Source organism: Centruroides vittatus, unplaced genomic scaffold (assembly GCF_030686945.1).
Source record: "Centruroides vittatus isolate TY-2023 unplaced genomic scaffold, ASM3068694v2 contig_980, whole genome shotgun sequence".
In the NCBI taxonomy this organism is placed as follows: domain Eukaryota; kingdom Metazoa; phylum Arthropoda; class Arachnida; order Scorpiones; family Buthidae; genus Centruroides; species Centruroides vittatus.
The window spans coordinates 106,238-178,326 of record NW_027122652.1 but is presented as its reverse complement, the minus strand read 5'-3'; the positions used below and the strand labels follow the sequence as shown (position 1 = coordinate 178,326).

Sequence of the window (72,089 nt, the reverse complement as noted above, 5' to 3'; positions counted from 1 at the left end):
AATAATAAAACAAATACATGCATTTTGGGCCCCCTTCCAAGTGGACCCTGTGCGGGGGCACTTAGTTACTGTACTGTTTTTAACACAATTTTTAATACTTTTTCACAGTGCCGTAACTAGGCACTGTGAAAAAGTATTAAAAATTTATGATAATAATTCAATTTTCGTGGGTCCTTGACACTTGAGGGCTCGGAATCTAAGCTCTATTAGATCCGCCCCTGCGTGTATGTGCGTTGGCATCTATAAGAAACGAAATTTCGCATGATAGCTTATGTATAAGGCGCATTGATGCTATTAAATTTTGCTGGTTAAAGGTTAAAGGGGTGGAGATATAGAGGGGTGTCGTGTGTCATATCTCGAGAAAAGTCGGACTTAATGAAGATGTTATTCGTTATTAACATTTACAATTTTCCCCCCTCAAAATTAAGCTTTTTGCCATTCGACAATTATAGAGGTTGAGGCGCACGTACTGTACATACTTAGCCCAAAACGTGAACGGCGGAAGGACGAGCGCCGCCATTTGGCAATTCTATAGGTCGATAATGGCATTTTCTACGTCTAGAATGGCGAGTAGACGATCGGCTTAAACTTCTTCATTTTTTATGTTTGTGGTTAAAATTATGACCTATTTCATTAAAATAATGAAATTATTCAATTTTTTATCAAGTGATGTGAAGTGTCTATAGAATTTACATATATTTGTCTTAATAATAGCTTATCTTAAGGTAGGTTTGTTCTTCCACGGCATCTACCATCAACAGCGTAATACGTTTGTAAATTTTATAAAAATTAATTTTCCGAGCTGATTTTGAATTTACATAACTTCCCTCCTCTTCCCTCGACAAAAGTATGATGTAGTCCTATCGTCCGATCGTACGGTAGGAGACACAATGCTAATTAAAAGTAATTATTTTGTATTATTAAACATCCTATTAATACCTTTAAACAGTTTACTTTATTTAGTTACCTTTGCTGATAATCCTCGACGTTAAATGTATCCGCCATTTTTTCAACAAATTTTCAGAGTCAATGCTCGAGGTTCAATGAGTCACGTGATGCTGTGAACGAGCGCCTGAAGGTCTTTTACTTGGACTTAAAACGTCAAACGTGTACTGTACTTCTGCTTGCCGTACAAGTTTGACGTTTGTACTGTACTTGCGCCTCGACCTCTCTATTGGTTTCAAGAGTGCCAGTCCAATGTTCCCTCTAATTTTTTTGTAGCTGAACGGAACATGTACTTCTCTGAGCAAAAAAAATTTTTCTGAGCAGATTCTGAGCAAAAAATTTTTGAGCATATATATAAATAAAATCTTATTTTTTTCTATAAAAATTAAAATAATTAATTATAAAATAGAGATTAAAATTCATTTTAAAACACTTCCATACAAAATATTATCTTTTGTCGGCGATTTAATGTATTTAATTAAAATATACGTAGCAATAATCATTTTGCTGACAGAGTGAGAAATAAGTAAACAATTCAAATCAGTGTGCATGCTCGCTTGCGTGGCACATAAATTCTCGTGCGCGGCAACAATTTGAGCAGTGCGCGGCCGCGCAGCTTAGAGGGAACATTGTGCCAGTCACGTTAACGGTTAGTTTTCTCGTTACGTTAGAATTTAGTGCTGGGAAGGTATGGAGTTTTCGTCCTTTAAACAAAATAAAACATTCCTAAAATAAATTGTAACATTATCTAAATAAAAACTCCAAATATAAAAGGTAATAGTCGGACTGGACTTCTCCGAGAAACAATATAAATCGAAGTGGTGAAATAAAATATGGCCGAACAACCTGTATTTGGTTAGCTTCACGAAAACACGTCTTATGTTAAAGTAACTGCTCTTTGTGCCGAAAAAAAGGACGAAATTGATAATAGATTAAGACAAGTAATAAATTATAATTAAAATATACAATATTTATTTACAAAATAAAATATACACTTCGATGAAAATTGATCGAAATACGCAATTTTAACGAGAAGTATTATAAGTGAAATGGGAAAATAGAGATTTTATAAATTACTATCTGAATCTACTTTCTCAATTCGTTCACACAGCTATGCTGTTATCGCTGGACGATTTACTTTCGTCTAATTTAAGTTTCGATGAATAAATTAAAAATGAATCCCAAATATGCGATTCCACTAAATCATCGGCATTCAACTTTTTGAATATGTCTACATCTTGACTCGCAGAAATTTTCTTAATCGCAGCCTGCAAATATAGAATATAATTAGTTCATTTAAGAGAAAAAATATTTTAAAGTAACACAAATTGTAGCTCACCAGACAAGCTATGAGGACCGTATCACTATCATTTCTTTCTTTTCTATCTTTGCATAACCTCACCAATCTATGGATTCCTAGATGAAAATTTTAAATTAAGTTCTATTTATCTGTAAACTTCAATATTATTTCTATTCACCATTTATTTACCTTGCATTTCAATTATTATGGATGAAATATCTTTATAACTCGAAAGACGAGATATAGCGATGGCTGATTTTTGCAAAATACGCTCACACGCCGATTTCTCTGCTTTACTGTGCATGAGAGATGGTCTCAATTGAAGAAAACATAAGAGGAGGACAACGCCACCCGTATCAGAAACGTGATGAGGAAAAGACGTAGCCATATTTGCAAATATCGTAGCCATCTGTGACCACAAAACGACATTAAATCAAAGTAATTAAGTTCAAATAATAAAATATTCATAATCCGTACCTGATCTTTAATATATAGAGATGATGATGATTCTGTATGTAATCTATATTTCGTTATAAGTTTTTGCACTGTACCACATTCTTTAATGATATTACAAGATTCACTATCTAAATATGATAAATTCGCTAAGGCTGATGTTGCGAGTAAAAAAACTTCCTCACTGAATGTAGTTTCTATTAAATCAGTAAGTGAACTAATGATATAATTGATATTAAATTTCAACTTCGATACAGTGAGACCACATTTATCCATCCAAGGTGCTGTAATCTGTGTAAGTAAACCCGCTGCTTCACTTCTTATTTCTTCTACAGATTCGTGTTGAAAAACATGCGTAATGCATTCAATTCCTCCGGCCTAAAAGATCATCGATTTTCAATCATCAAACTCATAATCTAATTACTTATTGGAAATTTGAAATCGTGGAAAACTTACTTTAACGAATTTTTCAACCGTGCTAGGAGTAGAACATACAACAGATAAAGCTCTCAAGGCTAAAAGTATTAGGGAGTTATCTTTATTCTTTGTGCATATTTCTAGTAAGGCATTAATTCCACCAACCTGTTAAATTTATTGCAAGATCTTAAAAATCTACATTGAAAAATTAAAGAAAAATTATTAAAATTAACTTCAAGACTAACCTTAGAAATCAAATATCTGATGACATCTGAAATTTCAGCTAATGTGATAAGAGAAGTAATTGCAGTTTTCAAAGAGTAGGCATCGTTTCCTTTAAGGATCATTTGAACAATTGTCTACTTAAAAAATTTATAATACATTATAAACTACTCTGACTAAATTTAATATTATTTGAGAGATAAAAACATTACATGTAAGTTATATGTTATCAATATTCTTGTATGTCTTTCCACTTCTTTTCTAAAGTTTTCGAGAATTATTTCAATTCTATCTTCATTTCTGTATTATTAAAATTATAATAAATTTTTTAAAAATGGATAATTTAAAACTTTTTTAAAGTTAAATAATGAAAAGATTTTACTTCTTAGATAATTCTTCCAATTTTCTACACATTTCTTCCATTTTCGGTTTGTACTAAAATAAGAAAATAATCGAAGAACAAATGACTGAAAACGTACTTATCTTTTTTGTTTATAAATTTCTAAATACTTACGTATGATAGATGTAAAAATGTAATGTTTATTTCATAATATTTAGCTAAATTATTAATGCCGATGCACAGTTCTTTACAACTATTCGACCATTGTCCATGAATGGCTGTTTTGATACAATGATTAAAATTTTCATTAACTTTGTTAGTCAGTTTATTTAAAGTAACCACAGCATCTGCAATAATATTGATTAATTATTAGGCAATAAAACAAAATATGAAATAAAAATTCTGTAATACCTTGAGATATCCTAACAAATTGGCATTGTGTTAAATCTTTTCCTTGCAGAGTGCTGAGGCATTCAGTCTCTGTTAACGTGTGAAGATCATAAAGCCACTTTTGTATAGAAGTCGAAGTCCATTCACTGAGGAAAAAATATTTATAATAAAATGAGATTGTTAAACGTACTGTAGAACAGGAAAGCTGGCATTATGCATTGTAATATAAACATCTGAAACTTTTAATATTTGAAAGAAGGACAAAGAATCAACTACGCGAATGAAGTCAAATAACAGATGTTCTTTCTATTGATGACGGAACGGCAGATGGTAAACCTCAGTCTGCACAACTACAGTACTTCCATCAGTTGAATAATAAAAAGTAATATTTTATAACATAAAATTCTTAACAATCGCGATGCTTTAAAATATGCAATATTGAGAAAATACCAAGAGTTTATTTATTGTTGAGTTGACATAATAAAAATGAATATAAAATGATATTTGTAATTCGTTTAATTGTATTTAACGATATTTTATATTTATTAATTGAAAAGCAATATCTCACCTGCATCTTTCTGGGATTTCTTTTTTCAATGTTGTTTTCGCTGACTGATTTTTTGCTTGATTTGTTAAAGGCGCCATATCGGTATAGGTTTCATCGATTTTATCAATTGAAGTTTTTCGTTCTCGATTGCAATTATTTTCCGAAGCTTCCTTATAATAATTATTGGAAGATAAATGTTCGGAAGTAATTTCTTCATATATAATTTCTTCCATTCTGGGAGATTTTTTCGGAGTACTAGTCTGTGGAGAAGGAGTTAACGCTTTGAAGGAAGCAAAATTTTCATACAAAGGCTTTTCTGTTACTTTCTCGGGAGAGTTTGTATTTTCATTTAAATTATTACTAATATAATTTGTATTGGCATGATTTCGTAAAATAGGCGTTTCCACTTCTTCGGGAATACCAACTGTTGGTAAATGAGGTGTACTGGAAGCAGTACTTATTCGTATTCCATTCGGATACTGTGGAGAATCTGTAGAAGGCTTATTATTATTAACAGATTCTGTTGGACTGTTATTGTTCAACAAGGGAGTACTAGCGGAAGAAACTCTTTTCTGTAAAAAAAATGTAATTATTATTATTTATAATGTAAACTTAACATTTTCAGGTTTAAAAACGAATAGTTTCTTTATAGATAATTTTGTTATTTTATAAATCTATGGTTAGATATTATAAAATTTCCATTAATTTACTTTTTTTCGGATGTAGCAATAACTTGTAAGAAATAGTGGGAGATTTTTTAAAATTTATGTAAACTCAGTATTGACAACTAGTTGTTTTATCATTTTTATTTAAATTAAAAATAATAGGTTAAAAATAATAATTAACAATTTCTGCAGAATTAAGAATATGCAGCTATTTTTTTTCTATTTTTATTATTAAAAAAAAATGTAATTGGACTATATTAAATCATGTTTATGGTTACAAATGAAATAGATTGGGGCACGTATACCCCTTTTCGTCTAGGTTGCCATTTTCCTAATCCCCAATGGGGCCACAAATTCCATTATCAACAAAAAACAGAAAATTCGTTACATGTGGCCTATTCTGCAAATATAAAAGAAACTAATGAACGATATTTGTACATTGTCTCACGTGACTTTTTCGTAGGTTTATCAAAACTTGGCTTTGAAAACAAGGAATATTCCTTGTTTTCAAAGCCAAGTTAGCCCCGGTTGCAACCAGTGCCACTTTGCGAGAGCACTAATCCAACGCTGAATCATAGTTTGAAAGTCTTGCATAATGTATGATGCTCTTTTCTACAGCCTGTGCCCCCTCCTTTTTTATAGTCTGCGAGAGTCGCTGAACACAATATACTAAGTGGAGAGAATTATGCACGTATCTAATAATTTTAATTAATAAATTTCCGAAGTCTGAATATTTTTACTTTCATATCTTAAATGTTTTTCAAAATAAAAGTAATAGATTTTATAAATTTTAGTCACATTAAATATTACTTTATATCTAATTTTGCATTTATGATACTGAACGAAAGTGTAAGGCCTATTACATCAATATTTTAAGTGCAGCTTTGCCTACACAAAGTCACAAAGCATACATTATAATTGCTCTTTACGACCAATTAAAATAAGTATAACAATAATAATAAAGAATTAGCAATGCTTTATTATTCCTTATAGTGGTTTGTTATTCATCTGAAATATATTTAAATAAATAAATATAATGTTGATATATAATTAGCATAATTTATTTTGATTATTTAGTTAGTTGATATAGCAGATATTCCGATCTATACATATCCTGTATATTTCATATTACTTAGTGTCCTTACAATGAATAGTGATATAGGCTAATATAATGTACTGTACAGTACGTAAACGATATAAAGAATAGCATTTGTTATGAATGTTGTCTGATAATCTAAAGCGATTATTTACGTTAGTTAGCACTGCAAACAAAAATTCTAGTGGTATTTCATTTAACTCGAACGTTGCGTCAAAGTATTTTACTCTTGTCACTCGTTTCAGATATGAGTGAGATTAGAATGATCTAGCAGTTTTTCTTTAGTAACTTTAGCAGTTGCCTCCACAATTATTTCCTCTGCAAATTTACCAAAGAAACATTAAAATCTTGAGATAATGAGACAGATTTTTTAAATTTTATCAAAAATTACGCGATTAAGTACACAATTCATTCGATTGACATTAGTATTGTAACAATAGTATTTTATTTGGTAATAATCCTCACGGCAATAAATTCCGTAGAAAAATTTATTTTAAATTAAAACCAATTAAAAAACACAAGAAGCGATATGTCGACATATAAAAATGTGAGTTAAATTTCATAGGAATAGAAAATATAATTGTAAAGTCTTTAGATATAGAAAACACTATAAACACATTTGACAATTGGAAAACGAGGAAATTAATTTCGCAAAAAAAAATGTTGAAAATTTTGCTATTATTTTCTTTTCCAATTTCACTATATAAGCGTGTGTACAAAAGTCATAGTAATTATTCACGTTATTTTACGAGAAGGACTGAAATTTATAATTTAATAGGAGTGTAGAACAACTATTGACATCCCTCGAAAAGAGGCCATAAAGTTTATAATTAATTCACAAAGAAATAATTCAAAAATCCAATTCAATATTTACTTATAGATAGTAATCATTTTAATAGCGATAAAGTACAATCAATATAATTAATTATACATACAACACAAACAAATTACTCCAATAATTTATGACTACAGTCACGCATTCCATTATTTATCAACACTAATTTCAGATAAGCATACTTATTAAAAAAAAAAAAAAAAAAAATACGAAGTGGTTTGTGGTTTGAATAATTCGTATTTTAAATCTACAGATTTAATTTGTTTCAAATTAAGTATTAGTTAATATGAAAAAATAAATTCAAATTAATCATACAAAAATCTAACTATAGACTGAAAATTAATACACTTATTTTTTAAGGATTCCGAAAAATTTGAAAGCATCATTTATTACCTGAGAAATGTTGATTAAACTATAATGATAACAATTTTAATATTTAAAAATAATAATAATAATAATAACAATTTACATCACTAAAGTACACTTAAACAAATGCACCTGAAATATTATTTGCTAATTAAATTATATTTTTGTTAGATTAGAGATGGGGGTATTGGGTTAAACCATACACATGTAAAATATTCACGTCCAACTGATACTACTGATTAAATTATACGTTGGTTATGTTTATCGGGTTTCGAGGCGAGGAGGATTGTGAGCCACCTCCTAAAGACGTCATTAAGATGCATTATCATTATACAGGTTTGTTCTCAAAGTTTCTATCTTAATTAGAAGTGAATTAAGTTTGAGTTGAAAGATCTTAAGAAATGACACAAAGCAAATTAAATAAAAACGTTTAAAATAATAATACACAACGGGCCAAATACGATAGTTACAAATTATAATAAAAATAATAAATAATATGTTTAAACTTTGTAAAAAATTATCATTATAATAAACGTTTAGGCTACATATTTAATTTATTCCGTTACAAATTTTATCATATGCTATAAATAATCAATAACAATAATAATAAAGAGAAAAAATGACATTTATTCGATTATATAATCAATCATATAATAGAATAATTTTATAAAGAAATCTATAAAAAGAATAAGTTATTGAGTTGAAAGGGTCTAATTTAAATATTCTATTCTATAATGAACTAAATATGTTTTAAACTATTTAATAGCGTATATATTTAAAAGTTTTAATTTTAATTATTTATTTTTTCTCGATATAATTAAAAAATTTTAATTTTCAAAATATGCCAATTTTAAGTATTTATAAACATTGTTCTCTATTTTACAGGTGGTATTCGATTATCTACGTCCTCTCAACGGATGAATTAAAATCGTTTAATCATTGAAAAAAATATATATGTATTTTAAGTAAAATCACAGGAAACTCACCAAAACGGGAGTATCTTGACCCGACAACTTGCCGATTCTCTGCCCCATTGTGAACTAAAAACACGACATGTGATGGAAATCCTCCGGCTCCGTGTAAAGAAAAGCCATCTGCTCCCATCTGCGCGATGGCCCTAACGAATTCGCACGAGATTGCCACGCGACCGTTATAATTCACCCAACACACACATACACACACAAAAAAAGAGGAAACAATAAAGTGCAATTCAAACGGTCGCTCTTAATTCAGTCTTTAAAACGATCTTTACTTTTTGTAAAAAATTTTATAAATTTACCTTCTGATTATAACAAATTAAAATCTCCGATTGTTTAAAGTAAAAATTTATAGTCGATCGAGGCAGATGTCGATTTATTCCGGGAATAAGCCATCTGCTTCGGTAGCAGATGGCAAACGATGCTTGACCGCTCGTATGACGTCACGGCACGTGCCGAGTGACCGTTCATTCTATTCAAATAAGAAAAAGAGTTTGAAGTTTCCTGATTTTTGAAAGCTTCAAAAAAATGTGCGGATGTCCGAAGATTTCGATAGACAAAAAAACCGGATAGTCACTTCCGCTAGATAATAAATACGAAACAAATTTTTAGATTTTAATTTACGAAAGTTCGAGCCTGCATTAAAAAAGCGTGATCTGACGTATTTTTATAGAAATATGACAGAAATTGTTTAAAATCTATGTAAAAAATATATCAATTATCAATTAGCATAGAGCAAACAATTTAATTTAAACGTTACGTTTTCCGATCTACATTCGAATTGCACTGCGTAAACCGAATAAAATAGATACAGATCAGTTGAATTTTATTTTAACATATTCTTAAGTCGTATAGTGTAATTCTGTGCAAAGTAAAAAATTTGAATATTTATTGATCTTACAATAGCGGGCATGGAATACAATAAAGGGCTTAACGAAGAGTTCGTATGATGTGGCTAAGTCCCGCATTATTTAACTAACAAAAGAAGCATAAAGCTGTAGTTGGTCCATCGATCATCAAAAATCCGTTAAAAAGGAGCGGAGGAAAATATTAAATAGATCAGTTTTTTATCAATAGAATGTTCTAAGAATGAAATTGGGGTATGGCGAGAAAATTTCCATACAATAAAAAAAGGAGAGAACCAGTAGGCCTAATATTAATAATAATAAAAGTTTAATTACAAAAGTCTAGATTTTAATTCAAAATATATACAATTAAATGTATAATTGTTACACGTTACAAATAAACGCGTTATTATCCATCTTTCACGAGTTTTTTAAACAAAAATTCTGTAGAAAATCCTTCGAATATAAATAATTTAATGATAAAATTAAAATTCGGAAATGTAAAAACGGGTGCGTATCATGTGACAGTTCATAAATCTATCTTTTTCTCTCGATCTTTTATATTTATCATAAAATTTAAATTACAGTAACACATACACGATGATATGCAGAATACGACTTTATCGATTCAAATTTTTATTATTTAAATCAATAATAAGAATATTTTCCTAATATATTTTCTTCTCTCAAAATATTGAATCCTAAACAATCAAATAAATTCAATTTGATACTAAGTTTTATTATCAAAACAATATTAAACAATTGTTATTCTTCGGTTTATAAAAAAAAACCTTTATAGGCCAAAAAAGCTCATTTTAAATTAACGAATAAATAAATGTGAATAAAATCTGGTATAAAAAAAATTACAGGAAAATTTTTAAGGGGGAAATCTGCATCCTTCGAGGAATATGCCTCTTCGAATTTATAATTTTATAACTAGATGTTTTTGTAACAGAACGGGTTTCTAGAAGGACGAATAGTAGTAATTTATAGATCTTACACAAGTTAGACATGAAAAAATATAAAACAGCATTCTTCTGTGCCACTTGCATCCAACTTATGGCCCGCCGGTTTGTTTTTATCCGGCCCGAGAAAAAATAGACCGAATCGATGTTTTAAGATTATTTTAAGAAGCGTGAACATCGACTTAGCAATAATAGCACGTCTATCTGAAAATCTTATCACTTATTCGCCATTTTCAGTTACAGTTAAATGTTAAAATGGAATTCCTATTTCAGAGTGAAACCAGTATTCACCGCGCAATAAACATCGAGGTTGATTTTCAACTCTCCGGCTAACCGGCTCAAGCTTATTATGCCCGTTATAATGGATAGTTTTGTAGAAAATATTTAACGAGATGAACAATCATCTCGTTAAATATTTGTTGTTATATTGTGTAGTTCATTAAAATAAAATATTCGAATATTTTCAATTATATTATGTATATTTTTTTCATCGTAACGTCGAAAGTATCATTGATCCATTTAAGTTTAAAATTATAAAACTTGAAGATAAATGATATAGATTTGTCTTAGAAATATGTAGGCCTAATTGTTTTTAATATAAAGACTAAAAATGGTAACGGTGACATAAAATAAAGTATTATTTTACACGTAACAAACATTGGAAAATGTGACACGCCATCTTTTCTTTGAACGAGTTAATGAGGTCCGCCAACCAAATTTAACTTCGAATGTGCCCCTACACGAGATAAAGTTTGATACTACTATTGTGTGCATTTACATGAAAATAATTATATAAGAAAGCGGTGTAAGTTTTAGAACGTATAAACATTTCATCACGTACAGTATATACTTTTTTCGTATTATTAAATCTTTGAAATAATATAAATTGGAGTAGTCAAATTTAATGATATTCTCAACATACTACAAGGGCTGTTTTTATCAACCTCCAATGGTCCATAAAAAAAGACAAGTGTAAATAACAAAATAAATTTATTACCAAAAGTTAGGTGCGAACATGGTTACTTTTCGACATAATCTCCGAGAAGATTGAGGCATTTGTCATATCTGTGGACGAGCTTTTCCACCTCCTCTTTATAGAATGTTGGCTCCAGTGAATTGAGATGGCCTTAATGACGTTGTTTTGAAGATCGTTATTAGTTCATTAGTCTCAAACCTCTATCCTGCTAGCCACGTTTCAGTTCAAGAGGTAGAAGTTTTCACACATTAAAAAGTTTTAAGCTGGGTGGAAGTCTTCACCACCTTTAAAGACCCAGCGTATAGCCCCGATTTAGCGCCGAGCGATTCCCTAACAGAAAAAGTGGCTAGGAGGGCAGAGGTTCGAGCCTAATTACGAACTTCAAAACAACGTTAGGGCCCATCTCGAGTCATTGGCAACATTCTATGACAAGGGGATATGACACAGATATGACAAATGCCTTAATCTTCATGGTGATTACGTCGAAAAGTAACCATGTTGTACCTAACTTTTGGTAATAAATTCATTTTGTTATTTACACTTGTTTTTGTTTTATGGACCATCAGAGCTTGAAAAAAGAAAAAACAGCTTACGTAGCTTATATTTCTGGCGTTAACCTGTACCTAACTCCAATTCAGAGTTTAATTTAATAAATACACAAAAGATTAAATCTTTAAATACATATAAATAAATAATAGATTTCTATAGAATATAAAGCGTATAAAATAAATGTGTATAATTTTTATTATTAATAATAATTTTTATGAGTCATTATAAAAATGTTAATTGCATTCATTTACTAACAATAAATCATAATTGAATCACAATTCATATCATTAATTTTTTTTTTGTTACGAATGCTTTTCTTACTCTTTCCGCCTTGTGTGCGCTAAAAGGGCCCATGCCCATAGTGAATCCGGCCACGAAGGTGAGGGAAGGGACCTGTACCTGTGCACCTGCCTAATTACGGCACTGAGTATTATAAGGGAACTTCAACATTAAGGTAAAACTAAAGTTTTAAAACAACGCGTGGCCGGGTCAGCTAGTATATATATATAGCTTACAAATCAATCTTTGAACTTTTGTTGACAATTTTCGAGACTAGTCTCTATGCACACAAATTATTTTTAACATAAAGTATAGAATACTTAAGTTGGAAAAAGTTAAGAGGTTAAATACATCGGAGGCAAAGCAGTTCTAAATATAAGTAATGTATTTTTCGACTTTTTCTTCTTCACTAATAAAAACATAACCCCCTCTATAGAATGGTAAATTCTGGCTGGTATCTTTACGTTCTGTTTTAGAACAAAAATATGATTCAGTTTCCCTGTTATGGTTAAATTTTAGTTTTTAAAAGTACCAAGTTTAGGTATAGTGTTATTTTAACTAATCTTTTGAAAAAGGATTTTTATAGGAAAATGTAATTGATTTATTTAATATCTAAATTTTATTTTGTATTTTTTTTTTTTTTGTTGAAATTAGATATTTTTGTTTTATGAAATAAAAAATATTTAAATAAAATTTTGCAGAAAATTACCTATACTTTTGAGACATATCTTACAAGTAGTTTCTCTGTAATATGAATTTTCTAATGTCTGCTGATAAAACTTGAATCATCTTCAGTAAATGTATATTGTAAAAAACAAATGTTTGCTTTATAAAGATTTTAACATTAAATTCACACAGTTTTTTTTGCTTTAAATATTTTTATGAACTTTATTTCTTGAAATATATACACTACAAACACTGATAAATGCTAAAACAAATTAAACAATAAAAATTTCCAAGATCATTTTGAAAATAAGAAATATTTCTGAAAATAATTGAATTTCATCTGATTATAATAAACAAAAAACTTTCAAGTGTAAAGTTTCAGAATATTTATTTATTATTAATCTTTTAACTGTGGCAAAACGTTAATGTGATTTTCTTGTAATTAAATAAGCATATATTATGAAAGTAGATTTTCAGGTTTTAAAATTTATAATTTTAATTCTAATCTATTATATACTATAGAAAGGAATATATATATAAACATTATAATTTTATTCATTAAAATAATTACACAGATATCTAAATTTTCAATTTCTCAGTTGAGAAAGATTTTAAGAAATTAAAATAATACAAATAACATTTACAATATACATATTTTTGGTAAAATAACACTTAATTTTCCATTTATATAATACAACAACTAAATAAAAATATATTGAATTGTGCTGGATCTTCATTTTTACATTCTAGTTACATTCTAATAAAATATGCTAAATGACTTCTGAAAATTATCCATAATAAACTATTTTATTATGTTTTAATAATTTTTGTTTCTTAATAAAACTCTAAACAAATTTTAAATATATATTCAATTATTTTACTTCAGGTAATAAATATACTTAATAATGTTTATTTCATTAGCAGAGTCCATCTAAAATAAAAAAAGTTTTCATTCATTTGATTTCTATAAAAACATAAACAGATGCCTCTAAATAAATAGAACACAATTCTTCATAAAATAATCAAATATAAAAAATAATAATCAGTTTATCTGTCAAACAATTATTGATTTTTTTTTTAAATATGCAAACAAAAAACATCAATTCTGTAGAAAATGAAAGAGATTCCTGTGTATAATAATATGGATATATGCATTATTTGTAGATTATATAAATATTTCACTTGTCAAAATTATAAACTGACTAAAGCAGATAGAAATGTTGATTACTACTTGTATTAACTTTAGGGTTGTTATTTACTTCATTTCTCTCAGAATACTGAACTTACAAAATTACCTACCTGAGACTGCACAAAATTTCACGTAATATTTTAGCAGTTTAAGGCCACCAAATATTAGAAATTTAAGAATTATTATGTTTTTTTTTTTTTTACTGTATTTTAAAATTTTATGGTATAAAAACAAAAGAAATTTTTGATGTGTCAGATAAACTGGTAGGAAATATCAATGATATAATTCAGTTTTCCACTTTTACTTCAGATATTTTTTGATTATCAAATTCTACATTAATCTTTCCTGTTCTTCAATTAAAAATTCCTTTTTATGCTAAAGAATACAGCATATCTAGATCTCATCTATCGTCTTCGTAATTAGTTAAGGGAACTGTTATATTTTCTGCGTTTTGAACCAAATAGTCTTCTGTAAAGGCTGCTAGTCCGAATAGACTTCTTCTCGTTGCATAACATACACGTGGATATAAAACAATCTATGGCCGGTCTCGGAACATTTAGTGTTTTTTGTAAAGCGATACGCATTTTGACTTTTCCTCCGTGCCCGGTTGTATTAACGTGACAATCGTACAATTTTTCATACAGATCTTCATAAGGAACTATGTAATTTACATTCAAATCATTGCCAAATCTTTTACGAACTAAATGAGATTGTTCATTATCAGTTAATACATCATATGTACCTAATAGATAGTAGTCTCTTCTACTTTTTGACTTCCTGTAAATAAATAATATATATTTTAGATTATTTAAGTAGTGTCTAAAATAACAACAGTTTGTTTATGAATAAAATTGATAAGTTTATAATATTTTTACTTTTTAACATTTATATAATTAAAAATAATAAATATATAATCATTTAAAGCTAATATATTTTATTTATAATTATACAGAAATCCATAAAAATTATAAAAACAAAAATTGTATAATGTTAAATTGATAATCATGTAGAATATTGTTGTCTGTACATTTTTTAATTAATAAAAAACTGATCTTAAACTTTTCTAAAATATTTATTGCAGCTTTATCAATAACAAAACCATCTTAAAAAACGATTTTTTAAATCATAGAGGCATAGGCTCTCTATGGTTTTTCTACACCCAGCATACTATAAGTATCCTTAAAGTATTTATGTCATAAATTTATAATAAATTCATGTGTCTATTGAACAAAAGTCACAATGTTACAACTTATAAATTTAAAAATCAGTTTTTCCCAGTATTCGTTATTCCTTTACAAGACTTGGCAACAGATACAAATAGCAATTGTACTTATTAATAAATTTTAATAATTGAATTAAAACATTGAAAAACTAATCAAAAAGTTTAATCTCGTACTTATCACTAAAATTAAGTACAGTAAATAAAGGTGGAAAAAGCCATGTGATTGTTATTAACACGATTTTGTGTTCAACACTTCTACAGTAAATAAAGTTTATTTTTTTCCTAAAACTTTCCATTCTAGTTTTTAAAAGAATAAAAGCGATATAATTTTACTACTTATATTACAATATATACAATCAAAGTTTATATAAAATTTACATAAAATCCAACACAATGGTACTGTACCTCATACTTCGAACGATAAATTCGACAAAAATTTGTCTCGGCTTTCGAACTGCACGTGCAGTGAAAAAATGCTGTTGTGCGCCCGAGTTGTCCCAGGCTCCCGCTCTTGCGTCACACTCTTGTTTTCAGTTCTTTTGTCGCTTTATTTTGGGTGTTTATATATAGTTTGTTACTGGATTTTTAACAATTATTTCCTGCAATTTTTCTTCCTCGACAGTTTTTGGGTGTCCCGTACGTAATCTATCATTTAGTTCAAAATTTCCCGAACGGAACTTTTTAAAACCACATGTTAGGAGTTTAGGAGCATCTTCCCCATACGCATTAGAAGTAACAGGTGCAGTGTTATATCTTTTCCGAAATTCAAGCATAAATGCCCGATATGCTTTTTATACAAAGACATTGCAACTCCATACTTTGAAAACATTCAAAGTTTAAAATTAGCTTCTAAACAAAGAATACCTCCTCACATTAGCAATAATGTGTGATTTAATTATAAGTTGTGAAATTTAACACAGCTATGTTAAAAATATACAAAAACTATTTGTTCGACTAAATATGACGTAATAACCATAGCACGGATGGCCGAGCAGTCAAGATGGTAGCCTATTGCTCTGGGAACCCGGGTTAAAATCTGGACGGGTTGAAAAATCCCCAGGAATTTTTCGGGGGTGGTCCGTATGGATATGTTGTGCCCCATCCCTCGCCGGCCGCCCCATTGTGGGCCTAGCCGAATCCATAATGGGCTTGCTAAAAGAGGTCCTCTTAGTGCCCAGAAGGCAGAAAGAATTAAAAAATAAATAATAACCATGGCATCCGAGAAGTGTATGGAAGCAAGGCATTCTCTTAGACTTCGTTGTAATATTGATAATTGAGGTTAAAAAAGCAGTTATCGCGAAACACGAAAGCATACACGTGTGGCGGATCTGGCAGCTGTGTTTAGGATGACGATGTCAGTAAGTGCAATTTTCGTTTTATAATAATAATTCAAGTATTTTATTTGTTTTCATATATACCATTATGTTATTTTTATCTTAGATTATGTGTATTTGCTATTTTAGGTCTTTTCGATATTCTTTAGGGTGTGGGAATGGATTGATTCCGTTATTTCTAATGAAAAAAGTTGTTTCGGACTAGGGTTTCTCAAACGGGATCACGGTCGTTTTTTTAACCCGGGAAATCCCGCAAATTTCTTAAAAATTCACTTTTTTCTTATTTTGTCGTAATGTTAAGGAAATTTTGCAAACAGAAAGTATAATTGACTCATAAACTGTCAGAAAATATCTGTATTTATTAATTTTAAATCTACTTATTAGTTTTTTAACTTTTTGCTCGTTAAGGAATGTCACAAATGGTCAATAATCAATATGTAGCTTATTTGTGGCAGGACTCTAAAAATTCTTTACTTGTCAGAACCTGTAATATCTGGAATAATTGTACTTATGCTGTCTTCATTAATTGCATAACGCCAGGTTGTGCAAATTGGGCAAGGATACAAACGAGTACGAAGTCTGCAAGTATGAAGTTTTTCTTCATAAACCTGAATATTAAAGACAAACGAACGGCCGAATTATTGGGCTATAAGCTTGATGTTTCTAATAAAGCAGCCGAGGTAGACAAATCAAGAATACTACAGAGCAAAAGAAGTACTACAATCTCGAAAATGAACTAGAAATCTTCCAGGCTACCGGTGAAAAAACACATAACATTCGTCTTCTCTTAAATGCATTAAAGACGATTCCACCCACATGAATTGAATCAAAAAGGGCATTCTTGGTAGCAGGACTTTTCATTAGTTAAATAAGAATCAGATCGAATGATTGGAGTATTGACCATCTTTGCTTTTTAAAATCTTATAAAAACTTAATATAAAATATTATTGTAATATGTTTCATTTAAAAAACAAAAATTACCATTTAAGTTAAAAGTTTGATTTAAGTTTTTTTTTTTTTAATTTCCAACTCAATTCAAAGCACTTTGTTGTTGTTGTTGTATGTAGTTTCCAGCAAACTTTAATAAATTTTTTCTATTTGTGAAAATTTCTACGTAATTCAAAGGTAACTTTTAATATATATCTTATACAGCATTATTAATATGATTTAGGGTGCCGGTCTGAACTTAATTCATTCCAGGAGGCCGTTTGAAGTCCAAAATAGGGTTTTTCATTTTCTTGTCTTTTGCTTGTCCCTGGATTCCAGGATAAAAGTGAACTGTTTCCTGGGATCTCGGAATAGAATTGATTATTTTTAAGATTTTGATTTCAAGATATTTTGTATAATTATTTTTCATTTTTTAAAGTAATTTAATACGTTCTGTATTAAATTACTTTAAAAAATGAAAAATAATTATACAAAATATCTTGAAATCAAAATCTTAAAAATAATCAATTCTATTCCGAGATCCCAGGAAACAGTTCACTTTTATCCTGGAATCCAGGGACAAGCAAAAGACAAGAAAATGAAAAACCCTATTTTGGACTTCAAACGGCCTCCTGGAATGAATTAAATTCGAAGTACCAGGCACCACTGTATTTTTAGGGTTTCGGCCTGATCTACATATTTATAAATATGCTAATTATTTTATCAAATAAATCTAAGATTTAAATTAAATAAAATTAGTAACCGGTAAATTAAATAAAACAATAATTTTATAATCTGTGAAACTGAGTTGCAGCTATCCTTAAAGCCAGTTTAATAAGTCCTGTTAATAGATACGTACTAGTAGACGAAATAAGATTATAAATCTAAGATTTATTTTATAATAAAATTTTAAAAACGTCCAGCAACGAGTTTAACTTTCCCGCAACATTTAAAATTTTGGTGGCGCCATCTGTTACCATATATTATTTTAAAAACTTTTTATATTTTTAATTATTATAAAATGGCAAAAAGCATAATTTTGAGGGTAGGGATAGATTTTATAAAAAGAATTTAAATGCTAATAAGGAGTAAAATCGTCATTAAGTCCGGCCCTATTTGAGATATGACACCACCCCTTTTATCTTCCCAACCCTCGACCTTTAACCACCAAAATTTAATACCATCAATCCCCTTAAAACACAAACCTCCCTGAAAAATTTCAGAAATTTTCGACAAAAAGTGCAGGGAAAAGTTCACGGTTCCAACTAAATTTGAACATTTTTGACATATTGAACAATGTTTCAAAATGATACATTAGAAATGTTCAAATTCAATTGGAACAATGACTTGTGACGCTGAAGCTGTCCTGACACAGGAAAAAAGCATTCCTTTACAAAAAAAATCTAAACAGTTGGCTACCTGAAAGCAAGCATTTTATACCTGAAATAATCTAGCTAATTATATAGCTAAAACTCCATTTACCAAAATGTAAAATGACTATGCAAGACATTGTATGCTGAACTGTTCAAGCAATACAAACATTTTCAATCAATATATCTTGGTAAGTCTAACTAAAGTATTACTTTTTTGAATAGAGAAAATACATATTGTATGTAGTACGTGTGGTCCTATTGAAAAGTTTCTGGAGTGCTGCTGTGGTACCAAAATCAAGTGTAGTATGGTATTATACCACTTAAAGCATTGCAATCAAGCCTCACAAATCGTTGTTTCAAATAGTAAAGTAGTTTAGGGTATAATCAACTGGTGGGGGAAAACTGAAGGGGAAGGTTGATTTGTAAAAATAGGGAAATGGATTCAACTTTACAAATTTCCTCTCATTCTGCACCTTTTCTACGTGATTTATTTCAAGTTGTCATGAATTTTAACCCATTATAACTTAACAGGAGTGTGTGATGTTTTCTCAAACTATTTTTCATTATTTTTAATTTTCTTAATAGAAACCTATTTCCCTTCAACCTACTTTCTCACTCATAGCCTTTCTTTTCATTGGTTGACTACACTTGCACGTTGCACTCATTTATTTTACATCATACATTATGAAATTAAATTGGTCACTTCACAAACAAAATGTGTTTATATCAAGTTTTCTTTTAAACTGGAAAAATGTAAACTGAGACACATCAAATACTTAAAAAAAACTCTAGCACCAAAGCAATGTGAAGAATATAAACATCTGAATGATATTCTCATTATGCAAGACAATTTTCAGCATTTTGATCAACCTGTTACCAGATACACCCAAAACCATTGAGAAAATTTACTAAGTACTGTAATTTATGAAATACAAAAAAACACATCACTACCAAGACTGCTGTCAGACATCCAAAAGCTGTATCAATTGACTACCTACAAGAAATGGCAGGATCACATCAAGAACAACTAAGATGTTCTTTCCAAGACTGTAACAGGATACAAAAGTTAGGTGTAACTTATCTGTACAATCCAGGAAAAAAAAACAGTCATCTCATCAGTAAAGTCCTGTAATATCAGCCAATAGCAACAGGAAGTCAATGTTCTGCTTTTATGATGTAGAAGGAACTATGAATGAAGAATATGTCATGTCCTTCATGATTAAACATCTGCTATGTTTATCTTGGCTATTAGTCTTTGACTTAGGAGCTTGTTAATGTAATTTTTATTCATGATCCTCTTTCTTGCATAAAGTTTTTGAAGCCAAAGCATTTATGCCTATTAGTCTAATTTCTTTCATGTTAAAGATATTGGAGAAGTTTATTGATAGGCTTGTGAAGAATGTTTGTTTAAATAAATTTCCTCTCCATTCCCTTTAGTTTGCTATCAATCTGGAAAGTTCTGTGAGACTGCTTTACATGATTGGTTTTCCAAATTAAAAAAGCCTTGGATATATATGAAACTACACTAGCTGTTTTTCTTAGTGCTTTTGGTAAAAATCTTTTTTCAGATTTAATATGCTGCACTTGAATATGGTGTCAGTACATGTTTTGTTCAATGGATGATTTCATGCTTTACCATTATAATATAGTGATTTTCTTCTTTGATTTTTCCCTGAGAGTATCCATTATGCCAACTGCATAATGATACTCTCAGGGAAAAATCAAAGAAGATCCATTAATATCAAAAGTGCTCAGCAAATAAATATACAGAAACAAAATATCTTTCTCAGCAACAAATTAACGTGTTTTGTTTCTGAAGATCCATTATGCAAAACTGCTCATAGATTGTTCTTTCAGTTTTATGGACTTCTAAAGAATCTCAATGGTTCTGACAGTTTGATGGATGGTATCCTGGATTGTATGTCCAGGATTATGCATATGATAATTGTTCTGCTTTATATCTGGATAAACTCCTAACACTTTTTCAGACTTTCTTCAAAAGACATCTTTCACTCAGAATTGGTATAGACATAATAGCTCGTGTTATCTTATGGAATCTTGTCCCTTTACTCACTGATGGGATTTTATGAGCCTTTCTTCCATAGTAAAAAAAGTGAAGTTTTCTTCTTCAGTATCTAGCCTTTTATGGATTTTGCATGTTGGGCTGATGCTTGATAAAGTCAGGTGTATTTTCTGATTTTGCAAAAGTATTCTTGGCACATCCTGGCATTTGCAACCTTGTACCCTTTTTCAGATTAACACTATGGTGGTTTGATGTAGAATTGTCCACACTGCCTTAATTTAGTGGTCTGAAGTGCTTTGAAAAAATTACAGCTAAAATTGTAAAGCCTGAATATACTGCACACTTTTCTATCACTGCAGTTATGCCTATGACCCTGGGTGGTTCTTGAGGTTCTGTTGGAAGGCCCAGAACTATCTCAGGTTACCTTTTGGAGCAGGGAAGACTCTCTAAAAGGTCATGTGTAATAATATGCTTAAACTTAACACTATGTCATTGGTCATTTGTCTCTGCAGAGGGCATAAATATTGGCAGATTCATAGCAGTTTGTCATTGTAAATTTCCATGAATTTTCCATGTTTTCATTAAAAATTTCCAGTGATCTAATATTGTTAAAGTTAAGGCTTGTTCTCTATACTAATGGCAAAATTATTAAGTGTATAACATAGCAATAATACAAAACTCTTTGTACAGTTGAAAACTAAAATAAATCATTACCTCAGACCAATTATGAAGATGACATCATAGAGTCAAATTTGATATAATGCATAAACCCAGATTTTATTAATCAAAAACATTAACTTAGAAACATGCTTTGAATAACTTTAGGTTCAAACCTTACCAAGTCATTCATGATCTGATCCATGGCTGGATTAACCATTAGGCAAAATAAGCATTTATTTAGGATATCAATGAAAGGAGGCACCACAGAAACTTTTCATTGCTGATTTACCATGGACCGTATTAAGGTTTCTCTATCAGGAGCCTGTGATCTCAGTTGATTTTAATCATTTCAATTTTGTGGAAAATTCTGCAAATTCCTTAAAAATTTAGTTTTTCCTTAGTTTTGTTAAGTTGGGAAAATCTATTAGAAAGTATAATTAATTCATAAAACAGAATGTCAATAGTCAATATGTATTTCTTGCAGGACTCTCAAAATTCTTTACTTGTCAGAACCTGTAATATCTTGTATAATTGCACTGATGGTGTTTTGTCATCATGTTCAATAGACTCAGTAACTGCATTATGCTAGATTATGCAAAGTGTGCAAGTATATAAACAACTCCATGAACCTGCTTATTATTTAAAACCAAACAAACTGCTGAATTATTAGGCTATAATAAGGCTAATTAAATGTTTAGATACGAATTAATTTATATAAATGCAGAAAAACCTACAGGTGTTCCAATATTAAGACTATCAGAAGATAAACCCAAGTTTCTCTTACAACAAAGTCTGTTTTTAATCAGGAGACAAAATTCAGTTGACAAAATACATTTTTATTCACTATACATTTCAGGATTAAAACATCCACTCTTCAGGCCACAAATACATAAAATATAGTATATGTGATATACAATTTAGGATGTAAATTGTTGTATATATATATATATATATATATATATATATGAATTAATTTGTCTAGGCATAGGCAGTTAGGCTGCCATCTCTTGCTAACTTTAAAATTTATAACTATTTAACTTTAAATTTAGAATTTCTGGATGAAAAGAATCAGCCTGTAGTGAGACTTTGAACCCATTTCAGGCCAATTCTTTTTTCCAGAAATTCTAAAGCTGGGCAACACAGGATCAACTTTACTTTCATCAGGTGTTTTTTTTTTCTTTCATTTTAAATGAGTTATGAGGGTGATTGAAAAGTTTCTGGAATGACAATAAAAACAAAATAAATTATTTCCAAGTTATGCTTTATTTTTCAACATAATCCCCTCAAATCTTAACACACTTGATCCAACATTTTTCTAGCTTTTCAATTCCCTCCCAAAAATGGTTTTCTCCAAAATTCTCCAAAATAGCTGTTTACAGCTTTGATCACCTTTTCATTGGACCAAAATCTTTCCAGCTGAATGTTTTGAGTTTCAAGAACAGAAAGAAATCTGAAGGATGCAAATCCAGCAAATATGTGGATGTGGAAGGATTTCAAACTTAATTTCTGCCAGTTTTTGCTGAAGGAACACTTGAATGTGCAGATACACTGTCATGGTGAAACAACGCTTTTTTCTTACGCATTCTCAGGCATTTTTCTGTATTGCTGCTTTTGGCTGGTCAGAAGTGTTGCATAGTATCGGCCAGTGATAGTTTTTCTTTCTCAAGATAGTCAATTAACAAAATTCCTTTGGTGTCCCAAAAAACTGATGCCATTATCTTGCCAGCTGAATGAATAGTCATTTGTCATCTTTTAAACCTGCTCACCATCTTCAATCCAATGTTTTGATCAAACTTTTGTTTCCAATGTGTAGTTGTAAATCTAGGTCTCATCCATTGTCACAAATTGCTGCTTGAAATCCATTGGATTCCTCTTAAAACAATTCCAAAGTCTTTGCTGAAACTCAGGCTCAAATGCATTTTATCTCCAGACTGAGCAAATGTGACATCTAACTTGCAGACAATTTTTTAAACTCAATTTAGCAAACTTTGACTTAGTGATCTTCTAACAGCATACCATAGATTTTAGCCAATTTCTGAAGTGGTAGCAGTTTTTGGTCATCCTGAATATGGTTCATTACTTGTGTGTGTGGCTACACTTGAATTCCAAAACCCAAAACTTTACTGTGGTAAACGAAGGTGATGAATCAATAAGAACAACATCCAACCTGGATTTGATTTCTGCTGAAGTTTTTCATCCAAATGGAAAAATTTGTTAACAGCTTTATTTTTACTTTGCTCCATATATGAACAGGCACACAGGCTATCTCACAATGCTTGTAAAAACTTAACTATTGGCCAGATCAATGTGAAATTTGGTATCAATGCATATGAGAGATTTGCTAATGCAGCATGGGAAAAATATTTCCAAACAAATCATCCCCTAGTGGCAATTCTGGAAAGTTTTCAATCCATCTTGTAAATCAAGTAAACTTACCTTTTTCAAAATGACTAAAGGAGTCCTTTATTTAAGATATAATAGAGAAGAAACAAGAAATTGATTGGCCTTATACACTTTCTCAATACTGGAAAGAATATAAAAAAGTTGCAATTTTGCAAGTGACAGAAGTTTACCAGCCTTACCAACCAAGTCTATGTTAATTTTGGCAGCAGATATTAGATCATCTTTTTGGAGTACCTGCTGATTCTACCTCAAGTGAAACAGGTGAATATAATGATTTTCAAAAACCAGCTGTCCTCCAATTCATCTTCAATGACTCCAGTTGAAAAGGTACTGTCACTATTAAAGCAGCAAAGGTAGAAAAATTAGGAATACTAGACAGCAAAAGAAGTACTGCAGCATCTTAAAAAGGAACTAAAAATCATCATGACCAGAACATTTCTCTACTCTTGAATGCAATAAATACAATTCTGCCCTTGGCATTAGAATCAGAAAGAGCATTCTCAGCAGCAGGACATTTTGTTCGTAAAATACAGACAAAATTGAATGATCAGAGTATTATCCATCATTGTTTTTTAAAATCTTACTATAAAAATTTACATTGATAATTTTTTTAAGTATTACTCTCTGAAGGTAATTTTCACTTTTTCTTTAAATTTTCTATTCAATTTAAAAGATTTTTTTTGTTGTAATCAGTTTTCAATGAAAATTCAAGCAATAGCAATTTTTTTTATTTGCCTATCATGGAAGTTGCAGAACATATGAAATTACTTAAAACATGAAAAATAATTAAATTATCCTAAATAAGTGATTTATTTTATCCTGGGACAGAGATAAATTTTTTCTCAAAATCCCAGGATATGCAAAAGACCAGGAAATGAGAAACTGTAGACCATCTGGTATAAAACTGCAAATAGTGCAGCTGAACCAGGGTCCACAAAATAGGCCCACACAATAAAATAATGAAGTATTTTCTGATGTGTAAGACTCATTTTTTTTATTTTTAAATGTATAAAAAAATTGGCTTGCCTCTGTACAGCTGTATTAAAACTGGAGACTGATTGCCTTAGGTTAGGTAACAGGATGAGCACAAGGCACTAAAACTGCTAACAAAAAATATTGAAAACAAGCCAAATTACCAGTCTGTTAGCACAAACTTACAAAAAATTACTTATGGTATGTTGGCAGTTAAGAAAAAATCTCATCCTTCCCCATCATACCTAACACACTTGATATGTTGTGCATTATTTAATGACTACGTTACCGTTCAGAAACATTTGTTTATTATCTAAATGAAAAAAGAATGTAACGAACTGTCATCCATTTGCAATGAGTAAACTACAATAATACCATAGTGATGGTTTCATCCAGATGGCTGATCATAGTAACACAAAACGTGACAGCCAGATATAGAGTTTCACAGTGAGTACAGTAGTACTCAGTATCTCACTCACAAGGAGAGGGTCAGATGTTTAAGTATCCAATTTGAATGAAACTTGTGTGTGTGTATGTGTATGTATGTGTAGCTGTCAACACAAACAGCTCCTTGCCAAAATAATAGCACCCAACTCTCAAGCATTTCTGAAAAATGAGTGTTTAGCTTATAAAGCTTGGAAGTACTACATTTCCTCAGAGTGGCAATAATTGAGTGGACAAGTAATTGTGTTAATATTTCATAATTCTGTAAAGTGGACTGGTAGTGGTTACTGCTTATGAAACATCAGCTCTTGGACAATCAACAGAATATACAGTACACCTATCTGATTCTAATCAGAAATGTACAAACTAAAGAACAAAAATCTATAACCTTAATTTCTATTTAAATGAAATTAAATTTGTGTACTCATCTACAAAAGCATGCATCATCAAAAATATATAATGTTTAAGCCAAAAATTATTTTTTTAATCAATGTTTACTTGGTGCTTGTTAAGCACTGAACTTTGAAGCAACTAATCCATTTGGAAAGTGAGCATTCAGTTTCAAATAAAACTCATTTCCAAATTGTTTCCTTTGGTTCAATTAAGTTGTAGATATTACACACAAATGAAACTTTGCACACCTACTGTATTAATTAATCAATTATTTTGGATAGAAGCATGTAAAATTAAGACAGAGAATTTCATGGAACTTGCCATACTATTTTCCATATGAGGTCTGTTTAATCTGTATATATATATAGATCTTGGGGATGTCAGGCCAACGAGTAAGAAAAATTTTCATTGTCAAATTTTGAGTGAATATAAAAAGTAAGGTATATAGTTTTATGCACAGTACTTAGTTTTATTCATAATTTTTGTAATATGATATTAAAAAATACACTGGGTGAGAGACAAATTTACTGGTACAATATTGGGGAAATAATCCATAAGGGACAGAGGGGATGTGATACCCATAGCTGAGGGAAATTTTAAAAGACATCTTTTTGAGAAATTCTGAAAGGATATTATACCTTAGTTTATTTCTGACAAATGCTATTTGGTCTCTTTTCCTAGTCATCTTGATTAGTACCTGGAGTGGGTGACCTTAAATTGACAGAATTTAGTCCAATTTACAAATGGATCCAAAAATGATAGTGACATTGGTGCAGATATTTGTGGAAAACATTTAAATAGGGGAATGGTTCCAACTTATTCAACATGAAACTCTTTTCACCTTGATAATAAGTTTTGAACTCTTTACCAGTTTTACTGATTATAAATAAAACAATAAATCGAAAAAATCAAAAATAATTTATTGAACATACAAAAAACAGTTTAATAATGAAAAAACAAATACAGTACAATCCTGGTAATCTGACATTTATGGTACCAGAAAAGTATCAGATTACGGAGATTGACAAATTATTGAAAGTAAAGTGAATTCAGTGGTTTCATCATTTGGAAAGAAAATATTTGTTTATTTGCATGATATTAGCATATTGTATTAATCAAAAAATTGTTGTACAGAACAAGAAAATATAGAAGGGGAACAATCAATTTGAGCAACCTAAGGTAATGGATGAACCTAACAATCTTTAAAGTCTGTACTCCACATCACCTGAATCCACATCAGAATCATAAAACTGACAAAACTTTCAGTTTGACAGAAACAAGGCTGAAAGCAGAGTTCAAAACTATTTAAATTTTCCAGTTTTTGTTCCATTTTTCTGTGATACCATAACAAATAAAAACCCACAGATTTATGACACATACTCACATGCAATAATCATGTAAGTTGATTGTTGTGATGGCAGAAAGTATAGTGAAGAGAATGAGAATCAATTTAGAAATATTTGTCAAAGAAGTTAGAAAATATAGGTATCTAAATGACAAAAAATGTAAAGAATTTAAGGATACATCATTAAAACACTGTACAGATAGCATTAGTGTGAAATTTGAAATGAATGGTACAAAGTTCAATATACTGCACTAAGATCCTAAAGTGGAATTGTTTATTTATAAAATGTTTTAAATAGGAAATGAGCAGAATGAAGAAATGGAAAGTGCAGAGAGATTACAGAACAAATCAATGGGTGGCACATTTCCGTATAACATTCATTTTGGTCAAGTTAAATCATAAACATAACTGAAACAAAAACTCTGTTTCAGTTCTGTTTTCAGATAATGTGTTAAAATTTAATGGGAACTGGATTTTGAACTAGTGGGAAGTTTGTCTACAACCTAGCAACAGTACTAATAATACCCAAGAATTGACTAGTGTCAATTACCAGACATGTCAAACTAGTGAACAGCTGAATTATGGAGACCTGAATTGTATTAGTAATTCAAATTGTTAATTAATATAAAGGATTAATTTTCACAGATGATTTCATCAGCAATGAAATCATCTGTGAGAGAGGTGGGAGAGTTGAATGCATTTGATTTTTTTTGCAAATTGCAAAATGAGCACTAAAGTATTCAATTATTGCTACCCCCATACTTTAGTAACAATAATTAGTATTTGAATGCAAAGAATTGAATACATGATTCAATTTTCTTAGCATTAGACTCAATATATTTTATTTCCACAATACAGAATCTATGTGTAGATTCTTTTTATCCCTGTGGAATATTAATAATTTTTTAAGCATTTAAATTAATTTTTTATACAGATTTTAAACTATTAATTAATGCTCAAGAACTAATTTTATTGTGGAACCCTAGGATTCCACAGAACATAAGTTGAGAACCACTGAAGTAGGGTTTTTGCATCCCACTAAGTAAGCTTCCAAATTCAAGTTTTAGCAACTACTTGATGTGTTTGCTCCAGTTTCTAACTGCTTTAAAGGCATTTAATTCTTATCTTCAGTACTTACTGTTTGCATCTCTCTGAACTGGTTGCCTATAATATTAGTGAGGTTGCAGCCAAAGTTTTCAATGCAAAAATGTGTACATCAGAAGTTCAGCACTGCCATTCTGTAAGCTTAGAAGTTTGACAATGGCATTTGGAATGTTGAGCATGATTCCACTGACATTCCAAATGCCATTGTCAAACTTCTAGGCTTACAGAATGGCAGCACTGAACGTCCGATGTACATGTTTTCACGTTGAAAACGTCAGATGCAACTTCACCAGTGGCGTGCCGTCATTGGAAGCGATGGAAGCGCCGATTCCACCTTCCAATGACCTTCCCTTGTATTTTATAAAATATAAATTTTCATATTTTAACGTACTTTGAATTAATTAAAATGAATATTTTATTATAACTGCATTATGTATCTTTTACAAATTTCTATACTACATGTGAAAAAAAACGATAAGATTGCTATTGTATATTTGAATAATTCGGTAGCGGAAGGAGTGTCGAAACCGGGTCAGTTTCCAATCAGCCAGATTATATAGGCATTGGCACAGGCGGTTTACAGAGCACCAACCTCACCTGGTTTAGCTGGTAGAAGCGACACACGCATAAAGAGTCCTACTTTATATCCCGGAGCGGTTGTGGGCTGTTAGCCGCCTGCTAGATATTCGGCCACTCTCGCCCGATTATGTGAATCATAAGCAGACTAGATCAACGGCGGGCAACCCGCGGGCCAGCTACGGCTGGCGAAAAGTTTCTATCCGGCCCGCGAGATCTTTAATAGATTATTAAATTGGAAAAATAACTATTAATTAGTTATTTTTCCAATTCTTTGTAATTTTCGAAAACGATAAAAAAAATAAATGTAGTAATTAACTTTTTATTTATTTATTTCATATTTGCAGACTAAAAAAATTACGAGTCACAAGAAGGCGTCAATTAACTACTACGGCGCGGAAAAAAACGTAAAATTTATTCTGGCCCATGTTATAAAAAGGGTTGCCCACCCTAGACTAGATTTATAACAACCCAACCGATAGGAGTTTACCAGTGGCGTGCCGTCATTGGAAGCGATGGAAGCGCACTTCCACCTTCCAATGACCTTCCCTTGTATTTTATAAAATATAAATTTTCAATGTTTTAACGTACATACTTTGCATTAATTAAAATTAATATTTTATTATAACTGCATCATGTATCTTTTACAAATTTCTATAGTACATGTGAAAAAACGATAAGATTGCTATTGTATATTCGAATAATTCGGTGGCAGAAGGAATGTCGAAACCGGGTCAGTTTCCAATCAGCCAGATTATATAGGCATTGGCACATGCGGTTTACAGAGCACCAACCTCACCCGGTTTAGCTGGTAGAAGCAACACACGCATAAAGCATCCAATTTTATATCACAGACCAGTTCTGGGCTGTTAGCCGCCTGCCTGCTAGATATTCGGCCGCCCTCGCCCCATTATGTGAATTAAGAGTAGAATTATAACTTAACCCAACCGATAGGAGTTTACTGGCATGCTTTTATGATAGTTCTGTATAGTTGACAGGAGTTAAAAAGAAAATCCATTAAAATATTTAATATATTTATTTTGCGTTTATTCTGCTCTTCCATCTTATATTACTTACGGATTTCAATATTAAACCGGTGATATTACGAATATAGTATGTCTCATCTGTAAGAGAATGCAGAAAAAACGTGTACAATTCTTGTATAATGTTAAAAAATTAACTGTTATTTTGGCAGCATCATTTACAACCAAATTTAATGAATGAGACGTCAAGGTACAAAAACGGCTCTAGAATTTATTTTCCTTAAATTTGCAATTTTTATATCCGTTGTCATAAAAATTTGTCTTTCCAATGTTTTCCCAAGACTACAGATATTCAAGTACAAAGTAACTGGTTTTGACTTATTTCTACTAAGAAATAGTTAAATAATTAAGAGATTAGGGAACGGGGACATAAATAAAACCCTGCTGAAAGAGCCAGAATTTTACTTAAACAAAAGCTTAACGAACCAATCACCAGCTCAGTACAGTGGGGAACTGATTTCCGTGTACACCTGGTATTAAAACGAATTAGTTAGAAAACAAATGACTATTAAGTTTAACATATTTAGATTTTTACAGCTATAGTGAGAAACGTTTAAAATTTACAACAGCCCTGTGGCGTCCTTTGAGATATACTAGTGATGCGACAAAAGAGGCATTTGACATTTGACAAAGAGGTATCTGTACCCTCGGGATTTGGCAACCTGCGTGCATGCACGCGCCGCACACCTACCAGGATGTCTCTGATTCCACTCATTAGCCACTCGTAGGGAGCTATTTCACTAAGTGGATTGTTTTAAGATTTAAAAAGTAAAGAATATTTTGTTTTTTTTATGTAAGTTTCTTCACAAAGTTATATTTAATTATAAGTTTCTTTAAAAGTATATTCATACGATTGAAGAATTTTTTGTACTAGGCATGTATATTCATCACACATTTTGTTTTACCAAGTAAGTTTTTCTGATAATTTTAATTTTAGCCCTTATATCGTGGCTAGTGATTCAAAAATTTATTTTAAAAAAGTTTTGGCTCAAGACCGTATAATGAAAAAGAAAACATTATTAAAAGAGAAAGACCAATGTCTAAATAAAATATAAATATGTCAATAAAAACATTTCGACATTTTGACGATAAAATTTATGACGAATGACGATTCTTTCGTAAAATTGAAGCAATTTGGAAATCAAACTAGGAATAGAATTTAACATTGGTAGACAATATAAAATAAATATTGAAAATTATAACGAGATAATTACGATTAATAGATATATCTAAATTAATAGATGTTATATGTTTTTTTCTCAAAGCAAGAATTGGCATTTAGAGGGCGTAGGGAATTTATTGAATCTAATAACGGAGGTAATTATATTGAACTTTCTTATTTATTAAGTACGTCAGATAATCTATTAAAAATACATTTAAAGAAGTATACGGTTTTTACTGGCTTATCGAACAAACGAATACGAACGGGCCCTGACGCGCAATTAATTGATTTCCCCTGTAAGTCGGCTTCTTACAGAAGCACAGCTTCCCTGTCATCAAATGTCACGACACGCCACTGAACTTCACTATAGTTTTACTGTTATGGGTGCCAGGACTTGGGAATTTCCAGCAATTAAGTGCTGATTTACTAACCTAGCAGGGTGCTTCTTACCCTTTTATTGAGACCAACCTTCTTCTCTTAGTATTTCTTTTAACATTTTTTTAGAGGTGTTAAAGATTGGACTATTTCTGTCATTTTCACACAGTGGTATAAAAACTCCTGTTTTAAAGCAGACCAAGTCATTTTTGTCTAGCTTGTCTTTTGTGTTAAGTTTGGCAAGAATTATGTTTGCTTTTCAGTTGACATCATGACAACTTTGGTCACTTTTGTAAACATTTGTACCAACTGAAACTCCTTAGCATTTTGCTGCTTTTGCAATTCTGTTGGCAAGACATCTCTGCATCTCAGTTTTGTGTATGCATACCCAGGGACATCCCGATACCACAAAAGTATTGATACCAATATCTATACTGATATCAAACTTAAAAGTATCAATAACAGTCAGTATTGGCATCAGATATTGAAGCTGGAAATCTTACTGCCTATCACTGTTCCATGTGTGGCTTGATTTTGAAACATTTTAGGTAATTGAAACTTTTAATTTTAACATAAATAACATGCTTTATTCTAGTTATTAAAACTGATCTCTAATATAAACTAAATGTTACCAATACTGTATCATTTGATTTGAGATATAAGTTGGATGACTGAGCAGTCAAGGTGGCAGCCTATTGCTCTAGGGATCCGGATTAGAATCCGAACGGGTCGAAAAATCCCTAAGAATTTTTGGGGAGTGGTCCATCCAGATATGTTGGGCCTTATCCCTCACCACAGGGTTATCCCATTGTGGACCTGGCTGAATCCACAATGGGCTACCTAAAAGAGGCTCTCTTAGTGCCCACAGGGCAGAAAAAATTAAAAAAAAAGTTGATTTCAGATTTTAATATATTTTCAAGTTTTTCAAATAATTGGCAAAAATAGTAATCTGAACTCTAAGCATCCTGTATACACATTCTGAAAATGAAGTTTGATGTAATAAATTTATTGATTTTTGGTCATTAATAAAGATAAATGAGGATGTTTGTTTGTTTGCTATGAATGCCTAGACTGTTTGACCAATTGCTACAAGACTCAACAGTTATGTTCAAATACCTCTACCTCAAATTGATATTTTTTGGAGGTGATACCATCATACATATCACCCCAAAATATCAATAAGATTTTTATATATCAATTAATTTCTGTCTACTTTCGATTTGCTGGCTTTACAGTAGTGCCATTTATTGGCAAAAATTTAAGAAAATAATAAACTAAATATAATTCTTATAAAAAAAGATATAATTTTAAAAAATTTATATTATATTCATTTAATTACTACGACAATGATATAGCTCGAAATAGATGCACTATTATGCCATTACTGCGACAGGTAGCAAATAGCACTTGCCTACATGGATTGGAGTAGTTTTCCCCTGTACATCCTACTTTTCCTGTTAACAATGGAATCACGCCAGTTATGTATCTAGCTCTATCCAGGAACAAATTTTTGTATTGTAATAATGTAACCTGCAGTGCAAATCGGAAGTTCTTATATAGTTAATCTGGTTAAGCTTTCCATATCTGATCTTGACTTTCATCTATCTAACTCTGTTCTTGAGATTGAGGAAGGATAACTTTCAAAAGTTCCCTTTACTTAATGCTTTTTCTGAGCATTACTTTTTCAATCTGGTTTCACCATTCATTTATTTTTTTATGGAATCATATAAAAGCAATTACTCTTATCAAATTTTTACAATATTTTTCAAATTATGGCATTTTTACAATATTTTTATTAGTCTTATACAAAGTCTTTCGGATGTTAAGGTTAGCAACATGGATCACATGCAAAGTCATCACAACCTATTCAATATGGATCACTTTTCAAACATTAATAGTTGACCAGCATTAATTAGTAGTCATTGACTATCCTCTCTTCCAAGAGGTCAACTACTACTTTTTATCAAATTAATTTCAACCCACTTCCTCAACAGTCCTTTCTTCCTATCGAACCCAGCAGTATGGCGGCATTTGAATAGGAAAATTACATAATACAAGGCTACCAATGAGCACAAAATATGTTTTCAGTTGTTTTTCAGGGTGCTGAGTTTAAATATTTCGTCTGTTTTTGCATAATTTTATGTCATTGCCAGATTATAATTTGATATTTGGCTGTAAACTGAACAATTTGCTAGAGCTAACATTAGAAAAATTATATCTTAAAAAATTTAAGATATTTTCAATTGAAAATATCTTAACTTTATACTTGACCAATGAAATTGTGCCATTTTGTATCATCTAAGTATCGCAATAAACATGACAATGGTAGGCTAAAATAACCAAACTCTTTATATGGTTTTCATTTTAATGTTAGTTACATACTACTATACAATATTTTATAGTATTTGATTTATATAACTAGAAAGGTTATATAAGGGTTTATCACACCAAGTGACCAATCTAACTCATTTTAAAAATTCTTTATTCCTCCACTGTACACAATTTAAAGAATTTTTTAAATGTTTTAGAGTGGTCACTTGGTGCAATAAATCCTTATGTAAGATAACCTTTCTGGTTATATAAATCAAATACTATCATTTAATATTAAATATAATAGAAGGATTAGAAGAAGTATGAAATAATCTAATAATCTTAATGTTTGTTCTTACTTTTTGCCCAGGCAATGTTAGTATTTACTATATAAGATTCACTTAATCAAAAATAGTGTAAGATTTAGTTTTGGTTTGGCAGAAATTGACTTTAAAACCAAAGTTCAGTTTTGGTTTTGGATTCAGCTGCAAAATTCAACTTAGGTCGGATCTTATTGATAACTCTGTAAAAAATGTAACGAAACCAGATCCAATACCCAAAGAAAAGTATCAATACTGATATCAGACCAAAAGTACACATTATTGAAGGAAAGTGTCAATATAGTATCATATTGGCAGTATCGGGATGTTCCTACGCATACCCCTGTTCAGATAGTCTTCTTTTTCTCCTTTTTTTTTAAATTCTGGTAACATCTGCCAGTTTTTCTTTAGAAGTCTGTTAGTTTTCTTTGAAAAGATCAGACTTCTGAAGTGATTTCTTGTGGAGTGCAGAAGTCCTTTGGGCTCTTGCCCCCATTCATATAATCTGTAACCTAACCCTTTGTACTGAAGACATTAAGAAGACCTTTCCTTCTATACCAATTATGGGCCCACTATGAAGGTGGTCAAATAATAATATGGTCTTGTTGAATGACAAGGCCATCAACAAGACCATATATCAAGACACTGCCCACAAAACAGCAGGCTGACAATTACTGCTTTGGTCATCTGATTACTGAAATTGGAAAGAGTAGTTACAAAGAATAGACTTTATTTATGTACAGCACAAACATCAAAAAAATAATAATTATTACTTCAGGAACTGTTTATTATTTATTCATAAAATGTTTTCAACCTTAATTTGGGTCTCTTCAGTATGTATTATATATCAGAACAACACATTTTAGGACACCAAATGTTCTAACAATGCCAAGTAGGTGTTCTATGTAAGTGTACACTACTGTGGCAACTATGTGACCTTTACTTCTTTAGGCAGTTAAAATTTTCATAGTGAAACTTCAAAACAATTCAATGCTTCTCCAAGAAAATCAAGAACTCTACAGGAGGTGCCCGCTATAAAAATTCACGCACTGGTACATAGTTATTGGTATCTCCCTTTAATGATATGCTGTTGTGTACCTGTACCTCTCAAAATTAAAAATAGAAAAATGTAGATTTCTAAATGTTAGTGACATGTGTTTTAGCAGTAGCACAAACATAAATGTGGTTGTGGCAGGAATTCTACATTTACATATTTTGTACACGAAATATAAAATTGCACTGGATTAGGCATTTATATTATATTTTGTTTAAAGAACAACCGAAGAGGGCCAAACAATTTGGATGAAATGCATTTTGTAAAAGATGGTTAAATAAACGAATAATAAAACATCTTTCCAAAAGTAAGGAAATTTTGTTCACTTTCAGTAGTCAGTGGCACAGAAAAAAAAGAAAAAAAATCATTGTGTCCTCTCAACTGCATTACTAATGTTTTAAGTAATTATTAATGTTTAACACTTGTTTAATGAATTAGAACATTAACTAAGATAACTGAAAAAATAAAACATACGTTTTCAGTTTTGCATCAGTTATTTCTTTAATCATACGTTGTAATTTTTCACGAGTAAATGGCTTTTTACCAGGTTTTCCATCATAATAATTATCTAGTATACTATAGAACCTTTCTTTTTGGGAAAACTGACTATCAATATTTTCATCAGAGACCTGTAAAATATAAATATAAAATTCATTTAAAATGTATTTTCAGAAATGAGATTTCTTGTTAAATAATATTAACATATCATTATCATATTTATCATAATTACTTAAGTTATGGATTTACATAGAAGTTTTGATTATTTTGAATTATATTAATATTTAGATTGATTTTTACATTTATAAGTTTAGTAGTATCAGAATTGAAACTAAATTAATAAAAAACAAGTTATTTTGTTAAATTAGTTTTTTTAATGAAAATCTTCAAGCTAAAAACAAATAATGACACATTTAGTACTGATAGTAAAAAATTATCAATACTACTAGAATTTCTTGTAGTATATTAATATCATTGTCTATCATTTATATTCTCTTTGATATAGAGAATAAATAACCTCTAATCAACTGATGAATAAATAAAATAACTTCTAATTCTAAAGTTTTTCATAATTAATTTTTGTTTTTAACTGTAAAAGGTTAAAAATAAAATAAAACTTATATCAATAAGAAAAGACATAAAAATAATTCTTTTGCTATGAGTATTTTTATTATAAATAAACTTTTTACTTAAAATATAATGTTATTTCTGATAATGTTTCATATAGGGTGAATCACTTGGGACAGAACACTTATTGTGTTGAATATCTCTGTATAAAATGAAAAGATGAGCAGAGCAAGATGAATGGAATGATTCTTTACTTCATGACAAAATAGTTAATTAAAGTTCACTTTACCTAATCCTATCTGTTTAGTCGTATCTGACTCTCGGTCACACTATAGATCAAAGCTTTACATTTACCATATTCAACGATTTACATTACACAATATTCAAATACGAATGCATAATCATGAAGTATTGAACAAAGTAAGTGTTCACTCCCAAGTGAATCACCTTGTATATTTTTGCTAAATATTACCAAGAATGTTACACGTTGTATTTCCTTGATTCTGTGATGCATGTTTTTTTAGCCATTTTTACTTGTCCAAACTGGAAGTGCATCTTAGAATTGACGATGTCGACACTTGCAGGTCAAAATAATAATCAGACCATGTGATATGCATCAATAATAGATATTTTTGGCTATACTGCTCAATGGTCATAATTTTAAACTGCTTTTTTAATAAATAATGAAAGTTTTATATATTATATTATATTATAAAAGCTTTTTAAAATACTTGTAAGATGGCATTATATGGTAACACCCAAAAAAACACAGTTATTGTATATGCAGAGGATATTAACCTTTCAGCAGTGAAAGAATCAGGTATGGTTCTAGGGTTCTATCCCTTAGTAGTGGAGAATATACCTGGAAATTTTTAAAGTATTTTTTCACGCAATTTTTCTCATTTCCATTTCAGAAAAAGTATTTGTGAAATTATGTCTGGTAAAGAAAAGTCTTTTTTTATTATTACATAATTCATTTTTTATGTGAATTCTTTTTTGTGGTAGTTTTTGGCAATACCCCCAAAAGAATTTAGCGGATATATACGTCCCTCACCACTGTCACACGATCGCCCTCGACATATATATACGTCCCTCACTGCTGAGTGGTTAACATAACTACCAAACACTATCTGTTTCATGAAAATTGTATTGTTTTTCTAAACTGATATAACTTTACAAAACTAATTATTTAAAAATTTTCCTTCCATAAAAAAATCTTAAAATTGAATTTAAAACTGGTGATACTTCTTAGAATCAAGGAAATATATTATTTAATAATGAATATGAAATGTAACATATATCTAAGCATATATTAATAGGTGATGATTCATAATAATATAATTTTTGAACTGTAAAAGTATATAAAAAACTGAATCACATTTAATGTTCATCATTGACATAGGATTTCAAATGTAAAATTTATAATAGAAAATTAGCTATACTAAATCTGAAGTCCTACCTCATTTAATTTTCTTAATGAAGTTCTCCAAGTAATGTCCATCCCATATTCGGGATGGTCAATAACTCTTTAAAATTCAAGTAAACAAAAATTTATTACAAACCTTTTCATTTACACATTTCTTTTCCCCTTGTCTTTATATGTATACCTGTAATGCCTCTACAATTAAATAGATATCCTGATATGGTAATGAATAATAACATTTTTTAAATAACAAAAATTAATGTCTGCAAATTGAATTTTACATAATGCATTCATTTAATTTAAAAAGATATATTCTGTATATCTATAGTTTAATCAAAATGATTCAATTTTACCTTTCTCTTCTTAGCTCATAAAATCAATAAAATTCAAAACTTTTTATTTTAATTCTCTAACTTTAGATAAATTTATTAAGTTATTGACTTAAAATTCATGATATATTTAATCTTTTGCTAACTTGATTCTTGGCAAGATTATTATATGATATACAAGATATATTTTGTGTAAAATATTATAAACTTAAATTGTATTTATATAACAACTAGCTGCAAGTACCCGCTTTGCTGGGTTTTTTTTTGTTCGTACATTTATATGTAATATAGTTTTTTTTTAATATAAAAGACATGCGTTAAAAGACTTTTCTTTTCCTAGCAGATAAGTCCAGCATTGCTCGGACAAAAAGTAACAATAGCGAAGATTAAGATTATTATGTTATAGCCAACCTTACCCGTTTTCATAGAATGCAAGAATTAGGTCCCCCTGTTTCCAGAGACTAATTAGAGAATTTTTAGATGGGTCTAAAAATATGTTTGATTTCCTGCAAAAACGCATAAAACCGCATCTGTGCCTGTAAATCTTGTACGTCGCTTTCTCTTAACACTTCCTTTGTTAACACTCCCATTCTTAACACTTTCAACCCACAATCTCTCAACTGTTATCTGCAACTGTGTTCGTGCGGATTTTGCAAGCAAACCCTATTTACATTCAATATTTCAACAACCATAGTAAATTGTTATATAACACCTACTGCTGAGAATGATGGGAATTGCTGAGAATCAAACAAATTGTTTTCAATTTGATTAATTTTCTGGAACGTTTACAATTATTCTATAATCCAACCAACATAAAAAAACAAATTCTAATTTAAAACAGTTCAAACATTTGGTTAAAAAATCAAAATATATAAAAATATTTATAACAATGTCTGAAATGTTATCAATTTAATGCCCCTAAGTACTCAATGAAGACTAAACGTAGTTAAATATGAAAAATCACATATAAAATAGTACAGTAGAAGACGTTCTTCGGGTTAAGACTTAATGCTTTCCCTGTCTCCCCCGCAGGGGAATTTCGAAAAATCCTTTCTTAGTGTGCGTTTTTATGGCGTACCCTAACTGTGTACTAAATTTCACCTCTTTAGGTGGTTGCATCAGTTAATCTGTTATAGGAAAAATCCAAAAGTCTTTCTGAAATAATATAGAATATTATGGAACATTCTTGAAAGATCTAAAAATTATTAAAGTAATCCAAAGCTTTCCAGAATATTTGTTGTTTGTTTTTATGATTTAATTTTTTTTAATTATTTGATTATTTAAAAAATGTACTATAATGTAATATTAATTTAAAAACAAATGAGAGGGGGTAGGTTGTAGGGGTGAAGAATGAGAGGACAGAGAATGTGTGTGAGAATTCTACAATATTCCAAAAAATTCTGGAACTTTCTAGAAAAAACTGGAACATTCTCATTGAAGAATCACACATTTTCGAAGTCAACTACTTTCAACCCCCATATCTCCCACACCCATATAGTTATTGAGACGCAACCACCATAGAGCATAATGGGAGACTTGGGACAACTAATTAAAAATGTAATTAAAAACAAAAAATTGCATCTAAAATAGTACAGTAGAAGCCGTTCTTCAGGTTAAGACTTAATCTCTCTCTCTCCCCTGCGGAGGAAATTTCAAAAAATCCCTTCTTAGTGTTCATTTTCATTGCGTACCCTACTGAAACGTAGTTAAAAACAAAAATTCACATCTAAAATAGTACAGTAGAAAGCTGTTCTCCAGGTTAATGCTCTCCCTCTCCCCTGCAGGGGGAATTTCGAAAAATCCCTTCTTGGTGTGCATTTTCATGACGTACCCTAACTGTGTACCAAATTTCACCTCTAGGTTCTGGAACTTTCTAGAAATAACTGGAACATTCTCATTGAAGCATCATACATTTTTGTAGTCAACCACTTTCAACCTCCATATCTCCCACACCCTTATAGCTATCGAGACGCAACCACCATAGTGCACGATGGGAGACTTGGGGCTACGATCACACACAAACACCATTCATGTGCGATGTGTAGTTTTGGCTGCAGAGTGGATATAGGCACACACACGTCCATTTTCATATATATATAGATAATATGAATGTCTTTTGCTAGTATTTTAAACTGTTTTAAATTTATAACATGGAAGCACAAACTATTTATATCTATTATAGAATCAATGTTGACCATTCGTTTAGTTATTTGTTCAAGGCTACAATATTTCTTGATATTTTTATTTGTTTCTTCCATGTTAGTATTTAATTTCTCAATACATAATCAGACAAAAATTTTACTTTGAAATGGTAGTGTTACTCTGCTTCCATTAAGGTATCAGATGGTGACACAAGTATAATTTCAGCACTAGATGGACATTCAAAGGTTAACCATGTGTACAATAACTAAAGATGACTAGTCCATAATCTTAATTGTAAAGAACAACAGATGCATACAGCTTATCAACTCTCATTTCCTTCAAGTGTTTATTCATAGATTTCCTGGCATACAGCTCTCATTCATGAAGCCTTCTTTAGAATAGCATTAACTAAAGAAGCTCAAGTTATACATGAGCAAAAGTGCTTTTTATTTAAATATCATAGTTCAATAATGTTTATCTCTTAAACAAAGCATTTAGTATCATGGATTATGTGAACTGTTTTTTGTGTTGATTCACTACGAGATAAAAGAAAGTTAATTTGGCATTTGTGTAGACATGTTACCTCCTACAGAAATGTAAAATGAAACATTCCAACTAATAAATTTGAATACTACATTTAACAATTAGCCTTAACAGATAATGATTGTCAATAATCTGAAATAAAAATTATTATTAATATATTGCCATATATTATTTTAAAAAAAAATGTTAAAAATAATTGTCCTCAAAAAATTTGCAAAAATTATAATTTGATGTACAACTTTTTTAATTTAGAATCAAATCAGGTATTCTTTATGTATATTTAAACAATCTAAGACAACATGTGGTAGCACCAATATATGCACCAGGATGGTTCACCCTAGGATAGTAAATAGGGATAGAATATACACCTGGGATATTATTTCAATCCAATTGGTCCTTATTGTTTCTTAAACAAGAGAAAACTGTTGGGGATCTCCTGTAAACAATCCTATTACTTGTAAAGCGGGCTATTTGTTTGTAGGTGTTAGTAAGGATCTTGCTGTAAGCAATAGGTAAAAAGGACTCATCTCCTGGAAGTGCTGTTTCCACTGGTTGTTCCTGACGTGCAACCAGATTGTTAATTAGGTGTGCAGAGTAACCATGCTGACTAGCTACACTTGAAATATACTCCAGTTCTATTCTCCTATCTTCTACCATCGAACAATGGGTGTAAGCCCTTCTTACTAGGGCCTTAAAAGCAGAGATCTTGTAACCAAAAGGATCATGAGATTTTGCATAGATGAAAAGTGAAGCATATGAGGTTTTATGGAATATCTTAGTTCTTAATCGACCATGTTGTAATGTGATGTCTATATCAAGAGTGTGTACATTGGTGAAGCTTTGTTGTTCCGCCCGCAACGAGAGGCTGTAAACATTATCATTGAAAGCCTCGATGAACGCTGACAAGTTGGTTTTTTTCTCCAAATAATCAACACATCATCCACGTATCTAGCATACAACTTAATGTCATTGCTTACGCCAGGTAAGACACACCGCTTGAGTCGCCTCACCACCAATTCACAAAGTGTTCCTGAGATGGGACTACCCATGGGTACCCCTCTACTTTGAAGGAAAGTATCTCTTTGTAAAAAGGACTGGCAGAATTACAATTTAGTAAAAAGTAAAAATATACTACAGATGGATACTAGTCCAATCTTCACTGCTTGCCATGTCCAATCACCAGGAACAACTATTTCCATTGCAGAGACAACCTTTCTTTAGAGGCTATGCCTCTGCACAAATATGCAAAACAGTTTAAAATGTCCACTGGTGACAATCCCAACACAATTAAAAATATAACATTTCTTTGTAAAAACTGCTGGCAGAATTACAATTTAATAAAAAGTAAAAATATATTACAGATGGATACTAGTCCAATCTGTAATATATTTAGTGCCAGCATTCACAAAGAAATATTATATTTTTAATTGTGTTGGGATTGTCACCAGTGGACATTTTAAACTGTTTTGCATATTTGTGCAGAGGCATAGCCTCTAAAGAAAGGTTTTCTCTGCAATGGAAATAGTTGTTCCTGGTGATTGGACATGGCAAGCAGTGAAGATTGGACTAGTATCCATCTGTAATATATTTTTACTTTTTATTAAAATGGAAAGTATCTCCTTCAAATACGAAAAAGGCCGAGTGACATATAAAATGTGCTAACTCTAAGATGTTGGAAATATGTCTGGAAGAGTTGTTGATGTTACGAATGAGGAAGTCTCGTAATTCACAAAAACATGGTTCAATACGAATGAAAGGGAACATGAACTCAAAATCACATACTGTAAAGTAGATGCCCTCCAAGTTCCCAAGGGCATTTTAATCTGTGAATTAACTCCACCGGAATGGACACAGTGTACAGATATTCTTCCACGTTGCTGCTTAAAAGAGTTGAACTTGCACTCCATAAAAATAGATGAGATCTTGATTTGTCAACTGCTGGGCATAGTTGTTTACTGGTTTTATAGAGTTTGACAAAAGCGAATAAGCAGGGGGAAATTGATGCCGAGACTGTTGCCTTAGTTACTTTGAGTATTCTAGCTAATGGGGAATTAGCTATATGCTTAACCCTAGTTTGAATCTTCTCCAAATACCCGCTGGGGGTCTTAGTGCATTCAGTGTTGCATATGTATTCACATAAGCTGTTTCTATATGTGTCCCTTTTCATTAGTACTATGCTTCTGGATTTGTCTGCTCTTACGACAACTATACTGTTACAATCCATCCATCCCCTTGAATTATGTATGGCCTTCCAATACCTTACTTTATCTTGTGCTTTGACTGTGTGGTTATGTATATTGAAGAAAGCATTCCATCGGAAGTACTCCTTTTGGGTGTTGTTAAGACCTTCAACTATCATAATGATGACCATTAAAGACAGAAGAAAACCTTCGTTTAAAAGAGAATTAATGCTGGTTATAGGTAGTTGCTTATTTATTTATTGAATTCTGCACCAGTAATATTTATGATAATATATCAAATCATTAAATTTTTATCAATAATATTAATGTGAAAATTATAGCTTAGAGAAATGAATTAAATAGTAATAAAGCTAAAGCTCCTTCTTTTCAAAATAATGAAATATCTGATTCTTTATATTTTTTTAGTATTTATACTTTACTCATATTATCACTATAAAAACTTTTTATAACATAATAAAAAATTTCATATTTTAATTACATTTATGAAATTAATAAATATATAATAGATGTAGATAAAACAAATTTAATTTTTACTTTATTATTATTTGCTGTTTGATAAAATTTTTAAACTAAGAACATTTTAAGGCATCATACCTGTTCAATAAAACTGAAGGTATCTCCTGTAATAAAAAAAAAAGTAATTTTTATATGCTTAATATTAAAGTATTTAATAGATAGATTTCAATATAAAAGAAATTTTTGGAATAAAAATTAACTATAGTAAAAGTTCATTAATTAATCTGGTATCTGCAGGACCAAAGTGGTGCTAGATTATTTAAAATGCCAAATTATTAAATTATATTTTTGCAAAATTCAATAAATTATATATTCTAAGATTGTTGAAGCATTTGACACTGCTGTAAGCTTCTTATTTGTTTACACATGCTCTTTAATCAGTCTGATGATGATACAATGCACAACTGTGTTGTGTTAAGGTCAATTGAAAAACCTAAAAACAATTATTTTATGCTTCTCACTCTTCTTCCAGTAGACAATCCTTGGAGAAAACAAACATTTTTGGCTTGCCTCAGGTAAAAGAATGTTAATACAAAAGTTCAAAGCTCGAAAAGTGTTCATACATAAAACAAGCTAAAAACCAATAAGGCTCAAATTTAGCTTCCATGCATTCCAAAATTTAAGAGTTTCAACCCTTCATCCAAGCATAAAACCAGATTCCAAATATGAAATGCAAAATAGAACTTTGCTTTATTGTTCTTTTATCTGAGAAGAGCCAATGAAATGGCCAAAAACATTTGTTTTCTCCAAGAATCTATCTGCTGGAAGAGGAATCTATCTGCAGAATCTGCTTCTCCAAGATTACTCAATCTAGGGTAATTGTTATACACTATTCCAACTTCTGGAATGTTTTTAAAAAAATCTGAAAAGATGTTAATGAGCATATTATTACACAAAGTCAACATTGACAATGATTCATGTGCTTATAATTCTGCTGATTTTTGTAATTTATTGAATTTCTAAATTGCATATTCTGGACACCAGAGGTTGTAAAAAAAAAGTGGGAATGGGATTTTTGTTTTAAATGGCAAACCATTAAAGCATTATTCCTATTTATTAAAAAACTGGTGTTGTGTTGTATATTCTACATCTCACGCAACAATGATATTTATTTTCTTGACTATACAATGAGCAAAACAAGTTGTTCAAATGGCAGGTAAGTTTTATTTTCCCAAGTCATTTAAAAAAAATATGATCACGTAGCACAATAAAAAATAACCAAAATAGAGAAGACACATTCTTTATTTCTTTTCCCAAAAATGATAACTACAGTTATAAGCAAATGTAAGGAAAAAATTGAGTTTGTTTACTATATGAACATTTCTCACAATTATTAAACTTAATATTTTGTGGTTCCTTTGCTTTCAATTATTGTCAGACATCATTTTGGCATTGCCATCAGCTTTTCCCAAACAGTTTGTATGAGTTTCTTCATCCTTGATTTTTGGCCTCCTCTTTGCCATCTGGATTTCCATGCCAGCCATAAATTTTCAATGGATTGGCAATTAGATTGGATCTACTTCTGAAACCCTATTATTTGAACAGATGAGAAAAAATTTAATCTGGAGCAGATGGTTCAATAAAAGTGTGACCAAAAAAAGGAAGGACAATTAAACTCAACAGTGTAAAGCTAATTGTTAAACTGTGTGGGATCAGTGATGATTTAGAAGTGTTTCTGTGCAAAACAAATTGACAAATTAGTATTAATGAAAGAATGAAGAAACAAGACTACTTAAACATTCTCAAGGAAAATTTGGAAGAGTCAGTTTGCAAAATGGGATTGAAAAATACAGAGCATCGATTATCCGACTTAATTGGGGACTGGGGTTGGTCGGATAACCGAAAAGTATGAAAAAATACATTATTAGTATAGTGTATTAGGCCTGGTTTAAATACTAGCCTCCCTTTCATGGTCAAGCCAGTGCTGCCAGCTAAAACATGCAAAAATTTAACAAAAATAATATTAAAGTAGCCAAGACAAAACCAAATATTGTAGTGCCACATCACTAGCGGACATTTGAATTTGCTAACTAGAACGCAGTTGGTTAATCGGGGATTGGATAATCGATGCTCTACTGTAACTGTTTTCCAAAAAGACAATGACCCCAAACATACAGCAAAGATTGTTACAGATTATTTTCAATATAATGGCATTACTAAGTTAGATTGGTTTCCTCAATCACAAGATGCCAATCCAATTGAAAATTTATGAAATGACATGGAAATCCAGATAGCAAAGAGGAGGCCAAAAACAAGGCACAGATGAAGGAACTCATACAAAATGTTTGGAAAACAACCAATCCAATCTTTGTGAAAAGCGGGATGGCAATGCCAAAATGATGTCTGGCCACAATTGAAAGAAAGGAGGCCCCAAAAATATTAAATTTAATAATTGTGAGAAATGTTCACTACTGTACACAAACTCATATACAGTAGAGTCCCGTACAACGTGGGGAATTTGTTATGTATTATAGGAAATCGCATTATCAAAACCTGCATTATCAGACGATTTATGAAAGTTTAAACCTTGGCCTATAAGTTGAAAAAAAAAGTATACCTCTGATCGACAAAATTTGAGGGTTGTTGCTTGCTTTATTTGTGAGTTGTAAGGACTCTACTGTAATTAATTTTTTTCAATGTCTTTGTCATTATTTTAAATTTCCCCTCCTTACATTTGCTTATAACTGTAGTTTTATTTTTGAGGAAAGAAATAATGTTTCTTCTCTATTTTGGCTATTTTTTTATTGTGTTATATGATCATATTTTGAAAAATGACTTGGAAAAATGAAACTTCCCTATCATATGGACAATTATTTTTACACACTGTATTTCCATCCAGGGTCTTTAGTAAATCACAAGTCCAAATAAATTACAATTTTCAGAATACTGGCATGCAGATTATTATTTGACAATTCTGAATTATTTGTTACTCTTCCGAAAGTGCCAGATTATCAAACATTCTGGATTATTGGATGCCAGAGAAATGAATGGCTACTGTAAATTAATTTTCTCTGAAAAATTCTTGTTTAAATTTGTTGCATTATAGTTTGATTGAAAGAAACAGATAAATTGATAAATACATTTAAATGAATAAAATAACCACTGCCGACTATTCTGCTTTAAAATTTTATGCAAAATTGAAAAATATAAACTGTATAAAGAAAACAAATGATCACAAATTCTATTAAGATTAGCATGAAACTCTCCTTTTTTAGATAAATAAGCAAATTGTTTTAAGCTTGTAAGTTGACAACACATGTATTCTGCCATCAGCTTCTTTATATATATATAATTATAAACTAGTATTCAGCTTTTATTTCAAACACAAAATATTCTGTTTTAATTTGATTGATCTCTCTTTTTTATTTGACTGTTTTCATTATTTACATTACATCCAGTCAATTCTTATTTTTCAGTTAAATATTTCTATTAAATATTTAAAAACTTTTATTTTAACTAATTATATTATTATTTGAATTAAAACTCATAATTTATGCAATGCTTTAATATTTCTCTGTCTTTAAAAATATTTATTATTATTTGAGAAAGAACAAGTGTACAATTTATAGAAGGTTTCTGATTTAAAATTTATCAAAAATAAATATTAAAAGCTCTTATTTGATTTTATTCAATTCACATTTTACAACTATTTATTTAGGCTTAGTAAACACTAGTGTTGTGTGTTTTCCAAAGACACTTGGCAAGTTTTCCATCAAATATCTTTATTTATTTTAGTTGATTAGTCTTCCAATTTGTATATATTTGTATTTTATCGCTGCTCTAAGAATTTTAAAGTTGATATAATTTCTTTCTCTTGTAGGTATAGCTTCTGCGATTGATTTAGGTAAAGATAATGTTCTAAGGAGTGTCCGTTCATTGAGGTGCGTTTTTAGGTACTTTAAGTCTATAGAAAGTTTTTCTATCTCACCTTGTATTTTTTCTTCTTGTCTGTAATCTTCATGTTGACTTCTTTGCATTTTTGTTTGATGAATCTCGCCGTTTCTAGTTTCCTTTGATTTGTTGATCTGTTTGATGAAACTGTGTCTCGTTCTACAAGTCAACATCAAGATTACAGACAAGAAGAAAAAATACAAGGTGAGATAGAAAAACTTTAAGTCTATAGAAAGTACCTAAAAACGCACCTCAATGAACAGACACTCCTTAGAATATTATCTTTAACTAAATCAATCGCAGAAGCTATACCTACAAGAGAAAGAAATTATATCAACTTTAAAATTCTTAGAGCAGCAATAAAATACAAATATATACAAATTGGAAGACTAATCAACTAAAATAAATAAAGATATTTGATGGAAAACTTGCCAAGTGTCTTTGGAAAACACACAACACTAGTGTTTACTAAGCCTAAATTATAGAACGAGACACGGTTTCATCAAACAGAACTATTTATTTACTTTGAATATATTTGTAATTCCCCCTTTTTAATATCTGTTATTCTTTAATTTATTCAGAGTCTTTTTAATTATAGAAAAAATTAATATAGTCCTTAAACCAAATCTTATAAATATTTGAAAAAAATAATAATAAATTCAACAAACACTACAATTTTTGTGTTCTACTATATGTATAATAATCTCTACACTATTTATAGTATCTATCAAATAAATATAAATCTGCATTAATCTAAACAATTTTGATATTACAAATAACCAGTGTTGTCAATATGAGTTGATTAACTTAAACTCAAGTTGGACTTACATCAACAAGGTGACAACTTGTAACTTGAAAACTTTTAATAAAACAATTTGCTACCTTGAATTTTCATTTTCTGCAATTTTGATTATCGTATAGAAATAAATTTATGATTTTGCAGTAGAGACACTAATGTATAGGTGAGACCAGGGCTAGTTGTTACTAAGGGAAAGTTATTGAGTCTTTTATTGTTTTGCTGTGTGCAGTTTTTGCAGTGTGTGCAGACTGAGCATGTGGTCTGTAGATAGTGAGAGGTGCATGTTGAACAAACACCTCTCGTGTATTTTGAGGTTTGTAATGACAAATGTTCTAAAAATAATTTTTTTTGGTTGTGTTTTGCATATGATTTTAGCTTGAAAGACCATTGCAAATATTGTTTATGTTTATGTTACTATTTAGCTTTAATTTCATGCTATTACTAATCACTTTGGTTAGTTTAAAGGCAGAACTAAACATAATGGGAACTCTATGGGCTATTAATTGCAAAACAAATGATGTAAAGATGTCCAGCTATAACAAAAGAGAAGACAATGGTTTTAGGTTGTCAGTTTTTTAATTTTACTTTAAACACAATCTCTTACACATATACACACAGTTTCTAATGACCTGAATACACTGTACTGTGGTGATACACCAATATATTTTTGTTATATTTTAGATATATATATATATATGTGTGTGTGTGTTTTTTCTCCTTCCTTCTTTCTTTGTTCTGTGTTCCTTTGTCTATACCTTCTGGAACTTTCCTCTAAGTGTGGGTGGTCGGTGACCTAATTAGAGACAAAGATTAGGAAAAAGCCCAGAGGGCAAGTGAGAGAGGAGTGAGCTACTTTTGGCTTTGGACCTGGAAGAAGGAGGACGGTCAGGGAGAAGTCTCCAAGTTGGTGTTGCTTCGACTGAAAGAGTTACGAAGAGCACGTACGAGAGAGATAGTGTAAATAAGGACGTTGGGAGGCCAAAGATAAAAGACATCTGTTTTGTATCGAGTCTTGCATGCGATCTGTCCCCAAAAGAGAAGAAAATTCCCAAGACGAAGTCATCCAGCAGCTGCCACCTCGATTTCCAACTCGGGTACCCATTCCTTCCTAAAAATATATTTCTGTTCCTCCATTCTAATCTATCTTTTCCCTTCCTTTCCCTTTTAGATATAAGTAGGTTTAAGTTAGAAATTAAGTGTCTCTTTGTGTCGCGAAAGTTCTTGCTTGACCGTGAATCGGAATAGGTGTTGTTTTGTTCTTTGTTTGGAAGTAAGGAACCAGGAGGCGGAATCAACAAGAACCTTTCCTGTATATGTTCGCAGAAATTAAAATAAAGCACGTCTTATTTGTTTTATATATCTGTCTCTTTGTGAAGAAAGTCGACTCTCACCACGTGCTTATTACAACAGTACACAGTTCCTGAACAAAGGATAATTTTGTTCCCTGTGTGCAGTGTTGTCAGAATGTTCTGATTGAGAATTTCTCTCAACAAATGGGACATGTTGTTACACTGTAACAATTCACTTCATACTTTGACATGATGTTTTCAATTTTATTTTCACAGAATGGTACAAACATGCAAGACAAAAACTAAAGAGAATCTATATAATCACCACAGAGAGAAAACTAAAGAAGAAAACTAAAGAAAATCAACAGAGAAAGATATACAGTATATGAGAAAGCAGCAAAAGATGTTATGAAAAGAAAATTCCCTCAAAACCTCTGCAGATATCCACATGGATGAAAACTGTCTCTGTATTGTATATTTTAACTGTAGTTGAGAAGTAAAAATGAAGAGGCTTGGATTCAGTGCATAGTCCGTAAGAACTGGCTCATGAGCTCTTTGGAGGAAACAATAATTTTATGTTTGCTTTCATTGGATTTATTTTTTCATTCCAATTGTATGACAACTAAATTTCAGCAAATGTATTTATCAGGTTTAGTTATTTTGTACTATATGTATCTGAATTCCCTGTTTATTATAAATTTTTATTATTTATATTTGTCTATTGGAAGTGAGTTTCACCTGTTTGATTTTTTTTTATTTGGAAGTAAATCTGTATAAATTTATAAGAAAAACTTTTGGATTAAGTGCAATATCAGTTCAGACAGGAGTAAACCCTCATGATGCCAGATTTTGATGATTTTCATAGAATAGATGTTCTTTGCATCCATATGAAGCCCTGTTGAACAATTTTTTCCTTGATAATTTTATTACTACTTTCTAAATTTTTAACTGTTTGGAAAAGCAGTTTACAATTAGCCCAGTCTTCCCTATTTATATATTAAATGATTAAACTAAGCAAACCTCTCAGTAAGTTTGAAATGATAAATTTTTGCAAAAATTTAAGTATTGATAAGAACAGAATTAGTAAATCCTCTTCTTGAAAACAAAATGAATTATCTGTTGTATTTGTCAAGATTAGGGCACTAAACATAACTAATCTGAAAATGGTGGAATGCAAAGTCACTAATCATGCATTTAAAATAGTCATTAATTCAATGATTTGACTAATCATCTGTTGATGAAATAAGTCTAAAGGTTTTCTAAGAAAGAGATTTAACTTTGAATGTGACTGAAATGACTTCAAACTAAACTTAAGACTTGACAGGGCTGGACTTAACTCTTTTACCACTGTAAACACAGACTAGAATACCACCTTTTCTGAAATAAATGTAAATGCTACTGACACTAACTTGGACTTTATTATATAAAATATTTAATAATTTGAAGACAGAAGACAGTAGATCTGAACCTGGGATGGCAAATTGGCCATCCCAGGTTCAGATCTACTGTCCCCATTCAGAAATCCAGCCCTGTAACTTGATCTATATTTCCACAAAGACTTGAGAAGTTCAGATTAAACTTGAAAATTTTGAGAAAGAGTTGGGACTTGGGACTTGTAATTTATATCATGAAAACAAGATTAAAAGTAACTACTTAAATTTATTATTTTTACTAGCTGTAACTCATCAAAAATGATGGTAGAAAAAATTATTTTCAAACTGGAACATATCATTGGAAGTTATTTATTTTCTGAATGTAAGTGAATTGAAATTCAAAAATTATTAGAAATTTAATGATTAACCATTTAACCATTAAAATTTAACAGATTGTTCTAAGAAAAATATAAATTCAAATACTGTTGATGTAGGAATGCATGTTCTGCCAATAAAAAGCAGTTTGTAAAGAGCTACAAATGTACTCACACAAGATATTATATAATTGGTGTTAATTATATTGCATTGCATAAATTTATGTAATATTATATAAAAAAAATACAATAAATAGTCTCAAAATTTTGAAGAGGTACAATATATACTTTTGGGATATATATATATATATACAAAAAAATTAATTTTATATTTATTAATTTATTATGATTGAATAAAAGGAAGATATATGAAGAACAAAATATTTATCTGAGTAATAACTGTTATTAATGTACAGCATTTAGTTACAAATCATTTATGAATAAAATAAATTTAAAATGACTTTTAAATCCAAACATCAAATTCCATTGTGTTTTATTTGTCTGCATTATTTATCTCTTCAAAAAAATTATTTTTATTTTGTGACAAAAAAGAAACAAATAAAGTAAACGTAAATGACGAAAAATACTGTTAATTTTGACATCTTATGATAATTTTATATAATTACAAAAACAAAATTTAGAATTATAATGGAAAGTATATACTGTATTTACTTGCATATAAGAAAAGGTTTTTATTCATTTTTCACTGCTTCAAAAACCTAGGTTGTCCTATACGCGCAAGCAAAGGATCCTTTTCGTTTTTGCAATAATTTTTGTGAACTGTGTATTTTTTTACCAAATTCTCAGCTTCTGGTGTTTAAAAACAAAAGTATTTATCTGGGTCATTCGAATCATTCTTGTGTATTGTCAGGAGTAAAGATGAATAGCAATACAAAAAGCAAAGCTTTTGAATTGAATTCCAGATTGAAATTCCAAAATCACACGGGAGCCCGATATAACTTTTAATTCATTCCCACGTGAAAACAGATGATTTGGAAATCAGAATTCAGAGAAACTCATAAGTGTAATCAACGAAGAGTGAATTTGACTTCAACTGTTAAGAATTGGCAAAAAAAGTTCCCAATTGTCCAACTTTACATGAACAAATTACATTGTTGATTTTACAAGATTTTTTCTTGAAGTTTAAAATGCCTGTAATTTTTGTGGGACGGTGTGTGCATATATGTGCATTTGATATTTTATTTGTGATTAAATGAAATAAAATTAGAATTGTATTAATAAATCTAATTTTCTTTATTTTGATCTTTAAAGTCACACCTCGTCTTATATGCGAGTAAATACAATATAGAAATTATCAGAATAAAAAAACATGTTCATATTATTATAAAACCATTAAATTAATGCAATTTTCTTACCATGTGAGTCTGGTTCTTTTAATTCAGAAGACTGTTTGTCTAATTGATAAATACTTGGACCAGGTAAAGAAAGAACCCCAGATTCACTTGCATGTGCTAAATCTTTTGGTGTTACATCTCTTGCTGTAGGATTTCCAAATTCATCAAATATTACTATAGGCTTGATATCTAAATTAATAACAGAAAACCAATTTATACTTATAATAAAATAATATGTTTGTAAAATAAATTTTTAAAGATAATTTAAAAAACAATGAATACAGTAGAGCGTCAATAAGTGGAACCAATTGGGGACTGGGGTCCTTCCAGTTAATGATTTGTTCCAGTTTCCGACTTTGTACAAAAAAATACATTAACCTGTCCGATGTTCAAATTTTTCTCCGTTGCGTATCGCTTCCTGTTGAATTTTTCTCCGTTGCGTGTCGCTTCCTGTTGAATTTTTCTCCGTTGCGTGTCGCTTCTGTTGAATTTTCATCGATTTTAAGCCTAACGAAAATTTTTATAATAATCATCGAGGCTATCGTATCGTTAAAAATTATTTCTGCATTTTGTACAAACAAAATAAATATATTAAAGAATATAAAAAACACAAAAATTATACTTTAGAAGTAAATTTAGTATCAAAAACATTTGATTCAGCACGACACAGTCCGACTGAAAATCGTTCCACTTACCGACGTTCCACTTATCAACGCTCTACTGTACATATTTTTTAAAAAAATCTCTTAAGATGAATTAAATAGGAATTTCTTTTATTATAAGAAAATATTCATTTGGTTAACATAGTTACTATAATTTTATTTTGAAAACTGTCAGTTAGGCTTATCAGTTTTATGCAGAGAGAGAGATTTTGTCCTCTGCTTGGCTGGAGTGATTTTACTAGAGGAGTCAGGGATCATTTTGCACAATTAATGAAATTAGTCAGTTGTCGTAGCAAAGGCAGACTGAAGTAGAGTTTCTGACCCAGCTCTAGACTGGCTGACCTTAAAAGTCCACTAAATCCTTAAAAGGAGAGAATCAGAAGGAAAAAGAAACCTTACCCTCCTACTAGACTGAGGAGATATACTACCAGCATACCAAATTATTCACTCATTGTCAGTTTTATATGTTCAACCTAAGTCATAAGATGTTCTTTCCAATAGACAATGATACACATCCCTAATGGGAAGGAAAAGAAGATCATGGAATCGACTCCTAAATTCACTGTAACTTTAACAGAAAAGATTGATTGCTTTTAAAAGACTGATTATTTTACATTATAGAGAATCTAATTTAAATAAGTAGAAATATTTTGAAATAAAATTTAATGAATAACTTTCTTCAAATAAAAATTATTAAAAGAACAATCCAAAGATAATACAAATACAAATGTTCACATTTTTACATAATAACTCTTGGATTTCTTCTGTTTTGAAGTTTAATGACAAGACAATACAAAAATATTACATTTTTGAGTCCATTTTTTCACCCAATTTCACACCAGAAGTAACAGTCACAGTAGCTCGAAGAAAAACTTTGTTAAAAAGACAATTAATAGCAGAAAAAAATTTTTTACAAAGTTAAAATGATATCAGACGTCAGCCTTTCATTGTAGGATCTGACGTCTGATATCATTTTAACTTAAACATTAAAAACAAAAGTATAATTTTCTCACCATACTATCCATACTAAGAATGGACCCAAAAATGTAATATTTTTGTATTGTCTTGTCATTAAACTTCAAAAATGTTCATTGTTAAAAATATATTTTACAAAGATAGATATAAATTATTTGCTCAAAGTCTAAATATTCAAATTGATATCAGAACATTCATAATAAGTACTGTATGTCTAATTAACATGGAAAATATCATAGAAAATTACTTTTTTCATGAGTCCATATTCAAGTTTTATGTACTGTTATACAATGAAATCTCAATTAGCATCAATGTTTAATTATTTGACATACCATTATATCTAACATACTATTAACAGCATTATATTATACACACATACCATGATTTTCTGAATAATTTTAAAACAATCCTTACTAGTGAATCATCCCATTATTATGACTTATCATTAATTTACTTACTGAAACAGGAAGTGTCCAATCAAAATCCTCACATTAGTTCAAGAAAAAGTGCACGAGTCTCAGGAATGTCTAAAACCAATGTTTTGCATTTATTTAAATGGCATATCCTTACCATATTTTGCTGCACCAAGAACTCCATGGTGATAACTTTCAAAATCATATGAACTTTTGTCATTGGTTAGAACAACAAATACAACTTAATAACAATTTTTTTAAACAAGTATTGTTTCCTGATGAGACATCATTTACAAATCATAGTAAAATAAATTTGCATAAAACATTTCTCCTTAAGATACAATATTCTGTCCCCACCAAAACTGAAACCAACACTTTACAAAGAAATGGTGTGTAAGTAGATCATACCAGCTCGCAGGTGGGTCTACAATCTTAGGTTCACCAATTAACTTCCTCTGTGAACTTGGCATGAATTTGTAGAAAGGGTTAAGAAAGGAAAAGGAAGGTACAGTCGAGTCTGCATAAGTCGTCACCCGGATAACTCGACACCGCAGGTTAATTAGTCAGTTTTCCGTGGTCTCAGCTGACTTACATAGGCATTAATGTTATTAATGTTAAAAAACTCGGTTTACTCAACATTGTTTAACTCGTCACCACTGGATAAATCAACATACTTTTTCTGTTTCACACTTTTTAGAATTCTGATAAGTCGACTCCCCTCCTGAAAAAATGAGTTCACACCGTACAATAAGCCGTGTGGTGTGAGCTCATTTTTCAGGGGGAGTTAACTTATCAAAATTCTAAAAAGTGTGAAACAGAAAAAGTATGTTGATTTATCCAGTGGTGACGAGTAAACCGAGTTTCTTAACATTAATAACATTAATGCCTATGTAAGTCGGCCATGACACAAAAAACTGACTATGTAACCAACAAGTGTTGACTTACGCGGACTCGACTGTATTTGTTTAGGGATAGGAGACAAAAGACTTCACTTTTGACTCAGACTTGGAGTTGAAGAGACAGCTATTTGTTTGCTTCCATAACAACTATTCTTTAAGTTTGATATTTGAATAATAACCTTTGGTTATATACAGGATACAGATGTAATTTTAGTTTTTATATTAGTTTTAGTAATTTTTATCTGTATACAGTATATTTTAAAAGCAAAATGTTTGGTTACCACCACCACACACAAATAATATAAATTTAAAAATTAATTTGATTTACATTTTAAAAATTTCAAAACAACTTTTAAACATTTTAAAAAATGTTTTAATTTTCAACTGATTTGATTTTAATTAGTTTTGATTTTATTTTTTTAATTCTGTTTTGGTGTAAAGACCAGAGTTTTAATTATGCTGTTATTTTTAGTTTTAATTTATTTAGTACTAGCAGATAGGCCCGGCGTTGCTCGGGCAAAAGTAACGCTAGCGAAGATTAAGATTATTACGTTATACTGAACTTTACCCGTTTTCACAAAATGCAAGAATTGGGTCCCCCTGTTTCCAGACTAATTAGATAATTTTTAGATGGGTCTAAAAATATGTTTGATTTCCCGCAAAAACGAAAAAAACTGCAGCTGCGTCTTGCACGTCACTTTCTCTTAACAATTCCGTTGTTACGTAACACTTCCATTGTTACATAACACTTCCATTGTTACTTGACACTTCTATCAACAATGGAAGTGTTAAGCCTTAATCCTGTCCCTCTCCCCCGTGGGGAGGAATTTCGAAAAATCCCTTCTTAGTGTGCATTCTCGTGACGTACCCTAACTGTGTACCAAATTTCAACTTTCAACTCCTAACCATTTGGGCTCTGCACTGATTATTATTATCAATTCGTCTTGATTATATATATAGATTAATTTAGTTGTATTTTATATATTTTTAGTAGTTATTAATTTATTATTATTTATCTAATTTTGCCATTTTTGAACCCTTAATTATGATTTTTTTTAATTAATTGCAACTCCTTTTTCTTTTGCAATGTAACTATTGGAAATTGTTTCAGCATTGTTTCACTGAACAGATAATCAAATTTAAATTTATTTTAAGTTTTTACAAATTTCATTAATTTTTGTTTTATAAATTTGCCTGCTTTTAAAAAATTTTTAAAAATTTAATTTTAAACAAGTTAATATCAATTTAACTATCGAGCTACCTTAAAGAAACATGCAGCCTAGAAACCAAACTTATAACTTCTGATAATTACATCTTTCAAAAAATGTTTTAGATAAAATTTTATTAGTTTATGTAAAATTAAAATATGTAACAAAAATTGGTTCCTATTTAAGGACCATCTACAATGAAACTTATAGTGACATCTTGTGCCTCTCTTGATATCAAACAAATTTGATCCAAAACATTTTTTGTAAGAGAGATATTTTTCAAGATATTTCCCAGTAACATAAGTGATCCACCTTATATACATACACTTAATGGAACAAAGTTAATGACTACATGTGTAATATAGAAACATGGTGTATTTAATAATTGAAGCCCTTGGCAACATAGAGTGCTAACCCATCATGTTTCTTAGGTAACTGAGTTTGAATGTTCAAAAAAGTCCATGAGTCATATGAATAGTTGTGTTAATATTTTTGCTCTCTGAACATTGCTTGTAGAATGTGGCTGTCATCTCATTGTTTTGGCATTTTTCATTTTTGGATTTTTTTCAAACATTCAAATTCAATTACCCCAGAAATGTGATTCTGAGGTAGCACTATATGTCCCTCAGGGCTTCAATTATATCCTTAAATATGGTATACTGTATATTACTAAATACATGTCATGGCATTTATATCTTTTGGCCACCCTCAATTTCACTGTTTATTAAGGAGTGGCATTTATTTTTCTCAGATTTCTGCAAGGAAAAATTTTCTTATATGGTATTTTGCTTTATAACCAAACACACAAGAATATAGTTAGTATAATACAATATTTATTTATACTTACAGTACTGCTAAATAGAATTTTTTTTTGTTTAATAACAAATTTTGATACTATACTACTGCAGTAATATATATTAAATTTCAATGCAGTATCAGAATCAATTCCAAGAAAAGAAATTTTCTTCAAATTGATCATTATTTTCATCATTAATCCTGAATTTGGCATCTCGGCTTTCTGATTCTAATAACTACTGTCATTCTTTCAAGCCTTCACCATTCAAACAATAAGATCATTTTCACTGTGGTCAATGGCATTTGATAGTCCACAGTGTAAAAAAGTGTTCTGATTTGCAGTTCAGAAATTTCCATCCAGGCATATCAAAACCGATTTAGAATTTCTTTTACACATTTGACCATATACTGTATACTCATGCTCATCTCTGGTTATCTAATCATCATACTACTCATTATATTGTTTCTTAAAACTCTTATTCCTGGAGACATCTTAAGTTGAATGAATTTTTTACATACCTTTGGAATAATGCTGGAATCAATTTTCATCTTCTCTAACTGTTTTTTTGACTGACTTTGAAATGTGGCATCAGTAGCTGTCTCAAATGAGTAAACGGCAACTAAAGCTGAATCTCTAATGACTTTGTTCAGATAGGCTGCTGTTAGCAATTCATCCATCCATCATTAGAATAAGCTATCACAATTTCTGAAAACATTTACTCTAGTTCAGATATTAGTCATTTTTGTTTTAAAACAATATACAATTTCATCTTCTTGCCATCAGCCTTAGTTATTAGCATCATGGTGCAGCACATCTTTTCATGCCTGGTTGTCACAAGGGTTACATCTTTGGAATTAGATTGATTTGTTGTAGTGCCAATTTCTTCAAACTATACTGAAGTTTTATTACAATCCTAGAGATGTCATGTCACTAATGTTAAATTTCTTGTCATTGCAGATGCCATATGTAGCTAATGGAAGCTGATGATTTTTGGAATGTGATCTTGTGTAGTGAGTTACAGTGGTAGACCATTGTGATGTTGATTAAATCAATGGATAAATCTTGGACTTGCCTTTAATTTTCCAGTCAATTCAGGATTTTCTTGCCATAGTGATTTCCATAGTTTTTTGGCCTCTCTGCTCATCATTTTAGTTGTCACCCAAAGCTTCTTCATAAGCATTTGACAAAACTCAGTACAGAGAATTCCAATTCTTTATTGAAGATCTTATGATCCCCTGTTTCCAATTAAAATCTTGTTTTGGACTTTGCTTTATCTCTTGGTTCCATTTCCTTGCTTCTCCACTTCCAAACTCCTTTTTCATCAATATCTAAACTTTCAGCAGCTGCCCAATTTGATTCTAATGCCTTTGCCCTATCTGTTGCAGTTAGTTTATCTTCTATGAAATATTTTCTTCTTTTCTCACCTTTAGGAGACAGGTTGCTTTAAAGTTTCTTCATCATATGAAAATAGATTGAAAAGTTTGCACAATCTGATGTAAAGGGCATACAAATAAAAAAATAATGTTTGTCAATTTGACCATTAATATTTTGTTACTTAACCAACAAATATTTTTTTAATTCATTGGATTGTTTATATTTGGTGGCTGTTTGAATTCACCCTTATTAGCTATTATCTTTTCATGTAAAACTTGCTACATGAAGCACTTGCAACTTGTCTCTATTTTACATAATGAATGAAGAATTTTTGAATAAAGCTGTAATTGGAAACTCAATAGAAATATTGAACTTTTTATTCAGAAAAACAAAATAAACATTAATATTTCTTCTGTTGAGTTTCAATAGACTTTACTGAACATTAACATGCAGTCAAAGTTGTAAACTATAGTAACTACCCATGACTCAGAGCCTTCAGCCATATCAAGTAAAAACGCGCATAAGAAAACTGTTCTTTTTTATGCATCTTGTAGGAGTAGAAGTGTGACATTTATTTGGTAATATATAGTAAGTATTAAATATATATGGATAATAAGAACTTAAATTTAATATTAAAAAATGAATGAATTATAGTTTTTAAGCAAATTGTTTTATATTGAAATACAAAAGACAAGAAAATAAAAAATATTCAATAAATGGGCATGTTAAATAAGTCAGAACTTGTTATTGATAAAAACTGGTACAAACATTCTACAGCAAAATGATATGAAATCAATAAATTCTTCAATAAATACAAATTATGATTTATCATTATTACGAAAAATATTTAATAAAATCTGATACATTAAACAACTAAAATCTAAATTGTGATTTAATAAAACAACACACTAACATTGAAAAATATAATTACAGAAATAAAAATTTAATTCTTAAAAATTTACATTAAAATGGAATTTTTTAAATAATGTAATATTAAACTTCAGATGCATTTCCAAGAAATATTGAAGAAATTATATTCTAAAATCTACATCTTAGTATCTTCATAAATTAGCAAGAAGCAAAGGTAACTATAATAGAATTATAGGTTAGATCCATAATATGCCAATAAGAATAATGCAGAATAAAATTTCATAATGAATCAAAAAATAGATACCTGGCATTTCATCATCAAGAAAGTTTGGTGTAGAAGTTTCAGATAATGTAGAACATGGAACTAATTTTTCACTATCCTGTGATCCTGTATTAATAAAATTACTGTTTCTAAATTCAGCTTGAACAGTTCCTTGTGAAGATACTGAACATATTGTTGGACCCTCTGAAGCACAATCTTGAAGTAATGATTTCTAAAATTTCAAATATTTAAAAATAAATGCATATAAGTCATGTAAAATTAAATATATTAAAACAGCTTAAAATTTCAATGCCATTTTAATTATTATTTACTATTGCAAATAGCATTGCAATTGAAAACTATTACAGCTTATTCTGTTCTTGTATTTATGTTATTAGTGTATCCAACTCTATTTCATTACCAGGACAAGATAATTATTTTCCGCCCTTTTTAAATATAGGCATAGTATAATTTTAATCAAAAGATTTGAGGGCTCAGACCTCACACATTTAATTACTTAATTGATTATTTTACTTTTTTAAAATAATTATCTGAGATTAAGAATGTTCTTTTATTTTGATTTTCATTTTCCTTGGCCAATTTTGTCAACATTAGTAATCTGCCTCCTTGAACAGCCGCCCACCTTATCCATCCTTGTATCAGCCCCTATTCATTACTATAGTCAGTGCAATGAGAAAGTGCATTTGGTCAATACTAATTGTGTCTACCTTAGGAGAGATAAGGAGATAGGATGGGACAGTTCTGTGGTAATTTTGCTATATGTACAAGTATTTATGCTATATGAATTATGAATTATGCTCACTTATTATATGTCATTTTTCCTCAGAGAGCATTTGTGTAAACAAAAATGAATCCTCTATAGCCTGAATGATAATTGGTTTTGAAGAGAGAGATGTAGAGAAATGTTTTGATGTGGAGAGTACTCCATCCTGTCACCCTAACTTCTAAAATAGTCATTAATCAAGTACAATCTCTCATTGCACCAACTATATATTTAAATAAATAATTTTAAGAACATTTTTGATCTTATGTTAAAATTAATAATTATATTACATAAAAATAATACTTACACTTTCAGTTAAAATAATCTGTTTTACAAAATCAGGAGATTCAGCATAATTTTGTTCATTCTCAGGTGGCTCTTCTACATTTACAAATGTATCTTCTTGAGTTGATGGAAAAAATAAATTTTGTGACACACTACTATTAGGATGGTCTGAAGACACTTGAAACTGTTCTTGCTGTGAAACAGAAACTTCATTATGAGAATCAGAAATTGTTTCTGGCAATATTTTATCATTAATTCTGGATTCTTGTAATTTTGGTGGTATTTCTTCATTTTCAGTAGATGTGGAGTCATTAGAAATTCTTCTTTTCCTTTTACCTCTTCTCTTTTTATGCAAAGAAGGTGATGCCACTTTTTTCTGTTCTGCTGATGAAAATGGAATTGTTTGAGACGTGTCAACCGACTGTTGTTCAGTAACTTCAGTCTGTAAAGGTTGTTCTGGTTCATAATTTATATTTTCATCTGCAACCTCAATCAAACCCTTAATGTTAAGTAATTCTGCAGTTTTAAGAAGTCCATTTAACTGATAATGGGAAACATTCACTTCCCCTTTATATATAAAATCTACTATAGCTTTCAGTTCAGCATACTTCATATCTTTCATTATAACAATTGGATGTGTACAGGGATTTTCCAAAAACAAATTTTGGAAGAAAGGACTGCAAGCAGAAAGGACAATTTTATGGGCCTTAAGACTCAATCCTTCACATGCAAGAGTGACGTCAACTAAAGCTTCACTTGACAACAACTGATCAAAAACAGTCACCATATTTGATTGATGATTATTCCATTTAAGTTGAAATTGTTGTGTACCCATTTTGAATTTTAGAACTAATAAATTAAAAACCAGAATGATAATCTGTAAATATATAAATATAAAAATACTGTATCAATATCTAAACCATTTTTTATAAATAACTAATAAAAAAGTTAAAAACATTTTAAACAAATCTATATAAACTATTTTCTTCACATTTGTAAATATAAAAAAATAATTTTATTTCATTTGTTAAAAAAACATTACAAGGGAATCTGTCTGGTTATAAAAAACTATTCTACAATATAATAAAATATTAATTCCTTTAATGCCAAAAATATTACTTGATGTCTTCTGGTAAACTTATGTATAGTGATGGCCATATAGAAAACTAAGCCCAAATTACATTAATAATTAAATTATGAAACTAGATTCATCAGGCTGTAACTTGGCTAATTAAATATACAAACAATTTTTAATTTGAACTGACTAAGTTGACATCTTGTATTAAATTTAATAAGTAGAATTAAATTAATTATTCATTAAAATATTCTGGAGGAAAAGATTGATCTAGATCAGAACTCAAACCTGCAACTTCTATACCTGCATGGTAAGCAGAGCTGTAGGTTTGAGTCTCACTCCAGATTGATCTTCTTGAGATGAAAAACTTGTATTTTTGAGACATTGTTTAAAAATAAAAAAATAAAAGTGTTAAATAATAGATATGAAAACAGAAGTTATTTTAATCCAATCTAATTTTTTGTTTTGCTATTTCTGAATAGTTTAAATGTAGTTAACTGACAGTTTCACTACTTTTATAAAAGAAAATTAAATAATTACATGATTAACAGTATTTAAATTACATTGCATTTTATACTAGTTAACTATTTTTTATTTAGTTAGTGCACATCATTACTCATCACTGAAACTCTCGTTTTCTTAATTCAAATGAATGCAGCAAGAGTATATAATATTTTTCTCAAATTTGCAAAATTATTCATAAGTTTTAATCTTGTAATTACTAAAATAAATTCACTTTTTAAAAACATTGTTTTATAAATTTCTGTTTTTATGTTTATTGCATTATATCCTCAATAAAACAAAATAAAAAATAATTCTTTCATAACTGACTATAAATAAATTTTAAAGTGGTTTGTATTTGAAATGAAACTTAAAGTTTCCATGAAATGTTTTTAGAAAAACATTACTTTATCATATAATAAACTTGTGTCAAGAGATAAGAAACAAACTTAAATTTTGAAATATTTCGAAATCCAAATAAAAACATCCGAGATGTAAAAAAATTGCACCAAGTAAAAATTTGACAATTTGGATGACAGTCAATTTTTTTCTTATGAGTTTTTCTTTAGTAAAAATAAACTGGTGCTTTGAAGCAAAATGTAAAAAACATTAATACAGATAAATATCTTATGGGTACCACTTTAAAATGCCAAGTTTATCTTTACCAAAAAAAAACTGCTAAGAAAAACAGTTGTAAGCTTCTTGCCTCTTTTTAAGTTTTTAATAATTTAATAATTATTAAATTTTAAGAAAAAAATTTAACTGTTATCCAAATTGTCATAATTTTTTACTTGATACAATTTTTTACATCTCAGGTATTTTTGTTTGGATATCAATTGTTTTTTGATTAATGATTGTGTTATTATATCAAGACCGAAGACGATGACATACGATGACTTTTGACCCTCTCCCTCCCTATTATATACAACTTTGTACTTTATGCATAATTAAAGGAGCGGGTCAACAGTAGTTTGCAAACCGTTCTAACACTGAAGAAATGACTTAAAAAGTTCTGCAATTATTTTTTAACTAATAATCTATTCACATGACTAGTAACTAGGTTATAAAACAAATTCACATGCCACTAATACCACTAAAAAAAGTCCATGTAGACAATGTCTTGACCTCTTCCTTCTTCACGTTCAGTCATGTACTTTTTGCAATTCCCTCCCCTCCCTTAAACTGTACATGTAATTAACCTTTCAACAGTGGGATAGTCAGGTATGGTGCTACCCCAAAGTAGTGGAGAATAAACGTGGAAAATCTTAAAAGTATTTTTTCACACGTTTTTTTCTCATTACCGTTTCAGAAAAAGATTTTGTAAACAGTTACGTCTAGTAAAGAAAATTCTTTTTTTATTGTTACATAATTCATTTTTTATGTGAATTTTTTTCGTGGTAGATTTTGGCGATACCCCCAAAAGAATTTAACGGATATATCCAACTCTCACCACTGCCACATGATCGCCCTTGACGGATATATCCGTCGGTCACTGCAGAGTGGTTAAAGGATGGTTCCATCCTTCAACTTTGGGTGATAATGTTGAACATGTAACTATCATTCTTTGAAATAAACAATGATAGTTAGAATTATTTATGTTGTTAATTTATCATATTTTACAGTCAGAAAAATTTTAACTGAAAATCACAATATGAAAAGGGTGTATGCAAAAAGTAGTGCCAAAAAATTTGACCAATGAACAGAAAGCAAATAAAAAAGTGACAACAGAAATGTTGGAAAGCCTTGATATCAAACAAGATTCCATGCAGAGCGTGATTATTGGTGTCAAAAGCTGGTTCGAGTATGATCCCAAAATAAAGCACCAAAGTGAAGAATGACAAAGTCTAAATTCACTGAGGCAGCAGAAGATTCAAATGAACAAATCATAAACATAAAATCCAAAGTCAAATGTCATCATTTTGAAACAGTCAAAAACACCCAAAAAACTTTAACAGACACAATACAACAACTCAATGAAAATGTTTTCCAGAAATGCTAAGAAAAACATGGAATAAGTTCATTATGTCAGGGGGGACTTACTTCAAAGGAGATTGGCATTGAAATGTAAAAATTTTGAATAATTGATTTGTAATAAAATTTGTCTCTACTTTTCAATCAGACCTCATATACCTTGCAAACTTCAAGGTATATGGGTTAGTTTACATCATTAATAATACATTATACAGTATACTATTGATACATTTTAAATTATAATTCCTAGTTTGCAATAAGTGCTTTTCAGATCAATTTATACTTTTCCATCACCAAAAGTAATTGTTGAATGACTTTGTGAAAGTAACAACTTTTTGGCATTCTTTCATCAAGTTGTGACAAATGAAACATTACTACAATTGAGACTAAAATTAAGCAGCAAAGCATGAAATGAAAACATGTCATCTGCAATAACAAACAATTCAAAATCAAATTGATCAAAGTTATTCTGGGTAAAGTGACCCAAAAAATGCTTCTTTTGAATTGTACTTCCTTATTCTGATCTGTTATTTGAAAAAATATAATAAATAAACAAATTCTCTCATATTTCTGGAAGACATAATTTTAGAAACTGAAATATTACTTCTAAATGAAAAAATTCAAATAAAATTTCATTTTAGAATGAGAATACCACTCAAACATCTTGCTACAACTTAAACAATCTTTTCCATATACAACTTGCATCATCAAAAACGATTCTATGGCACTTCCACCTCATTTAAAACAAAATTTGATTGTCTCTTTGTGCCATCTTGAAAATCATGACAGCAAAAAAAGATGCACAAATTTCATACCCTCACTGCTTACTAAAGAATGATTTACATTCAGTGAAATTTGAATAGAAGATTAATGGAAGTTTCTTACAGAGATGGTGCCAATTATATCTGTGGCAACAGCAGTCCCACAGCTTTTTGAATGCACTGTGTATTGAAGCCACATTTTATTTAACAGGAAAAATTCACAATTGTAAGAGTTTCACAATAATAAATAATTTTTGGAGTTTTGAGAAAACTAGGTTGAGTGTTTGAACATTTTCAGCTGTAATATCAGTTAAATCTTAACACATTTGAAAATTCTTCAGAGATGTAATTTAAGTCAAAACGACAAACTTATGACAAGAATTCATTCAAATAAATTAAGGATTTAGCCAGTTTAATAAAAAACCAAAAATGCTAATTTATTTATCACACTGGAGGTGTACTATAACTAGCCACTGTATTTATTATCTGGAGTGTTATAGTGCACGATTTATAATTTTGCACTATAAAATCTATAACAAATAAATCAGCTACACATGTAATTGTAGTATACAAGATTTTCTACAAACAGTAAAATACTGTAATGTGACAATGTTCAATTTGATTTAACTGTTAAAATAATTGAAACATTTGGAAAACTTGTTTAAATAAGTTTATGTTATGATATTTAGTATCAATCGGTAATAATGTGTAAAAATTTTAATAAAAAGTTGATATAAATAAATGGCTGTAGTTTTTTAATGAATTTAAGTATATTATTGTTATTTGATTTTAGTAACTATAAATTCTATAAGTTCTGATTTTATTAAATATGTATTATATAAATGTTTGAAAATATTTAATTTATTATGACATAATCATTAATAATACCATAAGAAAGATCATCATGAAAACACAAGGTCAAAGACTAAATCTCTCTGATTATAAAGTACCTTATAGAAACAAAATTCATATTATTTTCATAATTTTGCATAATTATTTAGTAGATAATATATTTTATCCAATAGATATAGATAAATAATAATAATAACAATAAACTAAAAAGGCAAAAGCATACTTTTTAATATTATGATAAATAATGTATTAATAATCATATATAAATATATCTAAAAATGATTTTAAAAATGGTATTTCAAAAATCAGAATAGAATTTTAAAAACTGTTAATAAATATAATATTTATATTATACCCTAACAGGCCTAACTATTATAAATTCAACAAATAAAAAGTAAAAGTCTTTTCCCAGCCAATTTTTCATCGAAGTCATACATTCTCTATAACATTATTTGACAATGATAATGAAGTAATTGAAATAGCAATAAATGTTTAAACATTGAACTTCAAAATTTCTTAGAATAAAAGACTGTTATAAAGGAACAGTTTAGTAACATCATTTAACACCACAGACAAATCAAAACAGGCTTTTATCACAATTTAAAAAAAATCAAACTCTCCATTCAAATCTACAAGGCTTATTTTTAATGTAAGCAGAAAAAAACATCATATGTTTTTTTTCATTAAATAATTACACTTTTTATATCACTCACTTTTATATGTATCTAGTTATTAATAATAATTTTTTCCACGCAACAAGCTCAATATTAGAATTTGAATTAATTTCAATACATATACTATTTCTGAATATATTAATTAAAGTAAAATCAAAGGAATCTGAAATAATTACTATCCTTACTTAATTCAATTACAGTATCTCAGATTCAACTCAGAGAAGTCATTCTATCTTTCTCTGTAGCATTTCCTAACATAAACAATTAAAAAGCCTGGCTATTGAATATTTTTACTTTATTCCAATTGTTATTTTCCTTAAATACACACATTTACATCCTTTTACATCTCTCCTTCAAAATATAATATCCAACAATTCATAAAATTTGATGTTTATTTCATCATTTATTGAAATGAGTTGTAATTTACACATTGTGATAAGCATGTATATTTCTTGTGTAATTTAATAATCAACTATGTGTAATTTTAATAAAAGAGTGCTGTGATATAATTGGAAAAAGATTTATAAGATAAACAATTTGAAATGTACATCAAATACATGTGTAATTTTTTTTTTATTTATCTTTTTCACTTATCAAGAGATGTTCTTTTCTTATACAGATTCACGAATATACATTTTAGTGATTGACTTGATTTTAAGCAGAAATTCTCTAGGTTCGTTACGTAAGTGTGAAATTACCTTTAATTTCTGTCAAAATGGAATTCTCTTGTTTCAAAATTCAAACATCAGACGACATAACGTTGTATTTTCATATGGATAAAAACAAGCCGAATATTCGATATTTTTACAATAGTAAATTATTAATTAAAATATTATTATATTATTATTTATAAAACGTAATATAATTATTATATCTCTAACATAATAATTTCAAAATTTCCTGTGTTGTAATAAAAAAAAATTATTCTCAAGGTAAAATTTACTTAATACAGAAGTAAACAACTTACGGAATTTATTTTATAACTTTTCTATCTATATATATTGGACACAGATTTATAATATATTGAAAAATGAGCAGTATCTATAAATTCAATTAATTCTGTAATGCTTAAAAAAATTTTGTTTGTTTATGTTTCTATGGGAAACAAGAATATATAAAAACAAAATTTGAAGTGTTTATACGAAATTGATAAAATATAAATTTTTTATGGGAATAATTATTATTTATTTACTATATATATTCGTATATAATTATATGCCAACTATTCCTTTAATCGCGAATCCTTTTTATATCATTTCTGTTTAATAGGACTTTTTTTATGAAGCGTTGTATAAGCTTGTGATTCCACTAAGAATATCTTGAGAGAATTTTCGTATTGTATTCTTTTTTCTTTTATATGGCGACTCTACCAGGGGCAAACTGTAAACAATATTAGGCCTTTGTATCGTATTAAAAGCTGGCCTTCTAAAAAAGCCTCAAGTAAATACGCCAAGCCGATTTTTTAAGAATATTGCCACATTGCCTACAGAATACATGTCAAATAAAAATTCTTGAATGACGAAATAATCTTTTGAAGAATGTTTAAAAGTATAAATTAAAATCCGTAAAATAGTATTGTTTCTGGTTCACTGTCCGGAACATATTCCCGATTCAAAACATTTCTTACAAGAAAAACTTCTATTTTTATATTTTGTAAGTTGTACTAGTAAAGAAATTTGATACCAGTTTGAAGAATTTGAAAGATCTATGCGGCAATTGCTCGTACACAGTGGCAGATTAAGGATTTTTGTGGTCCTTTTGTCGAATGCCAACCCGGCATCCCCTAATAATAAGTAATAACATAGTTTAAACTGTAAGTAAAACTTGTTATAATGAAATACTGCAAAATACACTTTTTTATTTTATTTTCTTCAAAACTCTTTACACTCTGTGGGCATTAAGAGGACCTCTTTTTAGCAATCCCATAATGGGACGGCCGAGTGGTGAGGACGGGGCCCGATATATCCGTACGGACCATCCCCGAAAAATTCCCGGGGATTTTTCGACCCGTCTGGATTCGATCCCGGATCCCCCAGAGCGGTAGGCTGCCACCTTGATCGCTCGACCATCCGGCCTGAAATGCAAGATACACTGGCAACGTAAAAGATTAATTTCATGTTCATATAGTATTAGTTAGTACCAGTTTTTGTACATTTAAAATAATATTATTTAGGTATAACTAAGTACGATCTCACTAAAAGTTTTATAATTGAAAAAAAAAATACATATATTGCATACCTGTAGTTCTAAAATTTCTGTTTTCTGCGCCTTTTTTACGCAAAACCATCAATTATGTCGACGAAGGAAATACATCAAAGCAGATCGGTCTCCATTGAGATGATGGTCAGTGCGTTAAGCTACGATTGCTTCGTAGCCTTAGAGGAAGTTGACTTCTTGCCATCTTGGAGAAGGCTCTCTCGGCTTCTGCGATACTGACTGGTAAGATTAGATAAAATATAAACGTTATATTTACATTTAGAAACATTGACAGTAAATTGCGACATGATTTGTGGTGTGAGACGTATATATTCTTCAGCTTCCTTTACATTTCTCACCACTTGCAGAAATTGGACCATTTTTTCGACAAGAGCATCTTCCAGTTTTGGATATGTAACTACAAGACTTTCAGACAAGTTTTCCTTATTTCATCGTTACTTAAATTTGTAGGAGAGAAATCCAAATACTTTTTGTATAATACCGTACATTTCTCTTTTCGGGTGTGTAGTTTATTCGTAAGCATGTATAAAATGACGTAGAAAGTTTCTATTCGGAATATTCCGAATAGAAACTTTCCGTGCATTTCCGCTGAACGCGTTTCCCATTCTTCGTTGTTCCTGCTGAATAAATCTTTAGTGAGATAACGTTTATGTACAGGAATAGTTCTTAATGATTGAGAAAAATCAGCAGTGAAGTTTCGACAGTCTGAAGGACCTTTCTCAGTCGAACAGTCTCTAGTTGGAATCGTATGACTTAAAATTACTCAGGAATTCCCGAATTCTCTTCGCTGTTGGTCGACTTGCCCCTGCTCTTCTTGTCCATCTTGTAATTGTTTTACATTAATTTCTGCACTTGTTTAATGACTATTACTGCTGAAACCGTAGTGCCCCCAACAGAATTGTTAGACACGATAAGCATCTGCCTTACCACTGCCCACACCTATATTTGGTGTAGTAAGGCACCGCTGAATACAGCAGTGAGACTTCTGCAAGTCTGTACTGTACCTTGACTACGAGTAGAGTTAGTAGAGTAGATTTATTCTTTTGATTTTGGTATTAAAAACTTTTCAAATGCTTTTCTCAAACCTTCTTTCTTTTCTACTTTAGCTTTCTTTTTCTTTTTTTGGCGACCGCTTAAATAACGGTGCTTCATGATGATCGAGAAATCAGACAACGGCCTGAAACAGGAAAAATAAAAGCAAAAACTTAATTATATGTAGTTTAAATATAAATTAAATAAAAAGACTACTTGAATCAATGAATAAAAAAGCTAGTATAGATCTGTAAGCTCATAAGCTGTAACGTTTATGGAGCTCAAAATCATTATTGTTGGTAATGCCGGCATATCCACAAATGCACGAGGGGTATGCTGATGCCACGAATTTTACAATAATTGACGTTTTAGTGAATATCGCTCTCTTCCTTCGGTCTGCTGGTGGTAAAAAGATAAAAGATAAATGAAATTTTTAAAATGAATTAGATTATTATTATAATAAGCTAACTCGTTTTACTTTCCCACTGTTATATATAACAGAGGGAAAGTAAAAAAAATAATAATTTGATGAGACTAGTGATAAACGTTACTAGTTTCGTGATTTATAGTTCTTTTGTACAGTTATATCCGTTCCATTTTAACATTTTTTTAGTTAATTTTTAAGAAAGAATTATTTTCGTTAACGAGATGTTTTGTCTTCGCTGTTTCATATAATCAAACAAATCTAGCAACGAGTTGCGTAACTTTTCCGGCCGTTATTTTAAAAATAGAATACTGTATATAAAGTTGTGTATGGCGCCATCTGTTATGAGATTTTGTCGCAAAAAACTTTTTATATTATCAATAATTATAAATTGGCAAAAAGCTCTTGATGATAGTGACGAGTTTTATATAATGTTGTAAATTCTAATAACGAATAAAATCTTCATTAAGTCCGACCTCTCTCTAGACATAACACAACACCTGTCTAACTCTCCACTCTCAACTTTAACCACCAAAATTTAATAGCATTAATATACCTTATCATAAGCTACCATGCCAAATTTTGTTTCTTAATTTTTACCTCATCATGAGATATTAAACGAAATAGACGTCAGCACACACGAACATACATACAAATTCACAGAATTTTTTCTGTTTTTTGACTTTTGTGGATTCAGGGGGTCTCAAAACGTGGAGACGTGCAGAAAACTCGGATGGTCAAATTTGACACGATTCCAATATCTCTGTGAGCCCGACACGATTCCAATATTTCTTTTATTCAAAATATTTCGTCAAGCTTTTCGTCAAAGAGTATTCAGAGAAGATGAATTAAAACTATTCCCACGGACTTGTTTCCTTGTTTGAGGTGACACAACGAATGTGTCACCCGGAACCGACGATTGAAATTCAACACTTGGAATAGTGGTGTGATGATTTCTGATGAAGTCATGGGAAAACCCACGAGAGACCCCCAAATACAAAAAAAAAGAGGGAGATCGCCACCCTTTTGAACTGGTGTTCGCGCCCGATCCTATTTCGGATAGTCGTCGCCGATCCTTTACCCTTCTCAAGACATCTAAGACTTCCGAACCATCTGGCGAACCACCACAGTACGCCGATTCTGAGACTTGACAAAGAACCAACTTCTACTACTGAGGTATTTACCAACGCGCTACCGATTGTGAAGGACTCTCGGTTAGGGACTATAATTGATATCTAAAATTAGCGCTTTGCTAAACGACTGTACTAACTATGTACCGAATTGTAAATAGTATCGATAAATAAACGGGTATTGTTTATTGTTAAATTCGTAGTTTCCATCCCGAATCCAAGCGCCTATAAACGCGACCGCTCGCGTTCAAAAACGAAATTAGTGACCATCAAGGTTTCTGTGTCTGTCCTTAAAGACCAATGGTGTCAGTCCTGACGAACTAATCATCGCAAACGTGGTGTCGACCCTTCGGTCCCGTGGTGCCGAAGCATAGGAGACGCTCCGGCATTGTCACTTCCCTTGTTATGTATACATAACAAAAACTAAAATTAAGTATTACATTTTATACTTTAGTTTTCGACAGATACAAAACAACCGCTCTAATAACTGACTTAACTTCGTTCTAATAATATTCGTTGCAGAAATATTTTATTAAGTATAAATAGATATTAATGCAGTACT

The 72,089-nt window shown here is 30.1% G+C and overlaps 2 protein-coding genes across 2 annotated transcripts; both read right to left on the bottom strand.

The window, feature by feature from the left end:
* Positions 1–1,894: 1,894 nt before the first annotated feature.
* Positions 1,895–9,090, bottom strand: insc (inscuteable). Its single transcript, XM_067283279.1, has 12 exons — positions 8,563–9,090; positions 4,636–5,186; positions 4,089–4,213; positions 3,852–4,024; positions 3,720–3,772; positions 3,550–3,637; positions 3,361–3,474; positions 3,155–3,280; positions 2,723–3,076; positions 2,435–2,654; positions 2,285–2,361; positions 1,895–2,213 (listed from the first exon to the last, which is right to left on the bottom strand). The coding sequence occupies exons 1-12, from the start codon at positions 8,608–8,610 to the stop codon at positions 2,049–2,051; spliced, it is 2,094 nt and encodes a 697-aa protein (XP_067139380.1). The 5' UTR covers positions 8,611–9,090; the 3' UTR covers positions 1,895–2,048.
* A 4,204-nt stretch (positions 9,091–13,294) lies between these two features.
* Positions 13,295–67,106, bottom strand: LOC136985897 (uncharacterized). Its single transcript, XM_067283288.1, has 7 exons — positions 66,910–67,106; positions 60,913–61,767; positions 59,864–60,053; positions 52,384–52,551; positions 43,360–43,385; positions 35,537–35,691; positions 13,295–14,799 (listed from the first exon to the last, which is right to left on the bottom strand). Exons 2-7 carry the CDS (start codon positions 61,723–61,725, stop codon positions 14,442–14,444), a joined length of 1,710 nt encoding a protein of 569 aa, XP_067139389.1. The 5' UTR covers positions 61,726–61,767; positions 66,910–67,106; the 3' UTR covers positions 13,295–14,441.
* Between the last annotated feature and the right edge of the window lie 4,983 nt (positions 67,107–72,089).

Coding starts and splice junctions, on each gene's coding strand:
- insc (XM_067283279.1), bottom strand. CDS start 8,610: ATGGGGCAGAGAATCGGCAAGTTGTCGGGTCAAGATACTCCCGTTTTG. Junction 3,281..3,360: donor TCAGATATTTGATTTCTAAG/GTTAGTCTTGAA, acceptor TAAATTTAACAG/GTTGGTGGAATTAATGCCTT. Junction 3,077..3,154: donor CGGTTGAAAAATTCGTTAAA/GTAAGTTTTCCA, acceptor ATGATCTTTTAG/GCCGGAGGAATTGAATGCAT.
- LOC136985897 (XM_067283288.1), bottom strand. CDS start 61,725: ATGGGTACACAACAATTTCAACTTAAATGGAATAATCATCAATCAAAT. Junction 60,054..60,912: donor AGATTATTTTAACTGAAAGT/GTAAGTATTATT, acceptor TTGAAATTTTAG/AAATCATTACTTCAAGATTG. Junction 43,386..52,383: donor AAAAGAACCAGACTCACATG/GTAAGAAAATTG, acceptor TTTTTATTACAG/GAGATACCTTCAGTTTTATT.